The 72089-nt window shown below is 41.5% G+C and overlaps 3 protein-coding genes and 1 long non-coding RNA gene across 8 annotated transcripts in view; 2 read left to right on the forward strand and 2 right to left on the reverse strand.

The window, feature by feature from the left end:
• Positions 1–28563: 28563 nt before the first annotated feature.
• On the forward strand, positions 28564–34955 carry LOC137612845 (uncharacterized). Its single transcript, XR_011038878.1, has 3 exons — positions 28564–31768; positions 33356–33472; positions 33590–34955. It is a non-coding gene; the product is annotated as an uncharacterized lncRNA (long non-coding RNA).
• Positions 34956–35102: 147 nt separating this feature from the next.
• plekhn1 (pleckstrin homology domain containing, family N member 1) lies at positions 35103–47648 on the reverse strand. The gene is made up of 16 exons (XM_068341569.1): positions 47475–47648; positions 45501–45591; positions 45220–45375; positions 44034–44114; positions 43451–43541; positions 41736–41869; positions 41124–41273; positions 40026–40106; positions 39845–39920; positions 39446–39591; positions 39163–39306; positions 38222–38464; positions 37545–37700; positions 36970–37215; positions 36690–36750; positions 35103–35896 (listed from the first exon to the last, which is right to left on the reverse strand). Exons 1-16 carry the CDS (start codon positions 47546–47548, stop codon positions 35712–35714), a joined length of 2115 nt encoding a protein of 704 aa, XP_068197670.1. The 5' UTR covers positions 47549–47648; the 3' UTR covers positions 35103–35711.
• A 9774-nt stretch (positions 47649–57422) lies between these two features.
• On the reverse strand, positions 57423–69050 carry klhl17 (kelch-like family member 17). Of its 4 annotated transcripts, XM_068329835.1 has the most exons (14): positions 68911–69034; positions 67935–68113; positions 67639–67824; positions 66530–66794; positions 65870–65991; positions 65518–65739; positions 62696–62812; positions 62390–62603; positions 60928–61072; positions 60536–60703; positions 60309–60397; positions 60076–60149; positions 59771–59952; positions 57423–58673 (listed from the first exon to the last, which is right to left on the reverse strand). In XM_068329835.1, exons 3-14 carry the CDS (start codon positions 67669–67671, stop codon positions 58445–58447), a joined length of 1860 nt encoding a protein of 619 aa, XP_068185936.1. In that variant the 5' UTR covers positions 67672–67824; positions 67935–68113; positions 68911–69034; the 3' UTR covers positions 57423–58444. The 4 variants fall into 4 exon arrangements, with proteins under 4 accessions (XP_068185936.1, XP_068185959.1, XP_068185950.1 ...); XM_068329858.1 differs by lacking the exons at positions 67639–67824; positions 67935–68113 and having other exon boundaries at positions 68911–69050; XM_068329849.1 differs by lacking the exons at positions 67639–67824; positions 67935–68113; positions 68911–69034 and adding an exon at positions 68176–68442.
• A 257-nt stretch (positions 69051–69307) lies between these two features.
• Positions 69308–72089, forward strand: part of noc2l (NOC2-like nucleolar associated transcriptional repressor) — a 15337-nt gene continuing 12555 nt past the window's right edge. For both annotated transcript variants that reach the window (XR_011034032.1, XM_068305143.1), the window contains exons 1-8: positions 69308–69400; positions 69811–69954; positions 70037–70220; positions 70303–70543; positions 71162–71252; positions 71354–71432; positions 71579–71689; positions 71786–71899. Coding sequence is in view for 1 of the 2 variants with exons in the window: in XM_068305143.1 (XP_068161244.1) it covers positions 69381–69400; positions 69811–69954; positions 70037–70220; positions 70303–70543; positions 71162–71252; positions 71354–71432; positions 71579–71689; positions 71786–71899 (984 nt within the window). In the remaining variant the exon portion in view is untranslated. The remainder of the gene's footprint in view (positions 69401–69810; positions 69955–70036; positions 70221–70302; positions 70544–71161; positions 71253–71353; positions 71433–71578; positions 71690–71785; positions 71900–72089) is intronic.

Below are 72089 nucleotides of genomic sequence, written 5' to 3' on the forward strand. Positions count from 1 at the left end.
GACCAATAAAACCTACCCCTACTATTAGGAATTACACTGATATCATTATTAGTCTCACTGTAACATATAGCTGTAGGATTAGTATAAGTACTCTTATCTGGTCACACTGGAATTTAGAGACAGTTAAGCTTCATAGCTGCATCCAGCTCACACAAACACACATGCACACACACCATAAAGCACTGTAGTCACACTATAACACATAACTGCTGTTACCATATAAAAGCATACATATAGACACTGATATATTAATAGGATGGGAGCAGGTTTCTATAAAACTGTAACACTTTCGTTGTTCCGGGTTCTTCACAGGATTACTCTTCAAGTCGCTGTCAGAAGAAACCAGCGCTGAAAACCTTTGTGTGAATATCACATTAAACGTTCTAAGAGATTTCTCTCAGATTGGTAATTCTTCATAACACAGTCTCCAGCATTAAACTTCTTGGAAATCAGAACATAACATTGTTTTAATGTTTTTTTTTCAAGGATTTAACCTCACCACAGTTTCAGCCACAGTTTGATCTTAGTTGAGAATTAATAACTGAAAAGATAATTTGGGATGGAACGAGCTCGCGACAGGCCTACAGAGTCATTTTCGTCTCAGACTAACAGATTAAAATGACCCTGTAGGCTGCGGCTGATGTGTTTTAGTTATGTTTGTCAGAAATTCAAATCATACATATTATATTTACATTTTCTATGACAAAAATCACTGAGTTCAAACAATCCAGTGCTTTCTTTTCACACGGGACACAAACTAACAACCTTCTAGGTGGATACGTCGGGGTGTTTGACCCGTTCATGCACCTGACCTCTTCTCTCTGTGAAAGCTGCTGTTTCTGCTTCGTCACCTGATTTCTCAGCTCACTGCCCAGCAATACCACCCAAACACAAGTTATATACTGTGCACCACAAACTACTTCATATTGACATAAAAAGCCATCATCAAAATCAGTCCATTACAGGCTTGCTGTGGGACAACTGTGAACAAATTTGCTCTTCATGACAAAGCATGCTTCTGCAGCTCTCTTACTGTGTGTGAAGTTCATTCTGCAAAGTTCAAACAGCTTTGCCCCTGCAGACACGAAATAATAAAGTGTGTGTGTGTGTGTGTGTGTGTGTGTGTGTGTGTGTGTGTGTGTGTGTGTGTGTGTGTGTGTGTGTGTGTGTGTGTGTGTGTGTGTGTGTGTGTGTGTGTTTATTTGCATAAACGCAGGTGAGTGTGTGCATGTTTATATATGCCAGTGTTCAATGGAAACACGGCGCATGCGAGAGTTTATTTGTGCACGAGAGCAGAGCTGGGAAAGTTTAAAAGTGGCAGCAGACAGGCGGGTGGCTGCGAGGGCGGCGGATTTGTGGTTTGGCTGAGGTGGGGGTGTTGGTGATGTGAGCTTAAGGAGGTGGATGAAGAGAAGGGGTGTGTAGAAAGGGAGGGAGGGCCTGTGCTTGTGCCTTTCAAGGTGTGTTATTTGTTCAAGGCTGTCCAAACATTTACAGAGCCCTGGCAGCCCTGGAATGCAGAGGCAGGGCTGCGGCTGAGAGCAGCAGCCGTGGGAAACCGCTGCTCTCCTCAACCTCTGCAGACTCGTTCCCCCTCAGGCAGAGTGTCAACACAGACAGTGCCAGAGATGTGTGAGCCTGATAGCGACAGGTCTCATCAGCAGCCACGCACACACACACACACACACACACACACACACACACACACACACACACACACACACACACACACACACACAGACATACACACACACACACACACACACACACCAACACGCATGCACGTGCACACACACACAAACAGTTACAGCCGGCACACAGCCGGGCTCACGGCCTCGCATGCAGACACACACATATTAACAGACAGAGGCGAGAAGCCAGAGGCACTCACCCTCCCACACACACGTACACACACACCCACACCCTCATATACACTGACACACACACATATATACACATTTAATTGTTCACACCCCCTTGAAGTTTATAAAAAAATGGAATCTAATATTTATGGCGTTGTTAGCTTTAGCATTGAGTGAATCTACTTTATACCTTTTACATAATCATATATGTTTGAAACTTTCCACCGCATATTCTGCAACTTGAGCGCTTCATCCGGGAAGTGTGAGGGATCACCCATCAACATCATTAGAAAGATATGTCAAGGAGAACAACTTGTTTGTTCAGTTATAATAAAGCATGACAAACAAGAACATCCACTACTTTTGCCCTGTCTGAGAATCACAACTCCCCAGGAAACGCAAAATTCATTTGCATGACAGTGGGTAGCAAACGATACAACCATCATGTGAATGACTCCTAAGTGACCCCAACACCCCCTCCTCCACTCCCCCGGGGGGGTGGGAACCTGCAGCCCATAGGTGAAACCAGTATTACTGGGTTTCAACGATTGTCATTGTGACTGAATGGCCCTGACAACTCCCACTACGGCTCGACATCCGGAACTGCCCACTGGAACTGAAGAAGCCTCTCGAATGATAGGCTAACCGTTTTCATTCTTGTCCTACAAGCCCAGTTGACGTTAGACAACACAGACATCTACCAGCACCTGGATGACTGACAATCTCCACAGACAACAACAGACACTCCAGTCCAGTCTGGTGAGGTGAGACATCCAACTGATTTCTGACAGAGTGACATGATGTCAATCATCACTTGTAAAACCTGCTCCGTCCTCAATAAATACCTCCCAAAGGCAGCCAGACGCCTGGGATCAGAGCGACAGTTCTGTCCTGGTGTGTCACAGGTGAGAGACAAGAGGTTTCCTTTGTAGTGTCTAAGAATGTTCCCATAATACACTTCACTGTTTATTAGTCACCACTAAATTAAAAGCTTAAAATTAATTTGTCTGCGGTGCACTGGCATCAGGCCCAGACTGTACCCTGCCTCATACCCCCAGTCCGCTGGGATAGTTTCCAGCAACCCTGACACTTGTGACAGTGAAAAAGCTTTTAATAAAGATGAATGAATGAATTAAATTTAATCTTTTGTTTCATTGCGAATAGTGGAAGCTAACCGAGGACAGTTTCAAGATTCACCACAGCATACACTCACCAGTGATCAGGGCAAACGAAGTGCTCTGTGAGCACCAGCAGTGTGTGTGTGTCTCATTTTTAGTAATAGTCATAGTCAACCTTATTGTCAAAAGTACCATATATGCACAACATACAGCACAGATGAAATTACAGTTGTCTCAGACCCAAAGGCAGTAAAAAAACACAAAAGAACCGCTCAGAGAAGAGCTGCTGAGTGTGCACGTACCACGATCTTATCCTATCCCAACAGGAAACAGAACCCAACAGAACCCTGCAGAGTAATCATAAGCGACAGTGCCGGGAAAAACTCCCTCATTGAGGAAGAAACTCCAGGCAGGACCCAGACTTTGGAGGGTGGTCATTCTCCATGACCAGTTGGGTGGGAAAGGACATATACTGGGGATAGAGATAAAGCAAGGAAAAGAGACACAGATGTCAGCACTTCAGGTGGATCAGACATAATTTGCATATATCACAACAGCACCTGCAGTGTGTTACTGTTACTGTTGATGGCGGGTCTTTTCAGATGACGGACCAATATCTCGTAGTATCTGTATTTTTTTTGGACTCAGTTCTTGTTTGATTAGTTTCTATTAAGGCTCCTGGCAGCAGCTCAAAGTCATTTTCATTTCCTCCTGCCATCAACTCAGTCTAAAAGTGTCGACGGCAGAGAAATGAAAGTGACGGAGAGAGAATAAAGGCAAGTTGCCGCACATAGAAATGCCTTTTCAATTCTCATCAATCTTTCAAATACATAAATCTTCACACTGTGATTTAACAATTTGGAATAAGGCAACTGAGGGAAGCCAAAAAAGGTGTAAGTGCCAAGTACATCTGTGTGAAAATGGCGTCTAAATATGCTTTATCAAACAGGTCTTACGGCATCGAGGGCTAAAAGTGGGACTCTTAGGTGGGGGAAGCTTAAATTCCAGAGTAGCCATAATACTTACAGTCAGTTGACTAAAACGTTGTTAATTATGCAATTAATACATTTGGACTGCAAACTAGTCAAAAATGTACATTATTACATTATATATCATTAGTGTACAACTATCAATGTAGCCACAAGAGGACACAAGCCAGTGTCTTATTGTGCCGGTCCCAAGCCCGGATAAATACAGAGGGTTGTGTCAGGAAGGAGAGATGGTGAATATATTGGTAGAAGGATGCTGAGTTTTGAACTGCCAGGCAGGAGGCCTAGAGGAGGACCAAAGAGGAGGTTTATGGAGGTAGTGAAAGAGGACATGAAGGTAGTTGGTGTGAGAGAAGAGGATGCAGAAGACGGGGTTAGATGGAGGCTAATTGATTTGCTGTGGCGACCTCTGAAGGGAAAAGCTGAAAGGAAAAGAAGAAGTGTACAACTATCAATGAGATGTATTCATTCATCCAGATTTAAGCCCTGTTGGTGTTTCCTTATGCCCGTAAATTAGCTCCTCTGATCCAAGCAGAGCTTTCAACTAATTTTTTAAGTCAGCAGCATGAAAACTAGGACGGTTGTACTGTTCCATCTCCAACAGGAAGCAATCAAACAATGAATTCCTCAAGAATGTCCTTGTCACTGGAGTGGGAAGAATTTGACATGATAAACCCCACAGTTTTTTGTGATTAAAGTTGGTTGTTAAATATTGACCGCTCCTTGTGAGTCCAGTAACAGGGATCATGTCTCCGAGTGAACCTGCTGGTACCGAGCTTTAGAACTTTGTCTTGTGGAAACCCGCAGCAGGAAGTGAAATGTGTGCTGCTGTGGAGATATAAAGTGATAAGAGCATATTTCAGGAAGCAACCCAGGAGTTCATGAGGTTCCCAGGTGTAGCACAAGTTCACTCATATCTTGGTGTACTTGTTCATTCAGAGACTAACACTTCCTTCAATTGACATAATGCATAGGTGACTTGTTAAACCTCACACCTGGTCTTGAACTCCTAGTTTGCCAAGGGTTAAGAAAAGATATTCCCTTTCAAACACAGACATACCATGAGTGACAGGGTTACCCTATATAATTCAGACTCTAAAGGTGATCAATGCTTCAATATAAACCTGATTAACTGCTCCATTGTTCGTGAGCAGCACACATGTAAATGTAAATTTACAACACCATTAGCTAGTTAAATTTTTACAACCTTTCTGGAATTTTCAAATAATTTGTAAATTTGTAAATTAAAATATCAAATCAAACAGAAATACAAATTCTGAGTATTTACAATCCATTTAAGAAAAGTAGCTTTGTGAAGCAGCTCCTGCTTTGTTTCAGAAGACTTCAGTGTGCAGATCTTTATTGACTTGAAACTTGTTTCAGTTGTCACCTGGGAATGAATAGTCAAACTAAAAAAAATCTTTCCCAGCTCCCAGTGATTGTGTGAGCCACCGGCATTTGACTACAGAGCCTAATTTGCTTACATGATAGCAAAATATGTCTTGTTTGTGTACACCTGTCTGAGTCGGTGGAGCAGCTGCTGAACACACAGACCAAAGGTAAAGCCGCACACACACACACACACACACACAACACACACACACACACACACACACACACACGATGCTCAACGACGCTTCACACTCACATACTCAGAGAGTATGAAGGTATGAAAAAGCCGAGTGAAACTCACTCATCACCCTCCTCTTTATCCTCACGTCTGGCACACACACTTAACTGCGCCTTCTGCCCTGCAGCCTCATACACCTGCCTGCACTGCCGGCGGAGTGTCGCGTTTCAGCAGTGACGCAATGTCCAACCAATGAGGTGCGGTGAGAACGGTTAGGGAGCGTGGTGGGAACTCTCCTCCCATCTGGTCTCTCCCTACCTGGGAACCAGTGCTGCCTCGGGGAGAGGCCCCGCGCCGCCCGCTGTCTGAATGAACACCAAACAAAACCTCTCACCAAACAGGTGAGTTACACGAGTCAATGTTGTTTTTTCTGTCGTCTATTATTACCCTGCCCCCCCCCCATCATTATCTTTTTCATTCATGCTTGGCACACTGTTTTACATTTTGGCAGGTTTGAAATAATAAAGGGCAGAGACAGAGGGGGAAACCAAACAGTCAAAGTGTGGGAACCTTCTCCTTCTTTATTTTTTCTTCTACCAGGGGCTTTTATCAGTCTTAACTCTGCTTACACAGGTATTTGTGCACCTGTGGCACGGGATTAGTGGATCAGCTTCTTCATTGTGTTAAAAAAAATAAGCACTGTGAGTTATATTTAAGAAGTTTCTGACTGAAAACACTTTTAATCCACGGTGAACAGTTACAAAAGCTTCATTTTTCAAAGGGAACTATAATCTTATAAACTCCTTCTAGCATCTGTTCCCCTATTTATCTGTCTGTCTGTCTGTCTGTCTGTCTGTCTGTCTGTCTGTCTGTCTGTCTGTCTGTCTGTCTGTCTGTCTGTCTGTCTGTCTGTCTGTCTGTCGGTCTGTCTGTCCATCTATCCATCACTTCACTGGACACCTCCATCATGAATGGGTCTGGTCATAGGATGGTCACCCCCCCCGCACCTCTCGCCTTGGCATTTGTCGCCCACTGGGACTTGGCTTTGTTGAGAGGTTTGTGTTGTCCATGAACCAAAACTCAGGACAATAACAGACGGACAGCTGTGTCCTGGGCACGTAGCCGGGTTTGTGTCCAGAAAGCAGGTGTGTTCTCATGATGTCATGTTGTGGCACGATGAATGCAACTTCAGTTTTTAGGTCATTAATTCCTTTCTGTCTTTCATGTGACCACCTTTTGCAATGCTTACAATTGTGAACTCTGCACTACAAGATAAGTGATAAGAACTGTCAGCAAGAATATCCTGTAAAGATAATAATATATATCAGTAAATAATAATAAGGAAGACTGTTATTCTTTTTTTTTCTTTTTTTTTTCACATTTTCTCGACCAAACCCTGTTCTCAGATGAATTTATTTTACGTCTGATCTTGACCATACTCAAAGCAATGTAGCCACAAGAGGACACAAGCCAGTGTCTTATTGTGCCGGTCCCAAGCCCGGATAAATACAGAGGGTTGCGTCAGGAAGGGCATCTGACGTAAAACTTTTGCCAAATCAAACATGCGAATCAAACCTACGACTTCCATACCGGATCGGTCGAGGCCCGGGTTAACAACGACCGCCATCCGTGCTGTTGACCTTCAGGGTGCCGATAGAAATTGGACTACTTTTGGTCGAAGAAGGAGAGGAGGAAAGTGTGCCCATAGGAAGAGAGAGAAGAGGAACGCCAAGAGTATAGGACTGAGAGTAGGGACGTTGAATGTTGGGACTATGACAGGAAAAGGTAGAGAGTTGGTTGACATGATGCAGAGGAGGAAGGTAGACATACTGTGTGTCCAGGAGACCAGGTGGAAAGGTAGCAAGGCTAGAAGTTTAGGAGCAGGGTTCAAGTTGTTCTATCATGGTGTAGATAGGAAGAGAAATGGAGTAGGAGTTATCTTGAAGGAGTTTATTAAGAATGTCCTGGGGGTAAAAAGAGTGTCGGATAGAGTGATGAGTCTGAAGCTAGAAATCGAAGGTATGATGTTCAATGTTGTTAGTGGGTATGCTCCACAGGTAGGATGTGAGCATGAGGAGAAGGAGAAATTCTGGTTGGACTTTGATGAAGTGATGCAGAGCATACCTAGAAGGGAGAGAATTGTCATTGGTGCAGACTTCAATGGACATGTTGGTGCAGGAAACAGAGGTGATGAGGAGGTGATGGGCAGGTTTGGTATCCAGGAGAGGAACGCAATAGGACAGATGGTGGTTGACTTAGCAAAAAGCATGGAAATACCTATAGTGAATATGTTCTTCCAGAAGAGGAAGGAATATAGGGTGAACTATAAGAGTGGTGGTAGGAGCACACAGGTAGACTACATCTTGTGTAGACGGTGTAACCTGAAGGAGTTCAGTGACTGTAAAGTAGTGGTAGGTGAGAGTGCAGCCAAACAGCATAGGATGGTGGTGTGTAGGATGACTCTTGTGGTGAGGAAGATGAAGAGGGCAAAGGCAGAGCAGAAGACAAAATGGTGGAAGCTGAAAAAGGAAGAGTGTTGCATGACTTTTAGGAAGGAGTTAAAACAGGTTCTGGGTGGTCAGGAGGTGCTTCCAGATGACTGGACAACTACAGCTAATGTGATCAGAGAGACAGGTAGGAGAGTACTTAGTGTGTCATCTGGAAGGAAAGTAGATAAGGAGACTTGGTGGTGGAATGAGGAGGTACAGGAGTGTATACAGAGAAAGAGGTTAGCTAAGAAGAAGTGGGACACTGAGAGGACTGAGGAGAGTAGACAGGAGTACAGGGAGATGCAGCGTAACGTGGAGGTAGAGGTAGCAAAGGCCAAACGAGGGGCTTATGAGGACTTGTATGTAAGGTTGGACAGTAAGGAGGGAGAGACTGATCTATACAGGTTGGCCAGACAAAGAGACAGAAATAGGAAGGACGTGCAGCAGGTTAGGGTGATTAAGGATAGGGATGGACGTCTATTGACAGGTACCAGTAGTGTGATGGGAAGATGGAAAGAGTACTTTGAAGAGTTGATGAACGTGAAAAATGAGAGAGAACAAAGACTAGAAGAGGTGACTGTTGTGGACCAGAAAGTAGTAAAGATTAGTCAGGATGAAGTGAAGAGGGCATTGAAGAGGATGAAGAGTGGAAAGGCAGTCGGTCCTGATGATATACCTGTAGAGGTTTGGAAGTGTCTAGGAGAGGTGGCAGTAGAGTTTCTGACATGGTTGTTCAACAGGATCTCCATTCCGGAGGAATGGAAAAGTATGCTGGTGCCCATTTTTAAGAACAAGGGAGATGTGCAGAGTTGTGGTAACTACAGAGGAATAAAGCTGATGAGCCATACAATGAAGTTATGGGAGAGAGTAGTTAAAGCTAGACTACGGGCAGAAGTGAGCATTTGTGAGCAGCAGTATGGTTTCATGCCAAAAAATAGTACTACAGATGCAGCATTTGCTTTGAGGATGTACAGGTCTGTACAGGGAGTACAGAGAAGGCCAGATGGAGCTGCATTGTGTTTTTGTGGATCTGGAGAAAGCTTATGACAGGGTGCTCAGAAAGGAACTGTGGTATTGTATGAGGAAGTCTGGATCGGCAGAGAAGTATGTTAGAGTGGTGCAGGACATGTATGAGGACTGTAAGACAGTGGTGAGGTGTGCTGTAGGTGTGACAGAGGAGTTCAAGGTGGAGGTGGGACTGCATCAGGGATCAGCTCTGAGCCCCTTCTTGTTCGCTATGGTGACAAACGAGGTTAGACAGGAATCCCCATGGACTATAATGTTTGCAGATGACATTGTGATCTGTAGTGAGAGCAGGGAACAGGTGGAGGAGAAGCTAGAGAGGTGAAAGGAAAGGTGTACAAAACTGGTGAGACCAGCGATGTTGTTTGGTCTAGAGACAGTGTCCCTGAAGAAAAGACAGGAGAAAGAGCTAGAGGTAGCAGAGATTAAGATGCTGAGGTTCTCTCTGGGAGTGACCAGGAAGGATAGGATCAGGAATGAGTACATCAGAGGGACAGCACATGTTAGAGGTTTTGGAGATAAAGTCAGAGAGGCCAGACTGAGATGGTTTGGACATGTCCAGAGGAGAGATAGTGAATATATTGGTAGAAGGATGCTGAGTTTTGAACTGCCAGGCAGGAGGCCTAGAGGAAGACCAAAGAGGAGGTTTATGGATGTAGTGAAAGAGGAAGGTAGTTGGTGTGAGAGAAGAGGATGCAGAAGACAGGGTTAGATGGAGGTAACTGATTCACTGTGGCGACCCCTGAAGGGAAAAGCCGAAAGGAAAAGAAGAAACTTGACCATACTCAAAGCGAAGGCCCATAAATTTGCCACGGAGCGCTGTGGGTAAATGGCACCGTTGATTTGGCCGGGTTGAGGAGGATGTGCTCTCTTTAGAGGAACATTCACAGCGAGGTGTCAGGTGTTGGAGTTGAGTTTGGTCCAACAATCCCTGGGGCAATGCTCTCATTGGCCACAGCGTCATCCCACATGCCAGCTGGCTGTAACTTCTTTGATTCTCATCAGTGATCATTATTTGCACTCATCTATGTGAAGACCTGTCTTTTTGTCAGCTATAAAACATATGAAGTGATCCATTTTTGTTTCAATTCTTTTGCAGCTTCCCTTTGTGCTGCCGCAGTGAAGACTTGAAGCAGTGCTATCGGTAGCTAGGCAGACAAACAGTATTTATTCTTTCTGTTTCAACCACATTTCCGTGTCAAAGCCGTTTCTGACTCAAGTTTTCCCCCCTTTTGTCACGAGCCCTTCAGTCTTTGGTTTTAATGGAGGTCCACAGGAGATGTACATGTTTGCTCACTCTCACTAGAAGGGGCTGGCGTGAAGCTGGGAATGACAATGAGCAAATATGTTCACGTAAAGTCAACTCCAATAAAGGGAAATGTGGGTTGTTTGCTGGCGAATAGGGGCGGGAAGGGGATTCGAGCCCCTACATTTACAACTGTGATGTTTTTGTCAGATCAGCGGCTCATATGTTAGCTTTACGTCCCGAGTGAAACAGCCAGAGCTGTATTCTCATGTGGGTGGGGGGTCAGCTGGTGCTTCTGCAGCGTAAATGTGTTCTGAGCCACGGCGAGGACCACCTCCTCAACCGAAGTCTTCCATCGAACCACAATCAGTGGCAGGAACAATCAGTTACATGCGGTCTGATTTCCATGTGGTTCACTATCATGCAAATGACTTGTTTGGGCTCTCTAACCTGCCAAGCTGAGCAGCAGATGTTTTATGAATATACTTCCTGTTTCAACTGATAAAACCACTAAACGATTAAACACAATATTCCCAAGGTCCTTTGAAAAGTGTGGCATTTTGAGAACTTTTAAAGGCATTATAAACTTTTAAGAAAAGACACCAACTTACATCTGAGAATTCTTGTCCACCTGACATTAAATACAAAACTTTTTTGTAAAGCATTAGAGACCGTTAGTCATCAAAAGTCATTCCATTTAATGGCAAACTAAAAATCTAAACTTTTTTTTATAAGACATTCAGAATACTTTGCCAAATGTGAAATGTGAAAGTACTACACACTTTCTTCTTTGTGTTAAAAGAATTGTGGCTGTTTGTCCCGACGATGTGGAAGTTGATTTGTTTCTGGAATGTTCACTTTTGGTCAAGTAAGAAAAGATCAAGACTTACATTACAATGACAGGTGAGAACACACAGAACACACTCTTCGTGACAGTGTGACAAAATGACTTTTTGATGCCCTCAAACAAACCGAGGTTCAAATAATTTCAAACTCAATATCATTATTTGTTTAAAAATCTTGTTTACCAAAAACTCTGCTCTCTTCTCTCACTACAGGACATCACGCTTTGATCACCATGAGTCAAAAGCTGTAAGGCGTGTGTGTGTGTGTGTGTGTGTGTGTGTGTGTGTGTGTGTGTGTGTGTGTGTGTGTGTGTGTGTTGTGTGTGTGTGTGTGTGTGTGTCAGACAAACTGGTTGGATAAGGAACTGATTCCAATCATTCGCTGATTGATTTATGTTTGTCGACATCGTGTTTGGTGTATTTCATACCAAACTGTTCTTCTTAAGACCAAAAAATATGGTTTATTTCTTTTTCCATTATGCTGAGAGGAACACAGTTAAACTGGATGTGGGCAAAAGTTTGAATAAAACATTCAAAGCTACTTTATTCCTATTTCTGCTACTTTTAACAAACTACAGGAGAACTTTGTTTTAGTTTAGAGCCACACAATGTCTTAAGCAACAATAATACGAGTCTCCAGCCAACATCCACCAGTGATGTTCACTGAATAAATCCTCACACTGCGGAGAGGGAAACCTTAAACATTCACAACAGGAAGTTTCTTCATGCGTCAAACTCATCTTCAAACCACTGATTTTACTCATAGAATGTGATTCTTGGGATTACCTCCAACTAACCTCTAAGAAGCAGAACAGATGTAAGTTTTGACAAAGATATTTTTCCAGGTAGGAGCTCATGGTGACATTATGACATAATGTAGTATCACATATCTAGATTTCAGTCATTTACTGGTGACTTCTTTTTAGCTCATATATCTTTGCTGTTGGCTGTGACTCTATTTTATCCAAAGGTTACATTTTCTTTGTCACTGCTGCTCAGAACTCGCAGAACTTCAACCACCTCTGAAATATTGGGCTCGGCATTGAGAACACAGCTCTTACTTTCCTGATCTGGCCCAGACTGGCCAGGATGGTCTGACGGGTTCTGTACGAGGGAATCGGGTCTACTGCTACTCATTCAGCCATTCCAGTTCAACACTTAAATTCATTTATTTTATCTATAACTTGTGTCTAGTTTAAAGATCATAGATCAGGCACACGCATCATAACAATTATGAAGTTGTTGTTTGGTGGGGAAATAGTGATCCACTGGTGTCAAAAGAGGGACATGTGTTTCTTTTTCGTATTGTGAGATTTCAATCATGTATACTGTTACCAGTTTCGCTGCTAGATAATTAGCAGAAATAGAGCTAAATATACAGGAGTGGATTAAATATATACAAAATACAGATATATTAAATCAATCAATTTAGGTTGAGGCCTTCAGTCTTTGGTTTTAATGGAGGTCCACAGGAGATGGACATGTTTGCTCACTCTCACCAGAAGGGGCTGTCCCCTTTCTGCTGTATTCCTGTTCCCCCCCTTTTCTCGTGGAGGAAGTGACCTGTTGTAGCGGTTTAAAGCCTGGCAGCTAATAAAGTTAGGGGGAAATATGTAAAAGAAAGCAAGAAGGACCAGAGGAGAAAGCAATGAAGACAACGGTGTGAAAGGACACAAAAGAACAGATTTTATGGCAGTTTTATGTTAATTGAAGTGATTTAAAAAAGAATCACATATTCCTGGAGGGCTGAAAGAGACAGGAAAGAGCTGGGGGCAAAAAGGAGGAGATTAAACGGCTGTAAAACAGCTGCTCTTCACTTTTGGCCATGGAAACAAATAACAGTGGGGGGAAGTCAATAGAATTTAACATTTTGACATTTTTCCTCCAGCTCTCAAAACCAATATTGACAGAGCTCCCCTACATGGCCATCTTTAGTCCAAGACCTTGGCATACAAATCAAGCCAATGCAGCCAGAACCGCAGGCAGCCAGTCGAGGAGTGAGACCAACAATAGCCTGCCCAGGATGGGGCTCTCCCACTGGGCAAGGAGAGTGGCCACTGTCCCTGGTCTCAAGCTGGTCCACAGAGGCTTGATGTATGAAAGGTCTCATGCTATCCCACCCGCTTTAATGATTCCATCTGAGAGGGCCAATTGTGTGTGTACTCCACAGCCTGCTGCTGAGTGAGGTGGACAAGTAGAAGGGACAGTAGGGGCACTCACATGTGCAGAACAACCCCATAGCGAGCCACTACTTCTCAAAGGCCAGATTACAATCAATTAGAGACTAATGAGCGGGAAGCTGGACTTGTAACCTGTTGCAGCAGAGTAGTTGTTTAGAAAGCTCCCAGTTGGCAAACACATCAATAACCTCTGAAATAGCTCGAGACTGAAAGCAAGACACAGCTGGAAACTCCCGAATGTGAGTTGTGGCCCTGTCTCTTCACCCTGCCCGATTGTTTCACGCTATGGCTGAGGGCAGGAGGAGAGGGCAAGAACACACAAAGCAGCATTACTTTAAAATATACATTGTTTTGTGCATATTTCAACTTCCACAAAGTCTTTTCTTAGACTTGTTTGTTGCGATAACAAGACATTTGGGAGAAGAAGAGGTCAATGCAGAGATGAGAAGCAAAGCATATCACCAGGAGTCATCAGTTTAGTGATCAAAAGCAGAAAGGCATTCTGCTTTCTAACATGTCCGTCAGTGTGTCTGCTTGCTTGTGTGTTTGCCAGTTATTGTAAAAACAAAATTTTATATGTGGTCCTTCTGAAACTCTGACCATTTTAAATCAATTTTGTAAGGTACAAAGAAATCAAGCTGTAGTTCCTATTATTTTCAAACTCTTTCAAGTTTTCTTTGACAATAGTAATAATATCTAATAATATAGTAAAATAAAATGTAATATAATATAAAAGAAGGATGCTTTAACCAGAGATAATGTTGTATGAAGATGTGTTGCAGCCCAGGAGGAGCGCTCTTCCTCCAGCCACTGCGACCCCTGAAACCCATAAACCCATCCCTCCATGGAGACTGTTTTTTTCATTGCAGGTCGCTCCACAGCAGGGGGGGGGGTTGGGGTGATGGGCGGGCGCATACAGCTGTAAAACAAAGTGAAATGGCTAACGGGGATATTCTGACCTAAGGGGACACCCTCAGAGTAGTGGAGCCAAAGTAAAGCAGTCTGCTGTCAGCCGTCTGCTTGCAGGACATTGACTAAGTGTAAGCCAGTAAAATATTGCAACATGATTACAATATTGTAAAATGACCATTTAAATTCCTTTTTATGTTTGTGTTATCTTTGAGACCTTAACGCATTTTTCATAGAGATTGTGTGGCAGTGCCACAACAAAGACCAACTCTATGGTGTATTTGTGTGTTTATACAAATCAATGGTGGCATAACACCGACTTCAGATACAGTAGAAGTCTTGTGTTCTGTTCCTGACCTAGAATACAACACAGTAGTGTTAACGTGTCATGTAAGATTTTATTTAAGGTTCAAGCAATGTTTATTTAATAATGACCTAGCATAGCAACAGCAATCCATCTCTTCCCTGCTCAATGGTGTTGCTTTTTGTTGTTTGGAGGGTAAAATGGTCCTGGACTTTGTCTCTCCTATTTGAAGTTTTTTTTCTTCTGTCAGTTGTTTACAAAATGTTGTTATTTAAAAAAATATTTTTGTATGTCACACACATTATATGTACTGTCATAATAGATAATAATGTTGGTATACGTCACATCTTTCTTGATAGCAGCTAGCAGAGTGCTAGCATGCCTTTTAAAATTTCCTATTGCAGCAGCGTTGTTTTGTTCATTCATCCATTTTATTGTGGTTAGATGATCGCGATCTTCTCGTCTACAGCTGCTTGTCTGCCTTGTGGGTCACAGGGCTGCTGGAGTCTATCTCAGCTTGCTATGGTCGAGAGAAGGGGTACCCCCCAGATGAGACGCCAGTTCATTGCCATATGAAAAACAAACAACTCAGGTACAGTCTCACACCTATGGACAATTTGGCATGACCAGTTCACCTAAGCTGCAGGTTTGTGGAGGTGGGAGGAAGCTGGAGAACCCGGAGAGAACAGACATGGGGAGAACTTACAAACTCCACACAGAAGGGAATCGAACACGCAACCTTCTTGCTGTGAGGTTACTGCGCAACCCACTGCACCAATGTCCCGCATTGTTTTGTTGAGTGTAAACAAAAAGAAAAGTGTTGTGTTGTTGTGGCACTATTGTGTAAAATATAGTTGTCGTCATTTTCTAGTCTGGTATCCCTTACACGATGACAGCCTAACATTATTTGTAAAAATTATTATATATAAAAGCACAATTGTTTATTCATGTGAATTTTAAACCATTTAAGATCTGCAAATCACTAGCTTTGCTAAGAAAATAGTTTTAAATCTCTGTGCCCAATACAGTCCTGAGATCTAACCGGTTCTGGGTATGTTAGCAGTTAGCTACTGCTGATCTGTGCAATATTTTCTATTCTATTCTATTCTATTCTATTCTATTCTATTCTATTCTATTCTATTCTATTCCATTCCATTCCATTCCATTCCATTCCATTCCATTCCATTCTATTCTATTCTATTCTATTCAACTGCATTGTTTTTACTGACCACCATAGATGAGGTTGAGGTGAAGGATGCTTATTTGGTTGCAACCACGTGGTTAGAAGCCACAAAGTCCTGAACCCTGGACTCGTAATGAATTTGCATGACATGTTAACTCAAAAGCCACTGAATCAGGTTACAGTGTAATAACTCTAAAACATGTAAATGTTCTTACAGAATGATTAAGCTACACCAAGTATTTGCAGTAACCAACAGTGGAGTTCATAAAACCGCTGTAAGCAGACGGACACGGACTCTTTCAACGGAGCGATATTAAAAAGGCCTCACCCCTTTAAATCTCTGCCTCCACATGCTCTCCTTTCTCATGTTCTGATTGTTGTGGGAACGCTTACGATCCCCAGCTGATAATTGTAATATATGATGCTGTTACTTTCCTCATGGCAACCAGTCGGGTACCACCGGTCACCACTGTGCTGGAACACTTTTAATCAACCAGAACCTACTGTGAAAGGCCGAGCCCCACCCGGCTCCCCACCCAACAGAACCGAGCAGTTCACCTCAGCAACCTCAGAGCAACTGCTAGTATTTAGTAATATGGTGTGGCAGTTCAGCAGCTTTCACTATAATGTACCCACTGACAGCACTAACCTCTCGCAGGCTCCCCCGGCCCTGGTGCCCCCTTCTAAGGTTATATTACAACACAGTGGGGGCTCCGAGAGAGGAAAGGAATGATTGTTTGGAAGTTCTGAAGACAAGCTGGCATTTTCCCAGGCTACAGTGGGGGTAGGCTGTCGCCCAGCATGCCATGCTCTGTGTAGTTTGATTAAAATTGCGAACTACACAGTTGCATAAGTATAGGGTCTTTGTTGGCCCCTCAACGCAGATTTTTGACTCAAAAGTGAGCACACAAAAACGCAGAAGCTTGAGACACAGTGTGGGTTTTCCTGGACGATCATTCCTAGAAACATGGTGTGGAAACATTACTGAAAACCAAACTGTGTGTGTGGTGAAGCTGACAGAACTGAGAGCATGTTAAGGTAATTGCATTCATGATGAAATAACATGGTGAGACTGCAATATTTTGTGACATGAAGTATTCTTGTCTGGGCCAGACGGAGACGACACTTCAGTGTGATGCTGGAGATCGCTAAAGAACTGCTCACTACAGCGGTTTTCTCAGTGCATAGGCGTCATTCGATGTTACGACGCTGTCACAGTCCACTGTGGTTTAACAAACACGATTAGATGAAAAGTTGCAGTAAACCAACGGACAGTGATGACAGCAGCAGCAGCAGCACAAATCAAATGCTGGAAGGTGTTTCACCTCATTCTGTTTTAAAGCGCTGATGGCGGGTGAATCCCTACGACTCAGATTTAACTGCTTGCAGGCAGCAGGGTGGATCAACAACTGGCTGGTATGCAGTGATCCTGGGCATAGTGTGATACTTATGTCATATGCTCTAACTTCAATGTATATTTTCCATATGTACGATGGATAGTGTATGTTGTTATATGATGCAGTACATGATAATAGACCACATTGTTGGGTGGATGGAACCCAGGGCCATTAGGTAATGCCCCTACAGTACGTCAGCAAGCTGTCCCCATTTGACCAAAGAAAGGAAAATGAATCCAAAGATTCATGGAAAATTGCTTCCCTTAATAACCCACGTAGGATTAATATAATCACTCTAATTTAGTCATGCACCATTTAAGTCAATCTTCACATTTTTATTCTGAGATTCAGGTATTTCTAATGGCTACAACATCTGCCAGTGGGTGAATCGGACTCAACAGACTGGCAAACATGCTTGTGATTGTTTTAAAATGAACACAAATCCTCTAAGTTTATGTAAATTCAGCCTAAACCTGACTTAATATAATCTGACCATTAGGGTGTGTAGTCTATATGGTTAACATGGATAACTCTACAGTGGAGATGAGTTGCAACTCTGTCAAATGTTTAAAGAATTTACAGCAGAGCAACACTGACCTGTGAACGTCTGTTTTTATGATGCCTCATTAAGCGGGAGGAACACGTCAGCCAGGATTACTTAACACTGCTCTGTTAGGGCTACTACCAAGCAAATCATCTCCATCTTGCCTCCTCTCACCTCAGTTCTGCATTTGGCCTCTGGCATCATACAAGTGAAAAGTCTCTTCTCCTGGAGAGTTGCAGCCCCCAGACTCAGAGGAGCACTGGGCCACTTATCAGGGAATTGCTGTATTGTAATTTGAATGGTGCGGCCTCAAGTGGGAAAGGCCGGCACTGATGAACTGGTTGTGCTAATTTAGCTGCCTTTCAGTCCTACTTGATCCACTGTTCCTGGACCTAAATGGCAAAAGAGTTAAAGACATCTTAAGTGTAAGAGCAAGAATCCACCATTCAGGTTGGAAGCAGAACATCATCAACAAATGTCAGGCCACAAACAACCAGCTGTGGTTAAACCAATCAGAGACAGGCGTTACAGCTGACCTCACCGAGGCTCTCATCACAAGACTCACCTGTTTGATTCTGCCCTCTTAAAATCAACCAAAAGGCAACACGACGTGTGCTCATTTTTCACCCTGCAGTGAGAGAAGCGAGGAGTTGGTTAGACCCTCCGGAGTATCATAAGCATTCTGTTGTGTTTGTCTGTCTGTTAAAGCGCTTTGAAAAGTCTGCTGATGTGATTCAGTGCTATACAAGTAAAAGTTGACTGATTGATTATCACCATGCCCCCGAAGAAGATGCAAAAACTGGAGAAAAAGCAAGTGGCAATGAGTGCTTTCTTGAATAAAAAACAATCAAAAGTTAACAAAGAAAAAGAGACAGATATTACTGACAGATATCACTGAAATGTGTGTGGAGAAGGTTCTGTCATCTTGGTGCAGTGTCCACAGGAGAATATACTGTATGACTTAAAGGCAAAGAAAACTATTGAGTGAAAAGCAAAAGTGAAAAAAAAACTGCATTACATCTTTCTTTATTTCTAAAACTGTTTTTTAAATGAATACCAGGCTTTAACATTTTGATTAAACTAGTATATAATTTTATTCTTTTTTTCTTTTCACTTAGACAGTTATGATGTTATTAATAAAATAATTTAAATTAACAGTTTGTATGGTTGTACTTTGGCTAAAGTCAATCCTTGCGTACGGCTTCTACTGTATATTCTGCTATTACTTTTGGGATGCATAAACATCATGTTGAGATGCACAAATTTTTCTTGAAGGGCATCCCAGTGATGCACTACTGTCTTGAGGTAAAATGAACTCTGGCTCTGTCGTTAATCTTGTGTGTGGAGTGTTTTTTGGGTAGAGTTGTGTTAACGTGGTGGGCGATCCACATGAACGGGTATAAAACAAGCTGAAGGTTTAGACTGTGAGCAGGTCACAGAGTTGATGTGTACCCCATCCTTCCTTGTTCACTCTGTCCAATCACAAAGCTGCATTGAGGTTCAGACGCGGGTTACTCAGGGGAAGGCCCGTGCCCGCAGGAGCACAACGCCCACCCTCACCAGCTGCTGACTCAGACCCAGAGGGTAACCAGGGCACAGCACACAGACACAGACAAGCTCAGACTTATTGTAGACGCTCAGCTTGAAGACACGCAGTGCACGGGCCGGCATGACCCAGCTGTGATTTACAGGCTGCTTTTGACACAGTTGCAAACTGTGCTGCACGCCTTTTTACTTACTGAGGAGGAGGAGGCACCTTTAAAACTCACGATTATCTTTCAGCTCAGACCTAAAAATAACACTTTAAAAGGGGTGAGCTGTACATATGGTCCCATGGGATTATTTAGTCGACACTTTTATGAAAATCAACCTACAATAAATACATTTAACTACTACACTTGAACCCTAAAATATGATGGACCCGAAGCCTCGGCAGCATGTGGGATCTTCCCAGAGCCTTCAACGTGATGGGAGCTGCTGAGAGTGTGAACGAGTGGCTCTTCGTGAAGGTGATGACAAAAAGCATAAAAATCACATTAGACACAAAAAAAACAGGTTGTATAATAATTATAATGTCCACGAGGTTAAACTTGTGTAATCTGTCCACAGACACACGTTCTAAAGGTTAACTGAGGTTCTTTACACCTCTGATGGGGAGGATCTGCTGCTGTCTGCTTGTTTGTCATGGGGTCATTAACAGGGAGACTGAGCTGTGTTGGTGGAGGTAGGCAGTGTTCCCTCTAAATTGCGCTCTGCTCGCATTCTCAGCACACAAGAAAATTTATGCTGAGCAATTTGATAGAAACGTATTAAGTAATATCTAATATTAGACCTAATCTAAGTGATTACGGTAGTCCAATACTATTGTTTCCTGTACCATTTTGCATTCTAACTCAGTGAGTTCCAATGCAAAATGGTGTTCAGCCAATGATATGATAAGATTCACTGACGCTACGCAGCCAATCTTAGCATTGAGGATCCTGCATGTGAGCCCTGCTATACACACCGTGCAAGTTAGCTTGTTAATGACTGGAAACGACTGGGCAGCGAAACATCCACTCACCAAGCCAAAATAAAAAAGAAGGGCCGTTCTTTTCAGATGGAATGGCTGTCGGAGTACAGCGCGCCCTCGCACATTCGCGCATCAAAGCTCACAACTTCACCTCATCGCGGATTTTTGGTAGGCAGTCACGTGATACCGCACATGCATTCTATTGGCTGACGGCATCCAGAAGTGCCCTCGGGTCCGTGAGTCTTGGACTTACCTGAGACATAAAAGTGCTTTCAGCAGTCGATAAGAGTGTGGGAAAATGTAATGCAGATAGAAGGTGGTTTAATATCAGTATGGGGAGGGTTCATAAACGTTCAAAGTACCGTATATAATAAGATAAATAGTTTGTTGCTCTATTGCGGAATTAATTTTCTTTTTGAGAAAGTTCAAAGCAAGAAGCAGACAAAGCCATTAACCTGGACAAAGTGGACAACCACGTGATAAAGAAGTTAAAATTTAAGTACATTAAGTACTTAGTAGTTTAAGTAGTAGTTAGTACATTAAGTACTTAAGTAGTAGTTAAGTTACTTACATTATTTACTTAAGTAATAGTTAGTACATTAAGTAAGTACTTCGTAGTTTAAGTACATTTAATGACATTTATTAAGAGTTTTTTATTTATGGATATTAATCATTAAATGCTGTTACTACAAGATAATTATGGGTAGTAGAAATGCTTATACAAAAAGAGTAATTAGATATTTTACAGACAAAGAGTTACAGGCATTTACACTGCATCACAAGCAACGGCACACGTCATTGTGCAAAATGATTGTTTTAATGTTACCAAAATGTTATGTCAGACGGCTGTATTCAGGGACCCAAAGCCAGGTCACAGCTGGACCTCACCTATAGGTCAAAGCAGGACTCAGCCCATGGCTAAAGCAGGACCCTCACATACAATATACCACACATCTCATGAAGAACAAGATATTCGTCTTTTTCTTTTGAAGTCGGCCAAATCACTTACATTAAAAATAAATGAAAATTGCTGCTGTGATATGATTCTTTAAAAAAGCCATGTAACTTGCTATGATCTAACGTTTTGAACAAGTGTGATACTTCTATGTGGCCACAGCGTGCAAATCTGATTATGCCTACACTGGTCTGCAGTGCGCTCAAGAAGCTTGTGTGTTTGCCCAGATCCATGAAAAATTAGAGGAAACATTGGTGGTGATGGTGGTGGTGGTGGAGGGGGGTCCGTGCTCACTAATGACTAATTTAATGATGACAAATTTAGCTGTGTCATTTTCAAACAGTAAGCTAAGCACTAAGCACAGCTCAGTTGTCTGTCAGAAGGGAGTTAAGTATTTGATTCTTTCACTTTACACAGCATCGATCCTGTAGGTCAATATGTCACATCTGCTGATTTTCACATCCAACAAGTGCATCCAGGAAAGGCGTTCATGATACATTCTTGTCCAGTCATCCAGTATTCACTCTCATTTAGCTCCGGTTTTGGTCTCCACCAACTCTTGAACTGTCTGGCTCTTCATATTAAACATGTTGGTTAGCTGGTCTCCAGTCTCGTTTGTCATCAAGGTGAGAACACTGATAATATTCATAATCAAGTCATAAATAACTGAGCTTTTTTGCAACAATTTCCAAATTTCACAGATATTTGATCGTTTTTGATCACCCACCACACCCGGTTCTTTTCATCTGTCTATTTAAAGAGTTCTGTCATTTTTTTCCACAAAACTTTATACACATCATAACCAGATATGAAATGGTCTGTTGGATGTTTAAGAACCATTTCTTTGTTATATTTGTTGCATTTCTCTTATAATGGTGACTATTTGAACTTGAGGGATCCAGTTACGTCTCATCATTGTTGTATGCAAGCAGAAATAGCGAACATGTCATCACTTGGAGCTGTCTTCAGCATCTGCTGGTGGATCATGTGCTCTGCATAGAGGCGCTGAGACATCCACACCAGGCCATGATTGTTCCCAGCAACAGTAATACATGTGAGGTCATGTGACACACTCCTAAAGCGAGGACAACACCGGCGCCTGGGTTCAGAACATACGAAGAGACAAGTGGAAAGTCAGCGACACGAAACAGTGAGGTCTAGTCTCATGTGCTGGCATGCAGGAGGTGAGTGACAGCACTAAATGTGATCGGTCTTTCCACTTCCTATTGTTCCCTAGTCACTGATAACCTTATTGACCTGGGTTAAAGGAAGGAAGGCCATCCCCAGGCTTGTGGTGGAGGGCTTGTCAGCTCTTTGTCCTCAGATAACTTATTAACTCGCCGAGTTCGCCGAGAGAAGAATGATTTCTCACATGGCTCAGCGTATGGTTAACCCAATGTCAACAGCTTTTCAGGAGTCGGTCTGCAGGGAGACGGAGGGACACATGGGATGAAGTGTACGATTTGGTCTCCTAGGAAAGTGAACAACAAACCTGTCTGAATGGAAGAAACCACAAATGTTTTTTTCTATTCAAGCCAGGCTGAAAGAAATTGGAAATAATCCCAGAGGTAGCCAAAACAAACACGTTTAAACCGATACTGTAGCTTTTGTTAGAAATTAAATCACATTTTTTGCCTTATAAATTATTGTGATATGGAAAAAAAAAAAAGTTGGTATAGAAATCTAAAGGTAGGTTAGAATATTTAACACACAAACACACAAAAAAATAACACTGTTTGAAACACTCCAACCAACAAAATATGGGAAGGTTCAGTTTAGCTTCGTTTTTATCTTCTTTCTTTTTCTTTTGTCTTTTTCTTTTTTCGTAAGAGTGTCATTAAGTCTTTTTTTTTTTTTTTTTTGCAAAGAGAAGGATGTCACGTCTGAAACAGGGGAGCCTTGCAGTGTAGCATCAAAATGAGGACTGTCATCTCACAGATGAGACAAGCCGATGTGGCCTGGGGGGGCTGTCTGAGCGCAGAATGGACAGAGACCAGAGACTGACGACTCCTCACACACACACACACATACACACACCTCAGATACACCACTGATGTCATAAATTTGCTGCCGGAACTCGGAGCTGCTCCTCACCAGGATGGGCTTGTTCAGCCTGCTTTACAACCACTTTAGCTGTTTGACTTCAAGTGGAGGTGGAAATGCTTTGAATCGATTTGCATGCAGGACAACAATCCCCCCCAGGGTTTGAAACTGAAGGAATATTTCAGCTATCTGAAGGCCCACAAGCATCTCGACGCCAGCTCATGTGTAACGTCACTAGATGCATGTTGAGAATATATGTTAAGATAACTTTACGTACTGTGAAAGAATAATTAATATCTGTTTCAGTTTTGGAAAAACTTTCAGTTCCCAGTTAGTCGACTGTTTCCTTTCAAAAATATGGAGAGTCAAAAAGAGGATAGCCCCAGACACAGGAGCTGTTATTAGCAATGAAGCGATCACATATATTGTTGTCAATCTCCTGATATTGGCAGTGATTGATAACTGTGTTTAAAGGGGAAATAGAACAGAAGCATATAACATGACACAGAGGATTAGGGGGATTTGGTTCTCTATTTAAACTGTCATCTATAAGTTATAGATAGAAACAGACGGTGCCATCATTCATCACTGTGTCCCCCTAGCGGTCTAGTGTGTAGTGTGATTTTTTTTTTTACAGAAAAGGATAAAGGATTATATATATATATATATATATATATATATATATATATATATATATATATATATATATATATATATATATATATATATATATATATATATATATATATATATATATATATATATATATATAAAACGGTGTTTTTTATATATATAAATACTTTGAAATAAAAATATAGTTTTTGTTTCCTGGAAATTAGCTTTTCATATCTACAGACAGACACTGACTGGAGCCGCCATTGGGACATGAAGTACAGCACCACCATGTGGACAAACCAAACGCAGAGCCGCAGTAAAACCTTTGGTTCCTCAAGCAAATTTATGCTCACATATAAAAACATGTTCACATAAGTAAAGAGTAATATATATGGACTTGTTCAGCATCATCTTGGGATGCTCCTGGTGAGGTCTTTGTCAGGACCTGTTCTGTGGTGCAGGTCTAAGGTGAGGGGGGGTGGGGGCATCTTCTGGTGGCTGTTGTTTAACCTGGTGGAGAAAGTGTAGCCTCAGGATTCCCTGTTTACGAGTGTGAAACTGAATACACGCAGCTACAGCTGCCGAGTGACTGCTCCCACTGTGGAAGTTCACATGGCATTCAGTGACACAACCATGATTTACTTCTTCTTCAGATCTTTTAACGTTGACTGTTGTTTTTCATCTTTGTATGTGAACCGAATCTGACGTCACAAAGAACAGGGTTACATCATGACCCCACAGCAGAGAGAACGCTGCCCAACAACAAAACAACAGTTCTTCGTGGAAGTGAATCAAATATAAGATATTTATATCATGCACTCTTTGCTCAGGTGACAGGAGTGAGGCCGCAGCCCATCAGGTTTTTATGTAAGTGGCAATAAAAAAGAGGATTTGACTGATTTATTTTTAATTTATCTCTTAGATTCTGCATATTTGACATTGTCAGCCATTGCTGACAAAATCAATATGCGCAATCAGTTGGTAAAAAAACCCCCACAAAAAATCTGATTAGATTGTTCTCATAGTTTTCAAAATAAGAGGAATCAGATATGAATCAGATTTTTTTTTTTTGAACTCTCATTGTTAAATTCTGACTTTGTGTGCAGATAAGATTTGGTTATCTTGACGTTCAAAACCGTGGCATGTCATCTGCGTCAACCCAGAACAAACAAACGATATCACATTTGTGGGCCATGGCATTAAAAATGCAGTAGTCAAACTATTATTGAAAATACGCATGAGAATGACTCCTGCCAGGTATTCATGCTCACAAACAGTTAAATCTGTCTGCAGTCTGGGGTCATTTTGCTGGTGATGACAGAAACCATCTCCATTCCAGTTACTTGGCCGTGGTGCGTGTCGGATCCACAACCTCGGATGAAAGTGACTCAATCCTGATGGGATGCATCTTGACAAGAGATAAACTTCCCAGCATCAGCTCTGAGACCATCATGTCGTTGAGCACTAAGCTGCTCCTACTCTCAGATGGTATTTGGCGCCATCGTGTGGTTAAAAACAAATACTGCATTCGCAGTGGCTGTACGTGTTTATTCCACGCGGAGACTTCCTTCTTGGACTGAAACATGAGGCCCACGGGCCCAAAATGAACCACCCCATCTCTTGTTAATTACACGTCGTGGGGGGGGGGGGGTGTGGGTGCTGTTGAAAATAAATCGTTGGATTTTTGTCACGAATCCCAAACTACTCAAGCACTGATGAGTGCTGTTGGTGCAATTCCAGGCGAGGACGATGTTGTTTTTCGATCAGATTGTCATGGAATCATTTTCAATCCTCTCTTTTTTTTTTCAAAATTATACACTTTTTAATAATTATAAACATCTTCTAGATTCTGACAACATAACAACAAACAGGAATTAAATCAGAGCAGCAAAAAAATGAAGTAGTTTAGAAACATTATGAACTGCATGGAGGTTGGAGCGTCATGTGTCAAATAAAGAAGATAAACATGTAGTAGACTTACGTATATACAACAAAGAAGTGAAATTATGTGCATCATGTCTCATTTTAAAGCAACACAAGATAGAATATAAAGCGACATTATGCGCATTAGTTATATTTTTGTGATTGTGCATTATTATCTCAAAATGCCTCATACCACGGGAGTTTGTCATTCCTGTGGTGTCAGGAGGAGAAATGGAGGCAGACCGCTGATATATTTGATTTCAGTTCATATTTCATATACATGTCGTTTATAAATGAATAATTTATTAATCAGTTTAAAAAACACCTAAGTTACCATTTGTTTAGACAGCTAAGTCCTCCTGTATGAGGTCTACATCAACTTGTGTGGTATTTCTTACCCAACAGTCAATATTCTTTCTAAACAGTCTCCAGAGGTCTAGAACAGGCCTCTTCTTCTTTTTTCCCCTGTTTTCTGTTTTTCTACACTTTGCTCTAATTAGATTTTCCACCCTTGTTTGACCCACAAGATGCCTCCAGCCCACGATGCTTGGAAACAGGACCGTCCTCCAGCTCCTTTCTGTTTAAGCTTGGTGTCACTGAGCTGCTGCTGCTGAATGCATCTGTTTACTGGGCTTTGGTTAATTGACGCTGAATTGCCGGGTCTGACATGGAAAACAATTAGGATGAAATTCTGTCGCTTTAGCTCCGGTGAAGCAGCTCAAACAGATTCCGATCTCCACTGAACTGACTCACCAGAGCCTAATCCTGTTGATGGAAACAGAATCCCACCCGTGTCCAAACGGCCCGCCGCCCCAGGTGCAGCGGCGACACAGGCCCTGGCTTGTCCTCCTTTATCACAGCTGATGAATTGAGAGGGCCCTCCTGGGCAAGCAGCCCGGGCTGTTTGGCTAATTAGTGGCTCTGTTTTCTCATAAATACCTATAGTCATGAAAATTAGGCAAGTAAAGCTGGTAGTTACAGCTTGTGAAAGTTGGTGATGTGAAATCTTATTGTAATTTGATATTGTGGAGGGAAGCTTTTAGGTACCTGGAAACTTTTGTTTGAGTGTTTTAAAGTCTGTGACACTCAAAAGTTACCCCGCTGTGGAATGGAGACTGTTAATGGTGAGGAATCAACAAAATTCAGCCCTTCTGATTTCATTCAAATAGAATTTTCTTGTCATTTCAAATCACGTGAGATGTCTGTTAAATCACTAGGAGGCCATCATTGTTCATGAATACGTTCAGCTGCAATTAAACCACACTATGTACATCTGTTAGTGCTGAATAACAGCTGATCACGTGAGTCATTTTGTTGTTACTCAGTCCGACTGTCTGTGACCAGAGGCTCAGGCCATCCTGAAGAGGGTTTAGTCCAACGTCTGTTTCATAGATTCAACAGCCCAGGGGTTAAAGAGCCCCCAAAGTGTTGAGTCGTTAAAATCAAACTTGAATTAAGGATTACTTTGTTCGTCTGTCTTCCTGTAGATTCCACGAGCAGTTGTGAAACTATCAAAACGAATCTAAACTAAAAGAACAAGAACAAAGAGCTTTAGATGTTATTTGTAATAAACATAAATTTTCTTATACATAACTTTCTATATATATTACATGTAGTGTGAATGTTTTAGTTTGGTTTTAAAATGTTTAGAAAAGGGATGTAGGAGAGACTGGCAGCTTGGTAGCTTTGCTCCTTTTAAGTCGTCTATATCCTCCAGCATGGATTGCGTTCTTTTGTTTTACTTAACTCTTTAATTTGGGAGGAAAACTTACCTGACTTACCTGAAGAGAGGGAGAGCTGCAGGGCACCTGATCCAAATCCTTTAACCATCAGGGACTCATAGAATTGCTAACAATCCCAGTCACCATTGAAGCAAGACAACATAATGAGTCCAATGGAGCCGGCCACGACCGTCTAGCTTGTCTACAGAGGGGTTTTTACTGCTATATAGCCACACTAAATGCTGGCAATAGATAAAATGACATGGCTTAACTTTAAAAAAAATCCTTTACCCTATGTCTCATATTGATAGTAGACTTTTATGTATTCATTTATGTCAATAATTTTAAATTTATTGTAACCATTATTAAAATAAATGTGTTCCTGAATATTTCTGCACACTTGGATCCTTTAAAAGTCTCATAATGTATGATTTTGATGGTATTCTTGAGTCCACATCCTAGCTATGTCACTGTGTTATGACTATGTATTTAAATGTAATTTCACAGTCTATGATATAGAGGGATAGTAAAGCTGAACAGGCAGGAAATGTGTACTTAATTTTGTGTGCAGTGAACTTATCATGATTTTATACATCAGTGAACCCAGTTGTATTCATTCATTCATTCATTCGTTTGTTCGTTCGTTCGTTCGTTCGTTCATTCGTTTGTTCGTTCATTCATTCATTCATTCATCCATCTCAGCATCTTCTGAGTTCTGTTCTTCAAATGAACATCATGTACAAAACCTAATAGATATCTCTTTAACACCATGACAGAATAACAGACCTAGAAGTTCTCATTTCAAATCTCAGCTCTGTGCAACAACAAGTCAACTGTAAAATGCCAAATTAAAAATACTGTGTACCCAACTGAGCGGCTTGCTCGCCAGCATCTATTTAAAGCTCTGAAACATTACGCCTCTGTTGGAGATCACCAAGAACATTGCATGTATTGCATGATCAGAAGCACCTCTCTATATTTATCAAATCATGAGGCGCGCTATTCCGCGTGCTCTTGCGTAAGAACGCCCACCTTAGCCCATACAGCATGGAGGAGCTGAAACAACAGGCGTCCTAACCCTTCACCTCCTGCGGAAAGGACCCCCCACTCGGGCAGGATAGGTAGGAAACACACATGGATGTACATGATCTCATGCATTCAGCAAGAAATACAAGGAAACGAACACTGTAGATGTTAGAACTGATAGAACGTTTGTGGCATTTGATTGTTTTTGTCTCCATATTTTTTGAATTTCACAGCAGAATTTTGCTGTTGACCTCAGACGTTGTTATTCAAGCTCACAATTTAAACCCTGAAAAACTATGATGACTTTTGGAAAGTGTTGCTTGTGATTTTGCAGGTTGTGCTGCTCCCTCTTCGTCTAATGGAGGCGTTTGATTACAGTGTGGAGATCTGTGATTGTGACTGGGAAAGTGTGTTTGCCGTCTGCGAGGAGTGTAGCGCACTTCCTCCTTCATCAACAGTCGTGGACGACTCGGAGAAGACTGACTTTGAAAATACTGGGTCGATGTTCACTAAGAGGCTTCATAGAGTCGATCCAGCAGCGGGCTTTGTGGATGCTGACCTCCCCATCGATGGCCCTCCGGACTGTGAGAGCTCTCCTGCGGAGCATTACCTCAGCAAACGTGGCGTCAGTGGAATGGAGAACGTCCTCTCGGGCAGTGAGGAGGATAAACACCTGCTGGCTGTCAATATGTTCTTTGAACAAATCAGAAATACACCAGAGGCTGAGAGGTTTGCTGAGGTAAGCCCAACAAGAGCAGGAAATACCGGAGAGGCGATGGAACCCTGTAGCGATGGCCAACAACCCAGCATCCTCAAGCAGCGTGGCCCACCCGCCTGGGGTGAAGCAGGGGTATGCAAAGAGATTTCAGATCCATTTGGCATCGTCAGCAACATCGAGGAAACCATGAAAAAACATCAATCTGGTTCCAACAATTCACTGGAGGTTGCAGCCAGTGAGTCAGAGCCCATGAAGAAGAACCTCACTCGCCCCGACACGGATTCACAGATCGTAGAGGAAGTCTGCACAAAAGCCACAGCGGATGAGGCAACGCAGTGGCGTCAGCCCCGTGACCCTCCAGACAGGGTTGAAACTTTCACGTCAGACACAACAAACACAATCAGAACAGTGACCCGGGAGTCGCCACCGTCTGCTCCTGGCAAGAGGAAGAGGAGGAAGAGGAGGAAGAGGGGGCAACTCAGTGCTGGACACGAGAGGCCGGCTTCTTTTCTTGTTAGTGACTTGACTGAAAAGCAGGATTCATGGAGACAAACATCAGCTCTGTGTTTATCTGATGATGATGGTGGTGATAATGATGGTAGTGCGTTAGCAACAGGCAACTGTCGTGATTTACAGCCATTCGGTAGATTACAGCTACAAGAATCAACAATACTGGAGAAACGCTTTGAGTCGCAGGTTCCAGTTTCTGAAGATGTAGCTGTTAAATACGAGCTGACCGCAGAAACAGCTAAATGTGGAAGAGAGGACGTTTGGAGGAAGAGTCTCCAACGGTCTGAGGAAATGAATCTCTCTGTAGCTTCTTGTGGAAATGAACAGTTGTGTACAGCAGCGGTCACTTCACCGGCCCACAGCGTTTCACCGAGCTCAGAGTTAAATTCTCCCTCCGTGGACGTCAGCCAAAGGGACACGCGCTCCGCTGCAAAGTTAGTACTGGCTGGAGAGGCTGGAAATTCTGGCAACAACACACTCTGTCAAAGAGAGGCCGACCGTCAACAACAACTGGGAGTTGTTTTTCACTGCACAGACCAGTGCAGCTCTAACCCGGACTTCCCTTCATCTGAAGATGGTATGAGAGGTTCTGGTGCTCCAAACACACCATTTGAAACCAGACCCTGTCCATTCCTATGGATTCCCACTCTGTTGGACGGCATTAAAACATCGTTAGACGGCCGTTTGGTGTCTGAAAGTCACTGCAGTTTACAGTTAGGCGTTACACGTCAGCAAACAGTCCATCCATCCAGAGCTTTATTGGTTAAACATGCAGAAACACAAAGTCGATCCGTTTCAAAAGACACAACAGATTCTAATAGTGATTCAGATTCCACCACAGCATCTGAAGCAGAATCACTAACACCACCAGCATTAACACCTTCAGCATTCACTATGTCTTCCTTTTGGAGTGACATGGAGAAGGTGACAATCAACGATATTCTGGCAATACGAACGCTCAACGAAGCTCCACCCACTCCACCTTTACAGGAACATGAGCCGACTGATGCGTCTGCTCTGATGGATTCAGGCTTCTTTATTCAGATGGACGAATCTGCTCCTCGACAAACCAATGAGGACGCATCCCGCACTGCAACCTCAGAGCCAAGTTCAGCTTCAGTCCCTCCAAAGGAGACGTGTGGGAGTGAAACTGTTTACACTGATGATACCACTTCTATTAGGGACAGCTCTCCATCACACCACACTGGAGGTGCTCAAACACACCTCAGGAGGATTTCTAAAAATGTGACTGTGCAAAACTTGCATGCCCTGGAATCCGTTCACGACACATGGAGAGTCCAACATTCACAAACAGTAAAGAAAGGACAATTAGAGAATGTCACCAGTGGATACAGGTCTGACAAAGACCAAGACGTGGACCTCTACGCTCCATCTGAGACAAACAGATACACAACCTCCTTCACAGAGATATTCCATTACCTCTTTGGAGGAAAGCAATCAAATCCGAGCCAGCCAGCTACAGCTGACGTAACTACCTGCTACACTGATGGAAATTCTGTCCCTGAAACATATGATCATTTCTTCTCAGAATTTGACATAGGAAGCTTCTTCTCTCTTCTGAACACAGCCGGCAAGACTGAAGACGAGCTGGTCTTTCCCTGCCCTGACTCAGCTAATAGAACTCTACAGTTTCCTGAAGCTTACGATTATTTCTTTCCATCTTCATCATCTGAAGATTCATCTGAAGAATCCGATGAAGATCGCTCCCGTCCTGTTAGGGTGGTGAGCAGTCCCGACCCAAGGTCAAGCACATCTGAGGTGTCTACGGACATATACGAGGATTTCTTCACAGAAAATGATCTTAAGCAGAATTTTTTTTGGAAAAACACATTCTCCTTCAGGAAAATTAGTTTTTCTGGCTATGCGGTCCAACAGTCACAGTCTGCTCTAACTGTGAGATGGAGTAGCAGATCTTTTCAAAGGAGACTACATCCCATCAATGCTCAAGGAAATCCTGATGTGTTTTTTTCCAGTCCGCTTCACTCCAGCTTTGAGAACAGGATTTCCACACAGCTAGCCCAGTGGTCGAGATTCGAAAAAGTAAAGATGGCCATTTCAAATCCAGGTAAGTCTAGTATTATATAATTATCAATAGGAATATATGGAAATATATTTAGTAAAAGGCATGATATAATAAAGGGGACCAAACAAAACGAAACACAGCAGCTAGTTTTAAACACTGCGTTTGATTTCTGAATTAATCCGTCTCCAAAAACCTGACTATCTTTTCAATCTTACCAAGATTTTTTTGCATTTTGCTTCGATAAAGAATAATTTGAGACATTATAGTTTGGCATGTTATTTGCAGGACTTGAAGGGAAAAGCAAATATGGAATCACTGGAATATAGAACACTAAATTGATGTCAGTCGATGAGTGACAGTCCAATGTTAAGTTTAAATACAGTGCCAGTTTTTGTGCACTATATTTAACTGTGCTAAGTGTCTCCAGGAAGGCTGTTGCTTTTAATAACGTTAACCCAGATAATTCTCACTTTTTAATTAACGTTTTTCAAATATTCTTATACTGGTAGATTTAAAAATTTGTATCCTTATCGGTCATTCAGACTTTCAGAAAAGCTCTGTGTGTTTTTCTGACATGTGATCAGTTGTAATGCTGGACAGCCAGCTGTCGTGACTCAGACTCGTACCTCAGCTGTCAGAGGACGCTGACTGGCCTGCAGGCACATAGTGGTGAGGAGTAGATGTACGTGATAACCCGACTTCACTCAATGACGGTCCTCACTAAAATACCAGCAGAGGGTTTAGTTCACGTTTGGCTCTAAAATGGAAATTAAAATACTTTTACTTGAGGATCCGTGTCAAGATAAGTCAATGAATGTTTTAGTTTCCCTTGAGCTGTAATTAATATAATAACCTACAAGTGTCCAACATAGATTCTAGTTACAGAAGTTGTCACTTAGGATTACATTTAAGGTTGACTCAGATTTTTAAGTATTATCAGATAGCTGTTAATGTCTGAACAATAATCTGTGCTGCTGTTAGACTTTGGGTCCCAGTGTGACTCAATCAGACTAATTGCTGGGCCTTGTCACCAGCTATAGGTGCGTTTGTGCTCATTAAAACATTCATGGTTGTGTGAGAACATTTAGAAGACCTAGAGAATTTATGGAGATCTATTGGCAGAGGCCTAATATTCTGTTCATAATTCTATTTTTCCATTGAAGATAAGAAATGTGTGTTTACAAGAAACTTAAAATGAGTCTTCTTTTTTTCCATCTTCAGTAGGATTAGGTCCTCTTCCACAGATCTCCCCATGTTAATAGAGTACACAAACCAAATACTGCCTCCAGAGAAAGACATTCACATTTTTAGCACCTACTGCAGGTTCTCTATGCATAAAAGAGGAAGATCAGGCGAGGTTGGTGTAGTTGGTTAAAACCAGGGGTAGGAAATTGATTTTTACAAAGAGCCACTTCAGAAACCTGAATTGTGTCAGAGGGTCAAACCAACGATAACTTGAACTTAATTCTGCTCAAATTTCTGTACACTCTGTAAATATTTATATTCGGCTATGTGAAATTGTGGTGTTTACTTTATGTAATTTCCGATTGACCTCACGTGGCCTCATCCTGCAGACTAACATTGAATGATTCAAGTTGTTTTCTATCATTTCTGTCACTTTCTCTGAAGGCTTGGACGCCCCCCTGCTGTGTCTCAGACAGTCAGACATGTGTCTGCTTTGTATTGCATTTGCTTCATGGGTACTGAAGACTGCAAATCCCCAAGTTGGAGATGCTTGGAAAGCTGGTATGTCTGTTTATATGTTGATTCAAAAAGCTTCTTTTGAAATTATAAAATAGTTAGTTATATTATTTGATGTTAAGTTACAGTTACAATATTCACTTTTCGTTTTTCCTGAAACAGTACTGTTGGCAAACATAAGTGCTTTGTCAGCCATCCAGTGCCTGCGTAAATACATCATGATAGAGGCTGTGCCTGGTGAAACAAAGGAAATTACATTTCAGCACTCTGATTCCTGACGTCTCTGCCTCTCAATATCGTCATTCTGAGGCGTCCACTTTCATAACATCTAATTATAACAAGTACAAGACCTCCGTCATTTGAAGGATTTTTCAAGTTCCTGATGTGATTTTACATGTTTGCTTTCCATGTTTGCACTATAATTTGTTCAACTGACGTTATATTGCTCCTTCCTAAATGTAATTGGATTTCATTTCAACCCTTCAGTGTGTAAAAACATTCACATGTAATTACAAAACTCTTGCAGCGAGATGAGACATGCATATCGTACAAAAAAAAGAAGATTTAGACATTTAGATATTTGTTGATGCAGCTGGAGTATGTTTACCTGACTACCTGTGTTAATTTTACCATTAAATTGATATGTTTTGTAACACAAAATAATATAAAGTCAATTTTAGTGATTTTTATATTGATCATTTTTAAAAAAAATGTTTTGTTGAACCGTGTTAAGTATTTGCTGTCTGTGTATGGTGAATGATTTTCAGATGATTGTCCAGTGTGTGTGTCTCAATGAGTTATCTCAGTTCAGTTACAGTAAACACCAGATGAGTCCTGTGTTACTCCAATGCACCCACCTGACAGTGAAACCTTTCAAACAGCAGATAGCAGAATGAGTTAATGTTAGAACCTGGGACAATACAATGACCTCCAGCCTTGTGTGGTGCTTGATTGTTGTCATGATGACCCAAAAATGTTTTGGTGGTGTTCCTCATCATGTACTAATATTATGTTTGTTTAGCTTTACAGAAATACAGTACAGAGTACAATAGTTACATATTGTGTCCACTAGATGGCAGTGTTGTACCACAAAAAGAACACAAACCCATATGTTCCAAAAAAGTTTTCACAGTTCGACTTTGATGCAGTTGCAGACATGATGCATGTTATGACTGGGTGATGCATTTCAAAGTATGTCTGGTTCACTGATTTGAGCAAACAGTATGAGAGCAACAAGTTACTTGTTTGCTTGTTTTGTCATGCACAAACTAAATCTAATTAGTCATTGCAAATATACCTATGCTTGGTGTACTGTATTATTATAGATCTTATGAATCTTTGTATTGACTTAAGTTTGTTTTGTGAACATGTTTGCACACATTTGTTTGGCACGCGTTCAGCTAATACAGAGCAAAATCATCCTCATTTTCAGTGTGACTTAAAGTGACTTAAAGTCAATGTGTGTCCATATCCGTCAACTCCTGAGAATGTCTAGCTCTGCTAAAGCTCCAACACATTTACCCTCAAGTCACAGGCTTTGTTTTCTGCACAGCGCTGCTATCAGACAAATAGAGTCAAATCTATTACACTATGAGAGCAGAGAAAGAGAAAAACACAGTCAGCTAAACAATGAGCTAGAATTCACTTTAAAAGAAAAATAACACAAAATTCTTGATAATTTTTAAAGCTTTATTTCCAAACTTAAGTTAACACCTCAAACACAAATCGAAAAAAGAAGCCACACAGTATCAGTACTCTGTAGTAATAATAATATTAGCACCTTTAAGACAATCATAAAGCCTCGTCTATTCGCCTCAATAATGTAAATCTGCATTTACAAAGACGTAAAGACCGATGGAATGCATTTATAGCCTTAACATTAAACAAAAGTAAAATATGAATATAATTAGAAAACGTAAAACATGTTAGAAATACATTAGAAATAAATATAAAAAACTTTTCAGTTTCTTGCACTCACATGAAACCTTTTGTGCAATTTTATATTACATTAAGATACGTAGAACGTACACTACTGCTGTCGTCCTCTTGATGCTACATAACAAACAAATTAACTCAGGAGTCACGTCACTGATGTTTTGTTTCTATCCCAGTCATCTTCATACCTGTACCCATCATTCCTCTGCTTGACGACCCAGTAATGCTGGCGGATTTCATACTGTACGCAGCAGGAGGAACACAGGCTCAGCCAGAGGCTTTAAATATCTCTCTGATAGAAATCTATTGTTTGCACATGTCCAGACGAGCGCTGGGCTGTTGTTTTGTTTTATGACCATCTCTGCTGGGTTGCCATGGCACCAAGGCCCCTGGCCTCAAATTCTAATCCTGTCCGGTGTGCAGAAATTCCAGACGCTGGCTGTATCATTCCGGTATCACAGTCGTACTCCCAAATGTTGTCATAGTCTATTTCCTGGTCATCTGGCTCTGTGGGTTCAAGGTATGTGTGAAGATCTGTAAGAGTGAGAGAAGATTCCAACTCTTCAACTTCAAATACTGAAAGACACACCTCACCCTGAATGATTAAACTTGGATCCAGTCCCAGAACCGGTAGTGTAACATGCCACTGATGCACCACCCGCTACAACAATTACATTTGTTATTTATATTCTTAATGTCCCGTCAAGTCGCTGGTATTTAGGATTCATGTCATCTTTAAATAAAAGAAAAAAGCATTGAAAAGTATCAGATGAACTGTAGTTATATCTGGTTTCATTAGTGATCAAAGAGTGAGTGTGTAACCATGTGCAGTTGTGTGCTATCAATCACCATCTGTGGAACAGTGTTCTCTTACACTGACTTTCCTTCACTTGAGACATCTGCACTAATGGCATTTAAAGCTGCCCTGACTTCCATTTCACTGTTACACTTCCAACATTCAGTTGTGTAGCCTTTAACCTTCTGTTTTTAGGGTTACAAACCCAAGAGTTCAATTCATTGAAAAAGGCAAACGCTGATTAATTTAACTCATAAAGACAGAGGAGAAGAAAGGTAGAAGTTAACATTGGTTATGTGTTTGTTGGTACTTTGAAAGGACTGAAATTAATCCCATACTAAAATTGTGAGTAAATAGCAACACTTTGTATAGACTGTCAATTGGACTGTATTTGGGGGTTTTTTGTTGATCAAAAATCCTTAAACTGTTGATTTTTTGTCAGAATTACAAGTAGATCACAGTTCTTGTAAACTGCAGAAATTATTTGAGCTCTAAGTCTGACCCAAACAACGGACAGATTTCTGGTCTTACCTGACGAGTAATTGTAAGGCAATTGAGGGGTGTTCCTCAGGGAACTTGAAGACAGAAGGACCTAAGAACAGATGTGAAAATAATAGAAAGTTACTCCCTAGGATTAGTTATAAGAAAGGTTCTTGCATTCTTTAAATGATCCCTTTCATCTGTGGCACTTCTGATCAAATATCACCTGCAGAGCAAGTATATACACATTCTTAGCTACCACCTACTCTTTTTAGCGCAACATTCCAGAAACCAGAGTGTCCTGGGAGATGACTGTGTCCATGTTTCTCACCTGCTCTTGGAGTTGGCCGGGCGTAGGCAGCAGCTTCAGCCTGGACACGGCCTCGGCTCTCTGCTCCGCTCGGCATTCAGGGGTCTCTCTCTCCGGGATCGGACCTGGTCCCTGATGGTTGGTAAGGACCAGACTTCTCCTGCAGCCCTTTCCCATGGGAGGGGTGCAGAGCTGGAGAGGATGGTTCTGGAGCTGAGGGCCCTGCTGGTGTTGGTGGTGCAGAATCGGCTCTTGCCACCGATGCTCCTGTTGGGTAACAGTTGGAATCATGTTGGCACAGGGCTAATACAAGTATGTAAAACAGTGATGAAGATTTCATCAGCTTCAGATTTATTAATGAGTAAACATTACATCAAACGGGCCATTAAAAAACAAGTTGTTGTACTTCCTAGAGTCTATTATATTGATGCGGGTGGGTGCACTGACTCTAAGACTGAACTGTCATGCGTGAACACCTCTGATCATCTGATCACGCATGACATATACTGTACAGTATGTGTATGTTTTCACTGCTTGGTGTCAGTCAGGCTGTGCAGGTTTAAATTAAACCTATCCAATAACATTGACCTACTTACCACGACGCCGGCTTCATCCAAGGAGTAGATTTCAGGGCTGCATGGCTCGTCATACAGGGGTGACAGTGGTTGTCTGGGTGCGGACATGTCTGAGTGGCGCTGGGGGAGGGGCTGGGAGAATTTTAGGGTTGTTCGAGGGGTGCTCCAGCTGTTAGACTGATCACAAAAAGATTGGAATAGATCCAGGAGTTAGTCTAAAACACAGGATGACGAGGTGAAAATCCATCCCCATATTAGCCTTTCTCTCTCTCACAGTCGTGGGTATAGAGAAGGTAATCACATAAGCCACGCTGCAGGATCAGATGATGAAACACAGGATTTGGTCTAACGCCAGTCATGATCTGCAGCCGCACTTGTGGGAAACAACCTGTTGACTGACAATTCTGCCTTAAGCTGTCAGTGTTTTGTGTAAGTGAACTCCAATGCCACAGAAACACAGGTTACTAATTAGTGAGTTTTGTTCATGTGCTACAGCTTTCATTCTTTTAACCATCAAGATCTCTTTCAATCTTTATTTCAGACAAATGCCACCTGTTTGCTAATCCCATACACATCCTGACCTCCTCAACTGACTGCTTGGTCTTTCTATTTTAGTTACAGCACATGTGACGTGTAAAATAAGGCAAATGTCTCGAAGGGAATATTTGGTTATCAAGTTAGCCTCCAGACTGAATTACCTTGACCAGTGGGACTTTCTCCAGTAGCTGTGGGCTGGCACGGTGTGGACCGGGGTATGGTGTGCTGTAGATCTGAGAGAGCACAGCGCTCTCGATGGGATGGAGGTAGGAGGAGCGCTGGGGTGAGGAGTAGCGCAGCGACAGAGGTCGTAGGCCACGCTCCGGCCTGGTGTGTGACGACACACTGTTGGTCCTGCTGCCCAGGCGAGAGGTCTCGGTGGAGGAGGGACGACTGGAGCTGTACTGTAGGGACCACAAACACGCACATGTGAATTATGTCTTGAAAACACAGGCAGCTCTCTGTAGCCATGTATTTCTTTTTGTAAACGCAGTTTAGTATGAGAGCTTCATTAATTTAGCGGTCGCGCAGGTCAGAAGATGAACATGTCTTCTGGGCACTGAGTCCTCGCTATTATAATCTAATTGGACGGGCTTCCTGACCCGCTGTTTAGGGAGTGTGGTCAATATCCTGATAACGCTTGATAGCGCTTCATTATTTAAGTTACTGAACTTAACAAGCAAACTGCTCAGAGCTGAATCAGCACATTGTGCAACAGGGTTTCATTTTATTAAACCCAAAAACAGTTTTAATGGGTTCATTGGGAAGAAATCTTCACTTTGTTGTGCTTTCATGAACTGACTGAGAAACATTGCTTGAACCTTTGGAACAGGAGTAGCTTTTTCTCCAAGGCTTTACTTAATTATTAACATTGCAAAGAAAGGTTTTGCTGCTCATCAATACCAGATCAAATTAAAATTCTGTTTTGCAAAGTACACATGACATAACATGACTTGACATCACATCACATCACATCACATCACATGGCACGACATGACATAATATGACATATGACATGACGTAACATAACATAACATGACATGACATTGGTTTGCATACTTCAGAGTACTGGATCTTGACTCCTAGCCTATGACAGACTTACACAGAGGGGCTCAGAGTATCCTGGTGACAGAGGATTGTCTTCACGAATGGGTGGCTGCAGGTTGAGGGACACATGACCGATGGATGACTGTCTGAATTCAGGTTGTCCTTGGCAATGTTCACTCCACCTGTCAAACTGTGGAGTCTAGATGAACAGGAACAAATGTTAGAAATTATTATTTTTAGAGTCCAGGTGGTCATAGCTTGTGAACAGTCATGGATCCTTTACAGCTGAGAACACAGTTCAGTTTTTGAGTTATGTAAGCACGGAGGGTGGGTCTCACCTCTCGGTGCGTCGGGGTGTAGATGATGTCATATACAGGGGGTGGAGGACTGAGAACGGGCACATCAGCAGCTTTGAAATTCTGAATCCAGTCACAAAACTCACTCCTGTCCAGACACGTCACCACTATGGGGTTGATCAGCTTTCCTGGGAAGAGAAGAGGGGGCAGGACAAAGCCTGTCACTCGCTCCGTTCGCTCATTGGAATGTGCTATGGTCAGATTGTCATTCTGGGGATAAGTCCAGCTCATTCATGGGGGGGTTACACTCTGTGACGTGAGCAAATTCACAGAAAAGCCATGCAGACTAAAACATGGCAAAGAATGTTCACTGGTAGAAAGCCTTTATCATGACTTCTTATATGTGTAAAGTAGAGCGGCTCACTGATTCATGGTTATTACCTTCAATCATAAAAGTGTTGGGCTTGACGTCTTGACAGGGCGTGGTCACAGTAATCATGTTGAGAGGAAGTTTTCCCTGCAATCACAATGGCTTGTTAAAGCAATCTCTTGACACACTGCATGTAGACATGACTGGTTATGATTAATCTTCACAACAAATGGTCAGTGAAATGGAGTTTACCTTGTAAAAGAGGCCATCATCCTCCTCTGACAGGATGATCAATGTGGAAGGGTACAACACCAGCAGTCTGTCACTCTGCTCCTGTGGGTGTAATAGATAAAGTAAATGAGCAAATCCAATTCAACCTTGATCTTAACTTGGAACTTGAAACATTTTGCATTTTTCTATTTATTTTATATTTTGGTCAAAACAGAATGGCACCAGATAGTTCTGACTGTTATCCAGTACCATTAAAAGTATAAACCACAGAACCGACCATGAGACCTGGTGCAAACATTATAAAAACAGCATTTAACATTAACATTATGACTCTGTGAGATGCAACCAGTACAATCCCAGTGTGCCCTTCGGTGAAAACAGTCAGTGGGGCTTGTAAAGGTGCAGCAGACGGAGAGTTTATCTCTCCTCTCCCTGTTCGGAGGGTGTGTCCGGACAGACAGCTGACATTCCAGCTGTGAGGTGAGTCGAGTCACTACGTGAGCCAGACAAATGCTTCACACACACCCAGGCCCTAAATCTCACTCACTTCAACAGGGATAGAGTTAAATAGTAATATCTCTGCATGCTGTGTCATGACTTGTTGCTTTCTTTGGCTACTGTCTTATCAGCATTATTTATTTATGGTCATGTCTGATTTGGTTAGACTGTTTTTGTCAGACGGATGTAGGCTTCAGTCTTACACCTTGACAAGGAAATAAAATAGTTATTTGTGCAAGACAGCTACTGATGCCCTAAATATAGAACCCCCCCTCTTCATTCTATCCTTAAATTATGTTGAGGTAATGTGTGACTTACGCTATTCCAAAGTGTTTGTGTGTGTGTGTGTGTGTGTGTGTGTGTGTGTGTGTGTGTGTGTGTGTGTGTGTGTGTGTGTGTGTGTGTGTGTGTGTGTGTGTGTGTGTGTGTGTGTGTGTGTGTGTGTGTGTGTGTGAGTCACTTGGATTTAGAGCAGATGTGATTCTCTTTGGATTCATCATCAAAAAAATTCCCAGAGTTTGGTTGTGGTGTATTTCCTTGGAAAGGCATGAGCTAGAGATTGTGTCTTACTTCTATGCAATCGGTGAGACTCATTTGTAATGTAGAGCAGTGACATCGTACCTGACAGGGCAGGTGTTGTAATCGGGCTTTGGTGACATAGATGATGGCGCCCAGGCTGTCGCGCTGGGATCCCTCCCACTCGTAGATAGGCTCTCTATTGATGGAGTTCCTCAGCTCCTCTCGGACTTTGGGGGACTTACTCTGGTTTACCTAGACGGGTCACGCAAGACAAAATAATCAGTAAGACACGTGTGAACTCAATGCTGCCCCTTGAAGCACATTTAAACACCATGATTGACTGGTTATCCTCTTGTTTTCTTCCCTTTTGACAAATCTAGGTTAATGTGTCACAACCACCGATTCCCAACCTGTGGGTGTGGAGGCAGTGCCTTAAAGCCTTAAAGACGTGAGGGTTAGTGAGATGTTGACTATGTTGTTTTCATGGCCGCTCCCAGGTATCTAGACCTCTAGGAGAGTTAGCAATGTCACGAGTGACTCACCAGATCTATACACTCTCATACACTTTATCAGAAGAGGGTGAGGCCAAAACACTTTCCTGGCAAATTTGATGAACAAATAAAATGAGCCAGTTATGTTTCTATGAATTTTTTTAAAAAAGTGATGCTAATGGAGGCAAAGAAGCATCGACATTCAAACGTGGTCGAACTGTACCTTCACTCTGGTGCAGTTTTCAGCTGCAAATGCAGTTCCTCCATTGGCCTCAATGTTTTCTTTCAAAAGGCCAAACCATAAGTCCATTTCTTCTTGGTTGGCACAGTAGACGATGATGGGGTTCAGACTGACACCTGCAGGATGCAAAGGTCACACAGAAAGGGGAAGTGTTATCTAGACTTATCATTCTGAGACCGTTTTCTACCACGGTGGTGAATCATTACCGTTTAGAACATGTTGCACAATAGGTACAGTAAATACTAACATATGTTCATGAGGGTAAACCACATGCTGGAACCCTTATGACCTGCTTCACTTGGTATTTTAAAGTCATAGCAGCTTCCTGTTCCCACACAATGACTCCCCAAGAGGAATGAGCAGGACACTGGATGAAAAGCGCTGGAATCTCCCTCCGCCGATCAGCCCCACACATACCAGAGATAACCGGCACAGATAGCTTATTTCTCCCCAACCCCTGGCGCTGTGTTATAAAAGCTGGGAGCATAGTTTGCTTATTGCTTCTTAATAATGTTCTGGACTCAGCTGTTGACTTTCTCTTCATCCTGCCTGTGTTTCTTACATGTTTCAGTGTGAATCACGTGAAAAGTCTTGACTGGAAACAGAAAATTACACTTTGTTTCCTCAAATCCGTACAAGCGTTTATAAAACTAACATTATCTAACTTTTATATAGAGTCTTAATTAAAACCATGTGACTGGCCACAGGGAATTTTTATAGACCGTCTCGTGCCGTGTGGGCTTCCTTACTCCCTCACATTCATGATTTTCCGCTAACGCTGATTCATGTTCTCAACCGAGTGATGCAGGTCTGACCAAGGAAGTAGCCACTCTTTTTGACTCAGAATTTTGTCATGCTTCCTCTACAAGTTTCCTGTCAATGCTAACTCACCTAAACTAGCAAAAGAATCACGCTGAATAATGAAAGCACATGAAATTAAAAAATCAAGGCGAGAACAGAAAAGGAAATAGACAACAGGTTTAATCCAGATTATTGTGATGTTGAAGGGAAGAAAGCAGCATTGAAGTCTGCCTGTGTATAGATTGTGATGAAACTGATAAGGTAATACAAACAGAAATCTTACCCTTCTTATCACTTCACTCACGGTTTTCAATTCCCTTGTTTTAATCCCTTTTTCATTGATTTTATTGGTTCCCAAGCAGATACTAATGCCATGCAGTCATTACGCCAGCTTACTCCTACTTAATGAAACAAAGTCAGGTTACATTGTTGTCGTTCGTTCACAGTTCAGAAGCTAAGTGGCATTTCTAGCGGACATTAACCTAAGTAGTTTTTGGAATGTGCTCTAGATTATAGGCAGTGACAGGGCTGAGAGCAGGAGCGGGGGGACAGCTGGACAGAGTGGGGTGCACCTGTTGCTTAACAAGCATGGCCTTTCAGGCTGCTTTGGCCCCCTTACCGAGGGTGAATGGGGCTCAGCTCGAGTTAGTCTAGGGGTTGAGTGGAGGTGAAGAGGACCATGGCACCTTTGAACTACTGGAATGTGACAACATAGGAAATACTATCGCATGAAAGCAGCAAGCTGGACTTCTTGTTTAAAAGAAGTTTACCTTTGGTTTACTTTGACTCTAACTATAAGTGACTGATTATCACTTTTGATGAAGCTAATTCAACCCATCATTCCTGGGCTGTACACCAGCACCGTCTCGTGTCATGACCAAAGAAGTCGAAATTACCGTTTATTTGAAAGGCGAATTCCTGGGGCTGGCTGTGGTTGCAGTTCTGTTGCAGGTTGCAGATGGTGAGTTCTTTTAATGGAAGAGTTCCCTACAGACATAACAACGAACAAAAACAACACATTTTCACACAACCAAAACAGTATCTACAACACCATCAACTCCATTGAAACTAACTGCAATGTTAAAGATGTTCCCATGTTATTAATCTCTACGATGTTGAGGTCAGAGTAAACTGATGATGTATTCCTGTCTGCTTTACACTTGCCATATTCCTGTCTGCTTTACACTTGCCATCATTTTATATTCTGACTAAGACTGTGGACAGGTGCTTGGTTGTCTCTGTTTGACACAGGAGTTGAACTCTCAACACATTAAAGTGATGATTAATGGCTCCTCAAGCTGTTTCAGACAGAGAGAAACATACCATCATACTTTCTGTTTACCAGCGCATGGCAGGTTGACACGGTGTCGATGTTAAGGTAACATAAAACGCCTTATTGGGATTGTTATTGATCAAATCAATCCTGAGGCACTAGCAGACGTTGAGGAACTCAGGCCTGTGTGTCGACATCAAACTCACCTGGTACGTCAATCCGGTTGGGTTGTTGGAGACAAAATGAAGGTGTGTCTGGAAGAGATCCAGGTAGCAGTCGTGAACATCCTGCAGGGAGGATATGAGATGTTAAAGGTGTGTGAGGGTAAGACACACAAATTGTGTTGTTAGAATTAGTCTTGTCTTTGGGATTTAATGTCTTGTAAGAAAACCAGAACCACTTGAATTACATTGCAGTCAAAATTTACATTCCATTTAAATAGTAGAGCAGCTGATTTCACACACAGGCACATTTTTAATTTTAGAAACCAAGTCTATAAAATTACCCACTTTAGCGTTGATGAAATTATGCACTGCATGCACAAAAGCACATGTTCTGTTCTAATTTATCTTCTTGTTTGTCCCCGTGGACAGCCTAATAAGATTCATAACATTAATTATTAATGAAAACCTTCTTGATGTTTTTTTGTATTAATTGAAGTTTGGAACTTTTTGTTCTGCATCATCCGCTGATTCATGGACCACCAGCATGAGATGTTCCAGCCTGGGAAAAGTTGATGTTGGACAATGATTCTCGGAAATACAGGGATTTCCTCATTAACCAAAGCCTTCATTTAAAAGTCATCAATCCTAAATGTTTCATAAATGGCTTTCTGTCAACTCTTAGGTAATACCTGTACCATTTTCCTCCCCTTTGTGATGTCAGTCTATGTCAGAAGACAATGCTTTCTCTTGCCTTCATGACGGCATTCGTTCCATCAATCTGTTGTGTCACAGCTGACAAGCTCCCGTTCTCACAGCGAGGAGCCGTTGTGTCCTCTATCAATCCCTGGGATCAGAGCACCTCTCTCTGCCCTGAGGTTTTCTCCCAGAGACGTTTCGCAACCTCAGCAGCATCGAGCGTGTCCCGACAGAGGCTGCGGTCCGCTGCATGGAAGCCTGCCTGCATTATTCATAGCCAGCCACCACGTCAATGCCAATGGCAAGTTTCAGTGTGCTCAGCCGCCGTAACAACATCCCTATTTATTTCATTCTGTTTTGACATACTTCACATGGATGACTGTCATGATGTGTCACCACAGGCGTGCTCATTGTTTAAATCCTAACCTACGATCTTAATGAGGATTGTGCAGCTTTAGTGTTGTTTTCTTTTGTGGTGGTTTTCCTGGCATTTCCCCATAGTGTCATTAAATTGTTTATTTGCTCCTCTCACCTGGCAGTGGATGAAGCGGAAACGAACTTTAGAGCTATGAATCATCCGTCCGTAATTCTTCACATTGATGCTGCTTTTCTTCCAGCCACTGGCCGGATCGTATGGAGGATCCCACTTTATGTTTTCTATTGTCTGCAGATCTTTATGGGACATTTCCTACAAAAGTGAAGTTTAGACAAGACATTAAACCAGTTAAACCTGCTGTCAAAAGAGACATTGCAATAACAATCACTGTGCACACAGGAGAGCAGTCTGTTGGTATGTAGATGAGAGGTTTTTACCTTCCTGGGGGTGACGGTGCACAGGATGTTGATAATGCTGTTCGACTTCTCCTGCCCCTCCTGGGGATTCTTTTTGCGAAAGAGGCGACTGCTGCACAAAAAAAGAGAAAAACATTTGCTATAATTCACTCTTAAATGTTTATTCTTTCTTTTATGTTTACTTCTATACAGCTTCAACGAGCTACATTTCCTGTTTTTGTGAGTTCTACTGTTGACAGATGGAGAGCTGACCTAAACACAGGCTCAGCACACGACTGTGTTTCACTTCAATTTCAGGGTTGATTACTTATTTCTGTGATTTTTAACATTTTTTACACAGTGATCAAGACGTATTCGGCATTAGCATTTTTTACTTTGGATTTTAATTTGAGTCTCAAAGTTTTTTCTTTTGTCCTCAGTCCATCAGTGTCAACCATTTAAATGATAAGAACAATCAGGCCTTGTGTTTCCAATTGTGGAGAAATGCGTATGAATATTAGCTTTCAATGTCCCTCTTTGTTCTGGATGACCCTCATGTGTTACCATTAGTGTCATATCTTTATGAGGAAGTCCCCCTCAACCCAGAATACAATTATAAGGGTTGGAGGTTGCCCTTACAATATCAGCTTGTAGTTTATCTGCTTATCTGAGCACATGCGTGCCCGTCTCCTCCCTCCAACAACACAGGCTTTTGTTTGCATGGTGGGAATGAAAGCTGGCCTTATCGTCCATGTCTAGCATCAATCATTGATTAGAGTGAAGTGAGTGATGATATTCCACTTCAACCATTTTAACAATGCAGTCTTGTGCAGAGAAAATATCATTAACATTCATGTTGATGCAATTTGCTGTTGTAAAGTAAAAAAGGAATGTAAATAGTAGGTAGTCGTAAATTTTGACACATTGCTGTCACTGCTTTGTGATTCAGCCGCTCCTTGCAACCTTCATTTTTTGTCTCTATAACCTGAGCTTTGCCTGATTCTCCAGAGGAATAGAGCAAATAGCTAACAGAAGGAACAAGAACACAGAGCCTGTTGTCAACACAGAACTACCGACCAACTTGAAAACAGGTTTGAGTCTTGCTTTTGAGGCAGAAATCCCAACCACTACGTGGTAAATGTTTGACAAAGCCATACCCATCACACAGCACAAGGCTACAGACTGGAGGCTAATGAGAATCAGATGAGGAGGTCCAGCAGGGTGGACTCTGTGAGGGGGTCCATCTGTACCCAGAGTAACATGTCCAGACATTAAACCTCATGGATCAGAGCAAAGCAAACAGAGAAACACGTATAACCAGTTCATTCATCTAGAGATCAGATCAGTCCAAGCTATTGACTATTATTATAATAATAATAATAATAATAATAATTATTATTATTATTATTATTATTATTATTATTATTATTATTATTATTTATCATTATTATTATTTATGCAATTTCCTCGGGGATTAATAAAGTATCTATCTATCTATCTATCTATCTATCTATCTATCTATCTATCTATCTATCTATCTATCTATCTATCTATCTATCTATCTATCTATCTATCTATCTATCTATCTATCTATTTATTATCATTATTATTATTATTATTTGAAGGAGAACAAGAAGAACAAGAACAAAAATAATTATGATAATAAGATTAATTACAATACTTATACAAATTGTAGTCACTTCTTGTTTTTAGTGGGACACCAGAGTCATTGGCACAGACATATGCTGACTGGATCATTGATACTGTAGGCTAGACAGGCTCCACTCAGGCAGGACTCAGATCCTGTGTTAACATTTGATCCTGACCCTGGCCTCAAAAAATTCACAACCTCTGTTTCACCCCCGCTTCTCAAACCCTGAGAAATACCGAGAATTCCTTCCAGCTGAAACACACAGTCTTAAAAACAAGTGGTAGTCAAGGGCAGGACATGTCATCAGCGTGGAGCAAACACAGGGACACAAGTACAGTAAGAACACCTGAACACGTTTAGCTCACCTGTTTCTGCGTATGAAACTCTTGCTGGAGAACCTGAAGTTGTGCTGGGGGACACATGACATGCTGCTCCCCATGATGCTGTGATCTGTGTGCTTTGCTCCTCTCTCAACGAAAACGTGTACTCCTTCTGTGATGGATGACAGTAATCCAGACTGTAATGTTTCCCCCTCTGAAGTCAGACTTGAACTAAAAGAGAAACTGGCAGGGTGAGGGCTGTATAGAGTGTGTAAGAGGGGTGGAGTCTGTACGGTGTGTCACTCTGTGTGTGTGTGTGTGTGTGTGTGTGTGTGTGTGTGTGTGTGTGTGTGTGTGTGTGTGTGTGTGTGTGTGTGTGTGTGTGTGTTTGGACTCACACCTCCCATGACTTGCCTCTGTCTGCTAAATCAATCCCAACAACAAAGACGGAGGGGTTCAAGTGTGGCGTTTCACACCTTCCAGGAGCCAAATGGAGCTGATCGTTGGGACAGTCATGTAATGAGTGGCCAGCAAACATGTTGGATAGTTTGTGTGTCAATCACAAAAAAAAACCCAGCAGGTCCAGACATGAAAAATACCGTCAACCTTCAGAATTCTATTTATTATTTGTTCACATACTTTAAACATGGAAACTTTCTAGGAAACTAGCTTTACTGGGAAGTTCTACATTTCTGTGTTGATTTTGTTCAGCTAATTTGACATGAAAACATTTGTAGAGGTTGAAAAAATATATGCAAAAATGTGAGTCTTGAATGTATTGGTGTCGTATTTATTATTTCAATGTGAGAAAGAGAAACAATTACTTTTAGTGCAGGCTTTTTTTGCTGGTGGGAAAAGGGAGGAAAGGAAGGATAGTTTAAACAGGATGCTCCTGTAGGCAACCGCACATATTTTCATGAAGCAGGAGGTGTATGCAAACATGTGTCCTGTGAATATAAGTACTTAGCTCCTGGCCTCCCCCTAAAAATATGAGATCCTTCCAACAATAACCTAATGAAAAGTGTCAAAGTGGGTGACTATCTTCCTGTCTCTGCGCATGTACAGTCTAACAGAGAAGGGCTTTATTCACTTTATTAGATGTCCAACATTATGTGAAATTAAAGGGGATGTTAATCCTATAATGGAAGGAGGAATTATTACATTTTAATTCAAATACTTTAAGTTATATATAATTAAGGAACACAGTTGTGTAACCAATCAGACATCAACTCTTCATTGATTGATAGAGTCCTTACTGATAATTTGCTGAGCTGCAGCCGTGCAGTTAAATGAAGCACATGCAGATGTAAGGTAATAGGAACCTGTACAGCCAGATTATTCAAACGGATGCACCTGAGGCAGCAACAGTCAGCAGCTTGTAGAACCAACTGTAGAGTTGTTGGTACCTTTCAGCTTTTGAGATAATACACCATTGTTCTCTGAACCCGCGTTAGACCACAGGTCTCATGCGCGAAGTAATTCAATCAATGAATACTGACTGATCTGCAAGTGTTGTAAGGATTAAAGCAGATAAAGGGCCTTTAGATCACTCAGCACATGAAGATAAGACAGATAAAATAATCTATACCTCTGTTTTCATCTGCTTTCATTTCACTACGACTGACATGATTCGCATTGAGTGGGTTTTGTTCTCAAAGGGCAGTAAACAAGTGGACGCACCTCCGACGTGTTCATGAGCACAAACACGGCCACCAATTAGATTATTGTAGGAATCAAAGGAGGAGGATTTTTTTAATATTATTTTCCCTTGAGTGAATGTGATTAACTTCTGATTAACTATGATTAAAAAACATCCAGAATTTAAGAACAATCCTTGATTTAAGTTTATAGTGTGGATATGGGTTATCATTAAAATGCATGAATGTATGAGGATGACTCTTGCAGCCTGGTTGGTGACTCAGCCCTTTTAAAGTTACTTTATATAAACATTGATAGAAAGACGACGGCCAAGAGGAGGAAGAAGTGGGGATTTTTAGCATGAAGTCAACCCAGTATCAGTTTCAGGTTTCAGGTGAGGCGCGTCATCCAGTCTTTTCCAAGATTTCGGTAACTGCATAAGGAAGCTCCAGCATATCGTTAAATCAGTCAGAGAGGGTAGACAGGTTGAAACATCTGACTGAAAGCAGTAGTAAAATATTAATATCTTAAAATCTGTAAAAGTTTGATGCCTTTTCGAGAAAAATTCAGACTGACGTGTTTTCTTTTATTTACACTAAAATTCATGCTAGTAAAGCAAAGTCACAGTGGCCACTAGAGGCCAGAAAAGTCCCAAAATTAAAACAGTATAACTGGCCAAATTATTTTAAAGCTTAATATTAGCTCGATAACATGTGTTATTATCATGTTAGCATAGTAACCAAACTACACAAGCATGTATTTTTATTGTAGTTTAAGAAATTACTTAGTATGTTAAGTTATTATAGTAATTTTTGTATTGTAGAAGTGCTAAATATTTTTCTTTGTTGCCATATGGTATTAGCATGTTAGCATGGTAACAAAACTACAGAAGCATGTAATTTTAGTGATGCTCAGGAAATACTTTATTATAGAAAGTTATTATAGTAATCTTAGTATTTTATAAATACTACTACTAATGTGTCCAAAGACTTCACTGCCAGTGCTCCAGCCAAACACATCCTGAACTAAGCGTCTCCCACCTATTTTTAAAAATGGATGTTTCTTTAGTGTTAAGCAGTAAACTTATTGTTTTTGCTGAACTGGTTACATTAGGCTGTATATGGTGCATCTGATTTGCTGTTCTCATTTATTAATCAGTGTATTTTATTCCATGGACATGTCTTAACACATCAGAATGGACTGCTAACATGTGAAAACAAGTTTGATGAGCACATTAGCATTCATGGTTTACATAGAGGCCGGCCTTTCCGGCCCACTTCACAGCTGCCAGCTGAGGCCATCGACCCCCCAACTGTTTATACCTATTAGTCATTTAGCCCACAAAAGGTGAAACAATTAATTTTCCGCCTGACTGTGAGCAGCCTACTTTGTAAGTTTAATCTTTTCAATAGCTTTAAGGTATTTGGTGTTTTAATGTTTAAAGAAAGACTACACATTATTCTCTACTTTACTGAATTCCAATAATAAACATAAAGTTTACAGTAGGGACGAGCTAATACTTCACTATCTGTATCTGTATCTGTTCAACCATCCAAATTATCTGTATCTGTATCTGTATTCGGAATGGGCAGGGCTTAAACCAAAAATGGGTGTGGTTCTACCAGAAATGGGTGGGGCTCTAATCGGCCTGAAATTGATATGGATTGATCAGAAGTTGCTATTTATTGTTTATTCTAAAACTATTAACTATTCAAAATTGAGATTCAAATCAATGTTTTTGATCGCAAAAGCAGTAGAACTATTTACAGAACAAGTTTTTTATGAACTCAGAACATGAAGTGCATTAATGAATCCTACTCATGCAACAGGAAATTCTAAACTACAAAGTATGCAAGAAGAGGAATTGTATTACTCAACACAAATTTAATTTTTTTCCTTTTTCTTTTTAATTTATTTTTAATTTTTATGATCAAACTGTTTTTTCTCAATCATTTATTTATGAAGTTTTTTTTTCCTCAATTGTTTAATTTTTTTTTTTTACTCTCTTATGTTCTTGCTTTTTTTCACATAAAGTTGAATAATGTTGATTCAAACGAGAACTCCTTAATAACTTTTATTGTTAAGGTCCAATGATGACACCAACCTATTTTGAAGCAGGATACTTTGTTTTTACTTCAAAGAATTACATTTGTTTTTATTTCACAGTTCGAGTTTGGGTGTGTAATTGCAGAGAAGTTAAGTTGTGTAGATTAAATAAATAAAAAAACTCAGTCATTATAGTTTTAATTTAGTGTCCTGATGTGTTTTTATCTATTCCACCAATTTATTCTTAGATATTTTCAATGATAATCCAAATTATATACAAATATTGTCCAAGCAGTCAAAATCACTGCCTATGGCAGTTTTAGTAGAATTCTGGGAGGCTTAGTGTTAAGGTGTGTGCGTGTGTTTATGTGTGTGTCTGTTTGTACATGTGTGTGTGACTGAGTGACTGTGTGTGAGGGAGAGAGAGAAAGAGAGAGAAAGAGAAAGAGAAAGAGAAAGAGAAAGAGCGCTCGTGTGTGTGTGTGTGTGTGTGTGTGTGTGTGCGTGTGTGTGTGTGTGTGTGTGTGTGTGTGTGTGTGTGTGTACTCGTCTGAAACGAGTACCCAGCTCAACCCTACTTTACAGTTAAGAATAATTAATATTTACTTAGAGGCAGAAAACCTGCCTGTCAGAAAGCTGACTTAGTAGATTAGTGTTATTAATCTACAATAACTCCCAGCAGATGGGAGCAGGCCCATCCACTGTGGACCTGCTCCTCCACAGCCCACCAGTATCACCCCTCATCTATCCATCGGCTGGAGTCCTGCTGCCGTCCTTCCTCCGTGCCACCACACAGTCATCCATGCAGCAGTAATTGTGCCTTGAATGAACCAACTACATGATGGGGAACATGTATTGAAGGCAACAACCCAGGAGTCGGTGAACGCAGCCTGATTTTCGCGTCCCCACCTCAGTGCCTGCATCAAATTGTCCAACTGTAACCATAAAGACACTGACTCTATCTGGCCTATCTGCCAATCTCTCTGTGTCTGTTTCTTTTACCCTGTCCTTTTCTTCAATTTATTTCTTTTCCACCCAACCGGTCAAGGCAGATGGCCGCCCAAAGAGTCTGGGTCCTGCCTGGAGTTTCTTCCTCAATGAGGGAGTTTTTTCCTGCCACTGTCGCTTATGCTTGCTCTAGAAAGTTCAGTTGGGCTTTTCTGGGCGTTAAAGGTCTTTGAAATGTCTGTTGCCATGATTAAGCGCTATATATATAAAACTTGATTGATTGATTGATTGATAATAGAGTCCACTCCGACAGTCTTGTGTGGTGTTGCCCAATGGGAAGACAAAATACTGCACGCAAAAGCAACACCTTATCTAGAAAGATAAAACTCATTTAATTTCTCTGTCACCTGGTGGGGTTTACTTAGCTCCACCCATTGAATGGATTCATGAATAATGACTTCATTATTTGATATTATTTATTTGATTATTTGATCTTTGGCTTTATGGTGAAGCAGTTTTAATTTTTTTTAATCTCTTTTTAACCTTTTAATCTGAATGAGTTTTTATAATTGTACTCCCTACGTGTGTGGTGGGTTCAACTCCAGCTCTCTCCCAGAAGTCACTTGTTTGTGTTTATCCAGACTCCACGGGTGAGAACAGCGGTGCTAAAGTCACACCTCAGGCCATTAAATGGAGTCTGGATACGAGGCCCTAGGCATCAGGAGTCCAACGGAGAACCTGACGTGCCAAAGTTCTCACACAACAGGACTGTTATTGAGTCTAAATTGGACCCCAGCCCTCCTTTGAAGTCAAGATCCGTCTTCGTCAGATTGATTATTTAAAATAGTTCAAATACAATTTTTCAATACAATTACGTAGATGGAAGTTGTTGTCACGTGCCTAGGGTTTACATGATTAGAATATACTAACAAAGTGGTGAGTCTGGCTTCATGTAAGGTGAGACATATAAAGTTTTGATAATTTGGAAAAGTAGAAATTGACAGAAAAAGTGAGGGAGAGAGACAAAGAGCAGAACATGTTGAATGGCATGTTTGACCAGGTCTGTGGTTTCCTTGGAATTCAGTTGTTGTCATCACGACTAAGAAAACAAGAACTACCTGTTATGCCTTATGTGCTAATTCTTTATTCAGCAGACCTTTCATACACGGTAGTTTTTCTGTTCTTTAAATCTAATTGGACGCATATTTTTATAAACATATTTATAAATATTTATAAATGTCTGCTGTGGTTATATATACAGTTTATGTATACAATATATACCCACAGAACACATAATAGTCTTTTGTACTGGGTGATGACTGCTGTTGAGACTTTGAGAGGAGTTTATTACATCCCAAGCAGTGATGTATTGTAACTGTCAGTGTTTGTGTGTCCGTCTGTCCGACCGTCAGTCTGTCCATCCGTCTGTTCGTCCACCAAATATCTTCACTACCCTTGCAGATACAAAGATTAAAGAAGAAAAACATTACTCGGGTGGCAAAGGGGATGAAAATGAGAAGATAACCTTGACCTTGAAAAAACTAGGTCAAGGTCAAATTTCAACTTTTGCACTCATTGTGGATTTTTGGAAGGCAGTCATGTAATACCATACACACATTCTATTGGCTAATGGCATCCGGACGTGATGCTGGACTTCTGTGAGCCACAGAAGTGGATAAGTCGATAAGAGTGTGGGAAAAGGTAATACTAGTAGAAGGTGGTTTAACATCAGTATGGGGAGGGTTCATAAACGTTTAAATTACTGGAAATAATAAGACAAATAGTTTGTCGCTCTATCGCAGAATTCGTTAATAGCGTGTGGTTCCTGGGACGCATTAACTGCAAGGAACGACGTCGCACTATATACCATTTTAGGTACACATCTCTGAAACCTGATGAGATATAATCACAAAACAAAAAGCAACATTTTCAGGAATCCAGACCCACAAAAATTTGTAGGTCAGGGTACAATGTTGAATTCAGGGGTGTCGCGGGATGTTGAAGTCTTGTTTAATTTTTAAAATATGCCTGAGTGTATGGGGGGAGGGGGGTGCCGTGGGTAGTGTTGTTACCTCACAGCGAGAGTGGGAACGTGTATGGTTGTTTGTCTTTTTAGTGATCCACGATGAGTTGGCGTCTCATCCAGGGTGTACCCAGTTTCTCGCCCATGGGCACCTGGGATAGGCTCCAGCAGAGCCGTGACTGCAGAGACAAAAATGGTTGGATGGATGGATGGACAGACGGACAGATGGATGAACGGATGGATTGAGTAAAAAGGGTTGTCAAACCCATGAAAAAACTTTTACGTCTAGAGCAGTGGTTCTTAACCTGGGTTCGATTGAACTTCAAGGATGCGGTGAGTCAGTCTCAGGGGTTCGGCGGAGACGGGGGTCAACACAAAACACCCGACACGACATGCACAATTCATTAAATACACCAGTAAAACATATACTTATGTCTTAAATTTGAAAAACAAAAAAAAATTCTTACTAAAGAAGGGTTCGGTGAGCATATGAAACCGACAGGGTTCGGCACCTCCAACAAGGTTAAGAACCACTGCTCTAAAGTGAACCTGTAAAAGAGCTTGATAGTAGAAACAGAGAATGTTTCTGGTTTTTTAAAACGAATCATGATTTCATTTGACTTTTAATGTGACACTTTTATAAATTTGCTATCATTTAGTTTCTATCTAGCTCTGAGCCTGAAAAAAAGCATCTGTTCTTTAATCTTTCCTCACATGAGATGCGAAAAAAGTTTATGTCATGATTATAAAACTTATTTCAAAGCTGATACTTTTTTTTCCACCGCCGTACGTCAGCTGTCAGTCTCACCTCTTGTTCTGGTACTTGCTGAATCGTTGACACCAATTCATGTTTCCTCTGTACCGGCTCCCATAACATGTCGTCATAAATAGCTTTCATGGCATTGATTGATAGATTTTCCAACTTGGGCCTCCTCTTCAGTAGTGGGTTACACAGTTTAGTGGGTGTTGTGGTCCAGTTGACACTTCGCTCCTTGCAGAGGGGGTGACTGCATCCCTGTGACTTGATAAGGCCTGTGCAGCGAGGAAACAGGAGACATTCCAGTGGCAGGAATGATGCCCCCCCTCACATCCACCCAGATCAGGCACAGCAGCTCCTCCACAGTGAGACCATGTTCATCTGGACAGGTTGTAAACTCATTAGCATCATCCTGGCAGCAGCAGCGACTCAGCGCAGTCAGAGTAATAACGTAGCTGCAAACTCACGAGTGTTGTCTGTGGTGGACACATTAAAATTTGGTTCCAGCCCCTATAAATCTTTTTAGGTTAACAAGCTGCCTCGTCAGGCCAGATAGTTGCATATGTTCTCAATGTTAAATTTAATTCAATTAAATTCAAATTCCTATCTTTTTCATTCCTTGTTGCATCAAGGCTCCAGGCTGTTCATGAAGTTTCACATTTACTCGGAATTTAGTTATGTGAATCAGAGACTGATAACTGGGTGGAAATAGGAATGAGTTATTTATCGTCAATGCCTTCAGAATGTTCTGATATTATGACTTGTTTTGATGACTTTAGAAACTTTGAACTTTTACACTTATGTTTTTATTTCAGTAAGGCAATGAATCAGGTTATGCTTAAGTCATGGTTACATATTAATATGGTCATCTCTGGCAATAAAACCAAAGTGGATAATGTGGAATAGTAGCATACCAAAAAAAAAAAAATCTTGACAACTCCATTTTTTTCGACTTGTTATATTTTCTTTCCTGGCTTTGACACATTAGTAAGTGACGAAAAGATGGTAAAATGTAGACTGGAGTTTAGGGAATACATTTATATGCTCTCTTATAGTGAGATCATTCTTAATTTCCCTTCGGGGATCAAAACAGTATATTAAATTAAAATCAAATTTAAAAACAATTAAAAAATCAGTGAAATGACCAAACAGGTAAGTTGTTTCCCCTTAACTCCAGGTTATTTGTTAAGCTAAGCTAATCAACTGCTGGCTAAAGTTTCATACTTATGCGACAGACAGGAGAGCATAGTGAATTAACCTCTTCACTTAACTTTTGACAAATAAACAACCAAGCAAATACACAAATATCCTTTAGGATACTTTGAAGTTTACGTTTTTACCTGCCATTGTACAAATCTGGAATGTCTGACAAGTAAACCAGAATCTGTCCAGTCAGACTCGTTTTAACCCCTCTCATCCAAAGCTGTGGGTACTTTGCAGTGTGTATATTTGGTCTGTGAATTGGGAGAGTGGAAGTTCATCGGTTTGAGTGTGTGCAGCGACCACCACAGGTGTGAATGCCATGTGACTGAGGTCAAGAGGGGTAAAGTGAGAGTGTTCAGCTGTCTGCTGAGATCACCATGATGCATGCTGGAGAGATACCAAGTAACAGACTGAGTATAATGAGCTTAGCAACAAACTGTTAACAACACAACCTTTGTGTGTGTGTGTGTGTGTGTGTGTGTGTGTGTGTGTGTGTGTGTGTGTGTGTGTGTGTGTGTGTTTTAATAGGCATTTAGCAGCTCATCTTATCCACTGTGAGATACGGTGATGGTGATACTTCAGTCGATGCAGGAATAAAACCTGGTGCCTCAGTTCCAATATAAAGTATATTAGATTTTTTCCCAACACTTTTGTCCATGTTTTAAAAATCATCAGGACAACTCATCACATCTGAAAACATCTTTATTTATTTTTTTACAGTGTATTGCTTGATTTTGCAACAGTGCAAAATTCAATATCTTAAAAGGTCCTCATAAATAAAATAAATAAATGTCACCACACTTATTACAAACCAAACAAACTACAGTCACATTGAAAATAGACAAATGCATTCAAAATAAGCAATCTCTCTGTATACGGTTCAATCGGCAGAATGGAGGCCGATGGAGGTCTGGCTTGTCGTGTTAACAGACAACAGCGTCGCGATACGACTAGCTTTTATACTGGGTCCGCGCCAACAAATGAAAAATAAAGTTTCCTCGCATAAACAGATCCTCGCTGACAAAATATTTCAAAACAAAAATGGAAGAAAGGCAACCTCAGTTTGAAGTTTGAAATGGAATCATTGCGTTACACATGAACCGAAGCAGATTAGCCAAAAAGACTCAGTGGTCCACAAATGTTGGAAAAAGCAAGTTCACTACTACACTTTCTATAACTAACACACCTATGGTTTAATATAGGGGGTTCTAGTTCAACTTTATTGCGATTGAGTTGGACCTATTTCAGCAATGAGGTAATAGAACACTTGATGGAGGATGAAAGGGAATATGACCGCAAGGGCCAACATCATGAGTTAGTATACTGTTGGTGAACTGGCTCATGTCAAAAGATTAAAATCAGATCTCCATTTAAAATACTTGATAGTAGGATTAAAGACACTACAGAGTCGTTTCATCACCCCTCAATGTGTTTGCAAGCAACTGAAGCCTTTTGCTCAAATGTAGCAAATATAAGATGGGATTTCATATCAGAACTTGTTTGTGGCAGTGAAGAACTTTTGAAATGCATAACAAAAGTCAAAAATTTGTTCCATTTAACCAGGAGAACCTCCAAATGCACACAGACTGAACCCTCTAACACTTACACATTCATATTTCTTTCAATAGTACACGCACACACACAAAATATATTAAACTCTCTTAAATAGTAAAATTTCTGTTCAGTTCTTTCCGTAGGCATCTTAAAAACAATACATTATAAATTATGTATTCTACAAGCACATATATTGCAACTTAAGTAAACTCTTTGAAAGGATTCAAACGCTGCCGTTAGTCGTGTCTCTCCGGAGTCCACAATTTTTTGTGTGGGGGTAAGGTTCAAAATTGCCTTTTACTGCCACCTAGTGTGGACATAGCAGCACTAAAACATTTTATACTCATGTTTGGAGGTAATAACAGTATGTAAACATGCACGGTTTAATCCAGTTAAAAGCTACATTCCAAAAGAAAAATCCTTCAGTTTCTCTTTTTTTTGGACACCAGTGCAAAAAAAAACACAAAAGAAAGATCTTGCAGAGGACAACAGCATCAAAGCAAAAACATTTACATCACACATGACAGAATGACGTGTCCATGTTTGAGTTAGAGTGGTGGGGGACTATTCAGTGCCAACACAACCATTTCTGTATTCGTGAAAGGAGTGGGAGCTCGTATCTGCATGGCGGAGTGGTGCAGTGGAGCTTCGGGCATACACCCTACATGCAGTGTGGCCCCAAATTACAGTAATGAGAATCATGGCAATGAACATCCAAACTGGTTTGACCCCCCACCCCCCCATTTACCTGTCGACTCTTTCTCAAACCGAGCAGTTACGTCTCTTCCCAGAGCCGGTCTGGGCTGTAGCAGCAGAGGCTGAGGTCAGCCAAGCAGTGACCCCGTGTCAAAGGCTGGTGGAGGAAACAGAGAGGGTAGGCGAGGAGGGCGGCGGGAAGTTGAGGAGCTCCAGCACGGCCACGCCGACGCTGCTGCGCCGCGTGAACATGCAGGAGGCTGCGACCCATTTGTTGCTGCGTGGGTTGTACTTCTCAATGGAGTTGAGGCTGGAGCTGCCGTCGTTTCCTCCCACCGCATACAGCCACCCATCCATAGCCACCAGGTCATGGGTGCTCCTGGAAACACAAATACAAAATCTTAATCGCACATATATTGTATGGCCAGATTTTCAAAAATCCAATACTGTAGGCTGATTTCTTTATACAGCTCTTTTGTGCAATGAATAGTAACCCCTAAGCCAGTTGATGAGTTTAGGTTTGTAACTTTAGTGCTAATAGAAGCCAGGACGTTATCAGCTAGAGTGGGTTGGTGTGCAGCCCAGTCATGACATCACAGGCTGGTTCAGGGATTAGATTACCAGCTGTATTCCCCTGTCTCTACTCCCCCCAGCACTACGATACCTGCCTTTACTTTCTTAACATGGTGTCAGACACCTGGGAGCGGGCGAAAGAGGCTGGATTATCATACTTTGTACAGGTTAGACATGATGCACACCAAACAAGGAGCCTTCCACCAGTGTGGATCCATTACAAGTCAGACAGTTGTTATGCTGCTCACAGTGTCCAGTTTCTGGGTTGGAGTACAGTACTCAAAAAAATTCAGTCTAACACACCTTCATGTTGGTGTGTGAAATATTTAGCATCACTAAAATCCAAGAATGGACAAATTCATATAATAATAAACAGACAAAAAAACCAAATCAACAAATACTTGTGTACTAACGTGCATTCCTGTAAGACGTGAATACACTTATTTTAACACTTTCTTTTGATTTTTCTTTTCATAAAAAAAACCCAAACATTTAGTTTCACATTCTTTTTTTTTTTTTACAATCATTTGTACAGTGTGTTGAGAAATGAACAAACTCTATGAGAACTGACAAGCGTATTGTTTCAACTATAATATCAGGTGTACCTAAATTAAAAGGTTTGGTCAACAAGTTCAAAAAGTTAATCTGGAGGATATTGGCCTTTAAATTATATGCTATGATGTGCTAGTTATGCTACAGCAGTACATGTCAAACATTTTTTACAACAGAACCTATGAGTGCTTTAACTCCCTCACATTTAAAGTTAGTCATAACACTTTTTATTTGCCATATTTATTCAACAGAGTCGTTCAAACTTCTTTCCTTATCATACAGTAACTGTATGACAGAATTGTTTTTCCCTGTAAACCTGGACTCCACTCTGAACTGTGGGCTCAAACTCACCTGCGTATGTTCATAGGAGCCACTCCCTCCCAGGTGTTGGTCTTGGGGTTGAATCTTTCCACAGAGTTCAGGCAGCTGGTGCCATCATTGCCTCCTGCCACATACAACATGCCGTCCAACACAGCTACCCCGGCGCTGCTGCGCCGACTTAGCATGTTAGCAATGGCCATCCATGTGTTGCTCTGTTAATTCAAATAACAGAATTGCCCATGTGTTCATAAATTCACACAGTTATGATTTTGTCTCCATGTTCAGGTGATTCCAAAAACACAGAAGTTGCTTTGATGGTAACAGCATTTATTTACCTGGGGGTCATATTTCTCTACTGTTGCCAGGTGTGAGGAGCTGTCATAACCTCCCACTGCATACAAGTTACCATCTGAAGGGGATGAGGGAGTTAACAGGCAGATATAAATATTAGTAATCAAGTGTTAAGTTGGAACTCATGCTTACTATCAGACAGTAAAAGACAGAGTGAAACATAAACACACATTGAGAACAGCATGTTCACAAGATTATGTTTGTGTGGGGTTCCTACCTAGAGTTGCTACGCGTACGTATCTTCTCCGGGTGCTCATTGCAGCGATCGAGGTCCATGTACTGGTCAAAGGGTCATAGCGCTCCGCACTATAAGAGAAAATAACGTCAGTGTGATGGGACTGCAAGGCCAGCCTCAGGAGAAAAAACAAAAGCTACAACAATACAACTGTTTTAGAAACAATCAATAGGTGACCTTTTGTCATCCAAACACCAGTCAGTGTGTACCTATTGAGGCAAGAAGCTCCATCATAACCTCCAGCAGCGTACAGTAGGCCATGCAGGACAGCTACACCTAAACAGCTCCGCCGTGTTCCCATGGAAACCTCTGGCTGCCAGGAGTTTGTGATGGGATCGTACGACTCCACAGTTGCAAGGTCTGACGTGCCATCATATCTATTCAAGTCAAGGTTAACAGAAAATCCATCACTGCTTGTAACAACATGAAGATGAAGGTCTCAGTTTCTTCTTCCCTCAGGACTATCATCTAAATGTTCCATCTGACAAAGATTGTTCTGTATAAAAAGAACTTTTGATTCACACCACACGGTGAAGTGTTTGAGTAGGGGAAGAGAGGGTGACTCCTTTGGTTTGTAGCCGCTGTGGTTCTCATCACTCACCCTCCGACAGCATAAAGTCTGTTCCCAATGGCGGCCACGCCCACCCGTGCCCGCCGAGTGGACATGGACGCCACCATGTGCCAGCGATCCGTCCTGGTGTCATACGCCTCACAGTCGCCATGGATGGCAAACAGGCTGCCACCGCCTGCAGAAACACATAGTGGTAAAAAATAACCTAACATCGAGAAGTATCTTCATTTATTTAAGGTATGTAATGATTTTAGACAATGTATGCATAATTTCAGCACAACTCAATCTAAAATACAGACAAGGATAAACATGTGGAGCTCCCCACCAGCTCTTCAGAACTAAAGAAGACTCTAGCATTAAGGGTGTAATGTTTGAGCTTCTGCTACAAGTCCAGTTGACTTTATTCAACACAAAGATCTACCAGGACCTGGATGATGGAGAATCTCTGCAAACTGCTGGTTTGGTATTTGTTTTCTTGGGGAATGGATGGGTGAGGAACACCTATGAGATTTTTATCTTAATATCCTTTATAAAAATTATATTAGAAATAAAAGCCTTAAATTTTAAACCAAACTATGGCATATATATATTTTAACTTAGGATAATGAAGCCGTAGAAAGTGTAAACAACAAAACAAGATTTAATTTGGGCAGGAAAATGAAATAGTTTTGGAGGTGTATTCCCATAGTCATGATACTGTGAGCAAATTACTAGAGCAACACATGAACAGTTTGTTGCGGCTTCTATGAAGCTAAAAATAATATTTGGAAATTATGGCAACTGCATCCATTGGGCTGAAGGGGAAAAGGACATCCACGCTGGTTCAAGAGAAAAAGCGCAGACTTCTGTGATGGTATTAGTGCTCACATGTAACTTATATACCAGTGAAACCACCATTAACGCTGAAAGGTACAATGAGGTGGAGGAACAACATGTGCTGCCACCCAGATTACGTCTTTTTCAGGCATATTCTGCACGTTTTACGACAGCTAAAGCATCCAAGTGCTAAAATGACCTGACGCAAGTCCAGACCAATGTCTAACTTTAAAAAAATGTGTGGTGCAATATGACGTTCCAAGTATAACAACAAAGACTTCAAACTGTTGAGCAACAAGACATACATCAAACAAGATTGGGACACAGTTCCGCTTTTAAGACATCCAATATTTTTCACTTCTTTTTTAGAAAAATCCCAGGACCTGGAAGAGTAGAACACGATCTAAAAGATGATATAAAATCAAACAATCAAATAACAAACAGGAAATGACAGTGGTTACATGCATAGTAAACAGTCTACGGCAATGAATTAAACGTTTCACTTCCATAGAGTAAACTCTAAATTACAGGACGACATCAACAAATTCGCTAAATTTGAGAATCAAAGTTTTTGTGTCTTAGCTGTGTTAAGACTGTTTTTGGATACTATGTGAGGGAACTGAACTGATCAGTGGCCTAGGTGTACCCTAGTGGGTACCTTCAGGAGCACACTGACCGACGGCGAAGAGCACGGGGCTGGCGCCCTCACAGCGCCGCGGGCGCGTCCGGCTGTTGCTGAGCACTCCTCTCTGCTCCGGCATCAGATGATACTTAAGGGCCTCTATCAGCAGGTCCTTGCACTCGGAATGGTGGCGCACCAGCAGCTCTGTGTCCACATTGCTCATTAGAAAGTCCCGCCGCAGCAGCGGTAGCCGAACACACTTCATCAGCTAAGAGGGAAAGAAGAATTCACAGATGACATACAAACCAAAAAATTCTGTGCGCTACGACATCCTTTCTGATGAGAAAAGACACGACTTACCCACGGCACATGCTGCCTACGACCATCAATGTCATGTTTCACCCAGCTCAACACGGCCCGATACACCTCTTCTTCTGATGGTACATTGAGATTATCACTGGAGATCAGATCCAGGACCTGGAAGGAGAAAACAAAGCAGACGGGTGGAGATGTTTGAGATAATTAATTATTTAACTTAAACTTACATGACTTCTTCTAACGTGTCAGCACTGACACAGGAACAGTCAAGGAACAACCCTGTTGACCAAGTCTGGAAGTGAATTGCATCATCCACAGTATTAAATTCAGCATGTGGTACCTGTCTTTGTCTATACCCCCCCCGCCCCCTTTATTTTCTGTACATCCGTCAGATTAATGTTTCAAAAGGCCGATGTCGTCTGCGTCATTACAAAATGGCTTTAAACCCACTCAATCAATTCAAAATGAAGCAAAACCAAACCGTTAACTTATCCCATTTACACACAAACGCATTTGTGTTCTACTGAGGTCCATAGGTACTGCTGTGCATGTGTGTGTGCGTGTGTGTGTGCATGCGTGCGTGTGTGCATGTGGCATGAGTGCTGCAGTCTGAGTGGCTGGCTGGCGCTGTTCCCAGACCAGCCCGGAGCCGGCAGGGCTGGGTGGGGTCGGAGCATCCAGCTGCCGTCTTACTGGCCGGATCGGGGCAACAGTTAGCAGTCTCGCAGGAACAGAACAGTCTCCATCCATCCATCCAGTCACACGGAAAAACACAGCCGCTGCTCCGCCCTGCAGTCTCTCCCACCTCTGCATGCTCATCCTAAAATCCCCTAAATATTTTTGTTTGTGTTGTGTTGCAGTTAGGAGTCAGGTACCAGTTAGTTAGATTATGGCTTTGGAATTAATGGGCTGTGGTTAAAGTCAGGATGGTTTTGTTTAGTGTCAACAACAAACGGAAGTCAGTGTAATGGCAAAACAAGGATGACTGTCGCTACACTAAAATGGCAACAAGAATGACAAATCCATGAATGAAAAAGCATTTGGTCGACGTCAAGATGCTGAATACAGTATGTTTGTACACCACACGCATTAATTAGGTTGCCTCTGTCCGTTGTTGTCTTCATAAAGCCACGCATGTGATTATCACTGAAGTACTGTGTCATTACAGGAGCCGAGTCACGACATGGACGTGCCTTGTCCCTTCCTTCACACAACATGGAATGAAATATGGGTCATATTTTCTAACAGCTCTATGAGCTCAGAGTTCTTCAGAGCAGCCAGATTAATGACAACATCTGCAGACAGGATGGGGCGGCGAGAAAGGAAGTACAAAGACAGAATGGAAACAAACAAAAGAAGGACTATTTTTAAATCTTCTTTTCCGCTGCTTAACTTTCACTTGTTTTAATGGCCCTTGCCCACACAATCCTATTTCAGACAGCGTTTCAGGGCACAAAGGCCACAGCCAGACAGAGTGAAGCCGTAACTTCCTAGCAGATCTACGTGGTTCTGTAGGAATGGTTCCCTGTGGAGGCACTGAGACAAAAGCAGCTGGTCATTACAGTACATGTTCTCACTCCTACTTTGAATCTTTGTCACCTGGCAAGGCTCTAGACATGAACGACAAACACAATGACATCACACAACCTTCTTCTGTAATGTGCTCCTCCTACACCCAACAGGAGGAACATACGACCTGCTGGAATTTGAGATGTGACCTGATATCATAATGCAATCGAAAATAAAATAAAAACAAAGGTAAGATAAAATATTATTTTCAGTCATTTTTAGTCAATTCAGGAATACTCAGATTACTGAACAGCAAACGGCATAAGTTATTGTTGCAGACATAGTTTGACGACTCCATTAACATCAGACTTGCGACTCATTTTAGGAACAAAAGCAGTTCCCAATCTGCTTTTGTTCCTAAACCAACAGGTCAAGGCGGATGACCACCCTCCAAAGCCGGGGTTGCCTGGAGTTTCTTCCTCAATGAGGGAGTTTTTCCCCGCCACCGTTGCTTATGCTTGCTCTGGAGGGCATTGTTGGCTTTCTATCTATAAAGCGCTTTGAAATGTCTTCAGATGTGACTAAGTGCTATATAAATAAAAGTTGATGAGTTGATGATGACGGTGGGTCCTAAAATGATAATAGCTTTACGTAGTTAACCCACTGAAAGAAAAACCATGATACTGCCACTGCTGTGATCACAATATCTGGTTGTTTAGTTCAGTAGACATGACAGGTGAATTCCAGGCAGGACACAGGGATAATAAAACCATGTGTACCACAACTGGTGCGGTTTGCTTAGGAAGAAGGAGGTCGTCAAAATGATAAAAACACAACACAATGGCCACATCCCTCAGGGACCCTCTGATGACAAAACAAGTCTTCGACACACATAATATTTTGGAAATTGTGAGGAACAAAGTGCATGAAAGATATTAGGTTCTTCTTAGTGTATCTTTGCCACTGTTTTCTACCCGATTGCAATTTCAATAAAACTAATTATGTTAGGAGAGCCAAAAGTCAACAGCTTTCTTTCACACTGCGTCACGATTACCAGCATTTTAAAACAATGTGATTCAAACTGTTTTAAACAATGTGGACTAGGACCAGGAAATGTTGTTTACAAAGGAGGCATTTAAATATAAACCATTTCCCTTGATGACTGGTAGCATAATGTTGCTCAAGTCCAAACTACGTAAATCACCAGTCTGAGTCAGAGGAGGAAAATTTCAGTGGACTGGTCCAATCAACAAAGGTCAATTTTTAACCACAAATATTCCAAAATTAAAGTCACTTCCTTTAAAAGCACCAGTTGGCAGAAGAGCAGCAGGAGACAGAAAAAGCATCAACCCTACCTGTTTCAGAGGCAGAAGCATGAACTCCTCCGTCTTGGACACCTCCACAAAGTGCTGCAGGACATATTTGTGTGCTGACTTGAGCAGATCGCTGCAGGAGTGTGTGTCAGCAAATCCTCGGATGCCCAGGCAGTTGGAGGGGTCCAGCTGGCTGAGGAGAAACTTACAGCAGGCGTCCCGCACCCCGTTGAGCTGCAGCAGGCTGGCTGCTGGGAGTAATGTCTAAGAGGAGAACATTTTCAATAAAAACACAGTAAATCTGCAATAATTTGATCACAATAAGATGTGAAAAATACGGTTGAGATAACAACTCTTAATTTGACCGTGTTGTTTAAAAAGTCAGATCTCCCACCTGCACATTGCCTTCTCCAACCACAATCTCTGCAGTGTAGGCGTACTGCACCAGCTGCTCCAGGGCCTGAGGGTCAATGTCATGCAAGGTCACATGGGTCTGCCGACTCTCTGACATCTCATCTGCATGAACACCAACAGCGATAGCTGTAACATTCTGTCTCCAAACCCCGGCTGATGCAACTGCCTCCCTCCATACTAGCACTGCTAACACTGGCAGCTCCTGCAGGCCCGTTGCTTAATGCCAGAATAACTGAATTAGTGGAACATCTTATCAGTTGTTGTGTTGGGACGTTTTTGAAATTCTTGAGTTCAAATACTCTGAACCAACATGGGTGTTCTCGTTGAATGATACGTCAGGAAGCTGTTGGCATGGTCTGGTCTCAGATTAGATTTGAGCCCAACAGCTGAGTCCAAAAGTGCGACAACTTACTGTCTGGACCCCCATTGTACTCAAACAAAGGTCTGTTATTGTCAGGAAATCTAAGACTCCCAGACCTCATCTGGCTACTGGGGTTCCAGACAGGAAGAAGGACATAAAGGTTAATAATGCTATAAGGTTAAGGAGGCATTTACAGCCCACATGAGTTTTTGTGTCATCAAAACCTAAGCAACAGAAAAACAGGATGTGTATATGAGTGAATGTGCAGAATGAACGCACTGGTAAACATAGCGTGGAAGTAGGGGCTACAGGATGCCAGCACCACTTTATGCGCCTTGATTTCTTTGTTTGACACATGGAGCACAATGTCACACAGCAAACCCCGCTGCCGCATCCTGTTCATGGACACGAAGGAGTCATGGTAATGCCTCTTTGAGTTGTGTGAGATGCTGTGGCCATCACGGTTGAGCAGTTGCATGCCCCCCTCCATCATGGTGCCTGATGTGGAGGTTGCGGGCTCTTGCCTCGGCCGCACTCTGGGCAACTGAACCACGTGAGACAGAAACAGTGGGTTAGAACCACTCAGTTGTCATCGGAAGAAAAAATCCAACAGCAAGAGTTTAGTTTATTTGGAAGGACAGGTGTCATGAGCAATCTCTGTACCTATTGTCACTGTACACATCCTGACAGCTATGACAGTAAGCTTACCCGCATGACAGAAATACAATTAAAAAGTTCAGTACGGTGGCTGAATTGGTTATTTCACATTCACAGTCAAGACTGATTAAACTGCATTATGACAGCAGAGAAAATATTTCTTTAGCTTGAATCATTAGAGGCCTCACTGTTATTGGATTATCTTTATTTATCAAATTGCAATGACAGGAGCTGTGAAAACCCCCCATCTCACCCCCAGCTGCAGCCCCGGCAGGCTGGGAGGAGAGAGGGATGTAGCTTGAGTTAGCCTTTTCCTGTACTCTCATCCACCCCGCTCTCTGAGGGAGAACACACTTTGGGGTCTTGCATAACCATCGTCATGCAGCATCGTAGAAGTTAATGTCTGATGAGTATTTTGGATGCCCTAGCAGTGAACTACAGGATGGGGTAAATAAGTGCCAACACAGGCCCCTAACCCTTCAACAGATTATATGCTAAAATTGATGCTGGTAGCTTATACATGTAGAGGAACATAAAGCAAAGTACACACCCCCACATGGGTGTGTATTGTGAAAGATGTCTTTAAATGTGTAAATATATATAAATATTCTAACAATTCAGTGGGTGGGTCCTACAGTTGAATTAATGATAAATTATTCGTTATTTGTCACTTTTCAATCATCCTGTATATTTTGTAAACACAAAAGAGAGGCTTGTTGGCAATAACTCACCCAAAACAAATTATTGATTGTTATGAAGTTCATTTTGACCTGTCTCCCAGGTCAAGCAGACATTTCAGAAATGATCAATGCATCATAATAATATTGTTATCAGATGTCACCACGACTCCATGGTCACTGCCTTTAGGTCCCGTCTTTCAAAACATAACTGACCACAAAAACACCCCAACAATGTTCCTGTATGAGGAAAGAAAATACTATCATGGCCATGGGAATAACAAGAGATAATGCTGTAAATTGAGTATGAATACACAGCAGGTTAAAGCAGAAGTAAAACACCGACAAACCTGATGCAGGTCTTAAATCTTGTTTTGCCTGTGACACAGACGCTCTGAGGCTCCTTGATAGACATGCACACCATTAGATGCCCAAATGTGTCAGTGTCGTCTCTCTCAGAAAGAAAGTTGTTCTTGCCCAGCAATCAGTCGCCTTATGTGATGTGAAGAAACCCCAACCCCCACTCCATCTATTTTGAATAACAGCAGCTATCAGCTGCAGCAGCAGACAGAATGAATGTAATTTATTTACCGGTGTTGGCTTGCGGTTGGGTCGTCCTTGCACAAAGTGACTTCCTCGATGTGATGGGAAGAAAAATCAGAAGCTGTCGCAGTCAGATTCGTTCGACATGGGTACCAATGCCTGGTAATCTGTCCATATTCTGACTCAGGCATACGGTATACGAAGAAAGCCACTGTTTTGTGCGGTGTGCGGTTGACGTCAATGCAAAAAAACTGCACGAAAGCTGACATATGTCTGCTTAAGGTGGAACTGTCGGACACGAATGGAGCAGCACTGAGCGCCCTATCGCAAAGTGATACCAAGAGATGAAAGGACGGAGGGAAACAAATATTAAACATAAATTAAGTTGGTACTTTAGCAGTACCGTCAAAAGTTTGGGTAGATTTATATTTGTTATTCGACGTTACACATTCGACCTTAAATGCTCTCTTTTGTTCGGTCAGAATCCGGAAGTGCAGCCAATAAACATTTTAGCCAGCGCTAAAGGCGGGGGTCTATGTGGAAGCTCAATGATTGGTCAGAACCCCAAAATACCTACGTCATTCAGTCCTAACAACAAATCAAATAAACAGCGAACAAGTCAAACTCATCTTTTGTTTTCGCAGAGAGAATGCATGTATAAACCTACTATTATTGTAAACAAGAGCTACGACTGTTGACGTCACAAACAATTGTCTGTGTATAGAGAGTAACTTAGAAAATATTAGTTCTGCCGACATATGGAGAAGCAAAAGCAGTTCTCACCGCCAGCTTTCGTCGGTGTCGATATGACAGCGATGACTTTTTCTTCCTCGTATGCTTGCCCAGGTTTGTGGCTATGTGGAGCAACGTAAAGGGAAAATTATCCTTCTGCAGGCCCACAGCACAACTGTCCGCGTCACGGGAATGCCACCCAAATGCAATTTAAAGCTCACGTGCGGCTTCAAAACACTTCTTGTTCTTCCACGCATCACTTTTAATTTCGAGGTTGTCGTGATTGACGGTTGCTGTTTTTACATTAGCTTTGCTTCTGTGCATACATTTATTGGTTGAAATGTATGATAAAACAGGTGAAGCTATACCAACAGCGTCACAGAGAAATAACGATGCTAGTTTTATATTTGTTAAAGCAATTATAAAACTGTTTAGCGCCGGTGAAACACAAAACCAAGTTGCTCGGTTTGCACTGAGGGATTGTGGGTATTGAAGTTGGACAGTCACGTTTCGGATCCGGCATGGCAGGGAAACAGAAAAGGTATATGGGGGATTTATTTTGTATGTATCATATAATACGAAGTTCAACAGCGAGATGTTTTCGTAAGGTTTTTCAAGTTCGTCAGTGAAACCGCTTGTTTGGAAAGACTTTTGCTAAAGTGCGGTAGTGTTTTAGCAATTCATGCTATTTACGCTAGCAAGGTGCTGGGAGTACATGTGGGTAGCTAGCTTACGTTAGCCATCAATTGTATGTTAATTGTTGTAGTTAATGAAGAATTGAGCGTTAATAACTGTCTAAGAACACCTTTGCAGCTGTTTAGCTGTTTGGCAAGGTGGTATCAGAACAACGTAAGGCTTCAACGGACTTAGTAAAGTAGACCACAGATCAATCATGCATTCCCACACATTTTGGCCCCTTTAACCGTTTTAAATGATGTTTGTTTATCTCAGGAAATTAGAAGATCTCAGTGTGGACGAGTTCCTGCTGTCAGGTGATTTTGAATCTGAAGATGAAGAAGACTCTGAAGAAGAGACTTCCAGACAGAGTGGACTTGGTAAAAAGAAGATAAATCTGAAATCTGCTAAACCTGAGACGTGAGTTACTTTTGTGATGGTAACACAAAAATGCAAAACTGCTCAAATACAATGACACAAAAGTTTATTGTGCTTTTTCTAGTGATCTAAAAAAGAAAGGCAAGGCCTCTGAGCACAAGGAGCAGCTGTCCAGGTTAAAGAATAAAGATCCAGAATTCTTCAAATTTCTGCAGCAAAACGACCAGACACTCCTAAACTTTGATGACACAGATAGCTCAGAGGATGAGGATGAGAAAAAATACCATAGATTGCCGTCTTCACTGGAGGTAGGATGGGTATTAACTGTGTAATCTAATGCTGAATTAAAAAAAAAAAAAGAGTAATCGATCTGTTATGTTTTTTATGTAGGAGGCCACCTCTAGTGAAGATGATGATGTTCAAGAGGATAAAAAATCTTCAAAGAAAACCAAGAAGGCAGTCGAGTCCATCAAAGTCAAAGACAAAATGATTGAAGAATGGAAAGTGGCCATGAAGAAAGAACCCACGCCTCGTCTCTTCAGAGCAGTGACCCAGGCGTTTAAAGCTGCCGTGGCCACAACGAAGGGGGAAACAGATGCTCAGTGCCGATACAAGATTGAGGACAGTTCAGGTATGACATGTAACTGTTTAAAAATACCTAAACAGCTGCATTTCTGAGTAAAACATAAATTGATATTTTTATTGTATAAAAAGAACCTGAGTCAAAGCACACATGAATTAAGTTTTTAATTATTTATTGACATTATCAGGCACAGTGAATTGAAAATCATTTATGAATAGTGCCTTAGAGGTTCTTCCAATTTCATCTAAAGACTTACAGGTATATAAATACTGACTTCATGTTTATTCGTGTTTCTGTGAAAATCAAGTTTCATTTGTACAAAAGAAGCTGAACTGCTTTCCTAGTAGTCATTTAATAACAATCAGATCTGGGGATTCCAAAATGACGTTTTCATAGAGTAGAATAATTACTGCAATATATTATCAGCAGTAGTTATACATACAGAAAAAATATTGTATGTTTACTGTATTATTAACCTGTTAAAGGATTATTGAAGGTGTAAATAATAACACTTATAGCTAAAAAAGAAAACCGAAGGTGACAATAACACCTGTATAATAACACCTGTCTAATAACACCGGTATAATGTCGGATTGTGACAATCCAATGCTATACAGTACATTCCATGTGTATGAATTAATACTTCCTTCTCTGTACTGTCTACAGTGTTCAATGCCCTGGTCCTGTTTTGTATCAGAGATATTTATGTGGCCCTGCAAAAGATGCTTAACCTGAAGACGGATAAAGACACAAAAAAGTATGTAGTGGATTTCCTGCTGGTCTTCCATCTTGTGTAAGTCTTAATGTTGCTGATGATTGGCGGTTTACTTGTTCATGTTTCATCTGTGGTGTTACCAGGCTCTTGCTTCCTTCATCCAGTCCAAGGTGGCAGAAGAATCAGATTGACATCAAGATGTATCTTAGTGGAGTTGTTCAGGTTTGTTCAGGTTTCCTCATTTTAAGCGTTACCTCATGCTTCCTTGTGATGGCAGTAAGTAGTTTTTACACAATAGTTATTTATTATTCTTCCTAAAACATCCCTGAAGTAACCACACCTCACATCCCTTTTGTCTCCATCTGTAGCTGCTGTCTTGTCTGACAGAGGCTACAGTCATCAGCGCTGTCCTTCGTCATGCCAACCAGCTTGTGCCTTATTACCTCTGCCTACCAAAGCAGTGTCGTCACCTTATTAAGGTATGTCATCATTACCATTGGATGGAAAGACATGTTTTCCTTGCGTAATCTCTACAAAGTAGCTCATAAATGTAATTTTGTGCTTTTGTCTCGTAGCAACTTCTAAAGCAGTGGAGCACGGGGGAGGAGACGAGTCGTGTTCTGGCCTTCCTGGCTCTCAACAAAATCTGCCGCCACAAGCAAGAAAAATATCTTAACTATATTCTCAAGGTGAACTAAACAATATAAGGTTATAAGGTGAACAGGTGAACAATCCAAAAAAGTGGGAATATATGACTCAGACATTTAAAAAACATCTCAGGGTTTCTTTCCTGTTAGTCAGCTGCAATGGGAACTTAGTAATTACTGCTTTACATTAAGGATGTGTTTCTTCCTTCACCACCGGCGCTAACCTTTTTAA

The sequence above is a fragment of the Antennarius striatus genome, chromosome 2, assembly GCF_040054535.1.
Source record: "Antennarius striatus isolate MH-2024 chromosome 2, ASM4005453v1, whole genome shotgun sequence".
Taxonomy (NCBI): Eukaryota; Metazoa; Chordata; class Actinopteri; order Lophiiformes; family Antennariidae; genus Antennarius; species Antennarius striatus.

What these genes read in the sequence shown, in the direction of transcription:
- plekhn1 (XM_068341569.1), bottom strand. Translation starts at nt 47,548, where the DNA reads ATGGGGAGCAGCATGTCATGTGTCCCCCAGCACAACTTCAGGTTCTCC. An exon ending in TCCGCTTCATCCACTGCCAG is followed by an intron (nt 44,115 to 45,219) that starts GTGAGAGGAGCA and finishes TCCTCCCTGCAG; the next exon opens with GATGTTCACGACTGCTACCT. An exon ending in ATTCGCCTTTCAAATAAACG is followed by an intron (nt 41,870 to 43,450) that starts GTAATTTCGACT and finishes TGCATCCTGCAG; the next exon opens with GTGTCAGTCTGAACCCCATC.
- klhl17 (XM_068329835.1), bottom strand. Translation starts at nt 67,671, where the DNA reads ATGAACTTCATAACAATCAATAATTTGTTTTGG. An exon ending in AGACTTTATGCTGTCGGAGG is followed by an intron (nt 60,704 to 60,927) that starts GTGAGTGATGAG and finishes TGACTTGAATAG; the next exon opens with ATATGATGGCACGTCAGACC. An exon ending in GGAGCTTCTTGCCTCAATAG is followed by an intron (nt 60,398 to 60,535) that starts GTACACACTGAC and finishes TTTCTCTTATAG; the next exon opens with TGCGGAGCGCTATGACCCTT.